Here is a 66,238-nt window from a genome sequence, read left to right as displayed (position 1 = left end):
TTGAGGGTGGTGGTGGGGGGGTGGTTCGGGGTAGGCCGCGGATCCCCGGCCTGGCGTGAGGAGCGCGGCCGGGCCGGGCGCGCGCGGGCCGGCGGCAGGACAAAGGGCCCGGCAGGAGGGCTCAGGAAGGCCCGGGCGGTCACAGGTGGGGCGGGGCGGGGCGGGGGGCGCGGCGGGGCCGGGGCAGGGCAGGGTCGGGGCGGCCCCCCCAGGTCCCTCCCGGCCCGCGGCGCTCGGCCCGGCCCGGCACTGGGGGCACACGCGCGGGGCCACACCGCCCACAGTCTCACGAGACTTGGCGTGGGGGGGAAGGGGTCAGAGGGGGCGGAGCTTTTGGGGAGGGGCGGGGCCTGAGGGGAGGAGGGAGGGGCAGGGGTGGGGGAAGGGGGTGATGGGGGGTCACACAGGTGGAGGGGGCGGTGGGGGGGCAGGGTGGGCCTTGGGGTCAGGGCAAGGCGGGGGGAGGGCAGGAGGTAATTGGGTCACGCAGGTCTGGGTAATGGGTGGGGTCATAAGGGGGGCAGTGGGGGGTCATGGGGTCGAGGGGGCTGGGGGTCAGTGCAAGCCCACAAAGGTGTGGGAGGGCAGCAGGGGGTCACGGTGGGCCATGGGGTCAGGACAAGTAGGAGTGGAAGTGTGGGGGTTAGGAGGCCTGGGGGACAGGAGGTAATAGGGTCACACGGGTGTAGGGGGCAGCAGTGGGGGTCAGGGTGGGCCATGGGGTCAGTGGGGTCTGGGGGTCAGGGCAAGTGGGGAGGGGCAGGAAGTGGTGAGGGTCACAGGTGTGGGTGGTCAGCAGCGGGTCAAGGTGTATCATGGGTTTTGGGGGGGTCAGGGGGCAGGTCTAGGGGGGTCACACAGGTGTAGGGAGGCAGCAGGGGGTCAGGGTTCTGTTGGGATCAGGGAGGGTTTGGGGGGTGACAGGCACAAGGAGAGGGGGGTCAGATCCAGCCTTGGGGTGGGGATCAGGTCAGGGTGACAGGGACGTGTCCACCTGAGGGGAGCAGAGGTTGACCTGGCCCCCCTTCCCGCCGTGGTGCCCCCACAGCGGGGGTGCAGCTGTGGTGTCCGTGTACCCCCAATTCTTCCCCTCCTCTCCGGTCTCCATCTTCCACCCCCAGGAGCGACCTCGCTCCCAAACCCACCCCGATGGAGGGTGCGCCCCCCCAACTCCCCATCCTCCCCATCCCCTCCCCTCGGGGACCCCCAGGAACGTTCCCAGCCCCTCTTTTGGGGCCGATCCAACATGGAAAGACGCGTGTGGGGAGACACAAGCCGGGTGCGCTCCGGCACACACGGCCCGCCCTCGCCTTTGCAAGGCCGAGCTGCCGCCGGGAAAAAAAAAAAAAAAAAAAAAAAGAAAAACCACCAAAAATTAAAATAACAACAACAAAAAAAGGCTCCTCCTGGCTGGACCCCAGCGCTCCCATCGCGGCTCAGCCAGCCCAGGGCGGGCGGGCGGGGGCAGGACCCGCTCAGCCCCCAAGGCTGAATCAGCTTTGCGAAAAGCAAACAAGAGAAGCGGGAGGAGGAGAGGGGGGGGGGGGGGAAAAAGAGGATTGTTGGGAAAAGGAAGTGGCCAGGCCTGTCCGAGGGGAGGCAGGCGCGGATTAGCGATGGGAGAGGAGGCTCCCGGAGCTCCAGAAAGGAGCCGGGAATGCCGAGGGACATCCGTCACCTCCGCTTTGCATCCAGGGATTTATGGGCGAGCTGGAACCCCCCCGGGCTGGCAAAGGGAGGGTGTGGAGAGAGGAGCCGGCGGAGCATCGCGCTCCCGCAAGGCCACGGGGGGAGTCGGGAGTATTTAAAAATCGCCAATTAATCGTACTTTTGGTAACTCGGAGCAGCCAATGGCTCCGGGAGCGCTGCTTGCTCGCACAAACCGCGCTTCCTGTGCTTTAATCTACTGGTTTTGTTGTTGTGTTTTTTTGGATTTTTTTTTTCAGTACAAGAGCCGCTCCAGGTTCAGCTCCTGCTCCGTGAGTCACATTTTCAGTGCACGACCAGTGGCAGGAATTAAATAAATAAAAATAAATAAATAAATAAATAGCTAGCGTTTTGTGTCTGTGTGGGTTGTTTTTTTGTCCTCTTTGTTGTTGTTGTTGTTTGTGGAGGGGTTTTAGTTTTGTTTGGATTTTTTTTTTTTTAAAGGAAAAGTCCTGGAGTAAATAATTCCATCAGCTGGTAACTAATCACAGGCATTTAGGGGAGCGCTAATTAGGACCACTTGCAGTGAAACATTGTTCAAGGAGGTACAAATTTCATTTGAGCCGTTTCTGTTTGATTTTTTTGGGTGGAGGGAGGAGAAGATCTGGAAGCTGTTACACCAAGAAAGGGACCCATTTCCCAACCTCCCCCCCCCACCATTGCCCCTAGAAACACCTCCAACTCCCAAAGGACCAGTTCAGCCCCTCAAGAGTGCCAGGCAGGAATTGGACACCAGTAACACCAAATCTATGGCACTGTCCCCCATCCTTGTGTTTTAGGGGTGATGGAAGTTACTTTGGTCTAATTTTTCCTGTCCTTTTTGGTCAACACTTGTTGAGGCACTTCCTCCTCCTCCTTTTCCATGCACTGGCAGGGATCACACTGCCAGGGATCACACTGCCATCAGTATTTCCACTTAAGACCACCAAAAAAGCCCAGGGGCTGTCACAGAATCACAGAATGGTCTGGATGGGAAGGAATCCCAAAGCTCATCTCATTCCACCCCCTGCCATAGGGACACCTCCCCACACTAGACCAGGTTGCTCCAAGCCCTGTCCAACCTGGCCTTGAACACTTCCAGGGATGGGGACAACCTCAACCTGTGTCATTTCCCAATGATTGTTTGCTCACTGTCACTTCTACCACTCACAGATCAGTGCCCCTTGCTCTCCTTCCCTCTGGGAGGACCAGATTCCCAGGGAGGTGACAGCCTCCTGGAGAATCCACTGCAGCCAGGAATGTTTTCCAAGACACCCTGCAATCCACTGCTGAGCTCCAGGCCTGACACAGGGCCTGGAGCCACAGCCCTGGGCTCCGGGTCAGGCTGGAGCAGGGGGTGGTGACATCTGCTAAACCAACAGATAAGCTGAGGTTGCACCATCCTCCTCCTGTGCCTCGCCCCTCTCCCTGCCCCTTGTTCCTCTGAAATGGTTGGGGTTTCTCTTCTCACTTGTAAATCAGGGGTAGGGCACATCCCCTTCAGCACATTTTGGGAAGACAGCCCTCCTGACCTGCAGTCCAGGGGTCCTGCTCTGCTCCTGGACCTTTTCCCTCTCTTCCCTCTCATCCTCGGCCCTATTTCTCTGCTGCAAACTCAGGGTTGTCTCCCCCTCCATCCTCCAAAGAGCAGCTCAGAGCAACACTTCCAGCTGCAATCTCCTATCCAAGGTGCCAAAATTGCAGCTCCCACCAAACATGGCAGCTGGTCCCTCTGTGGCACGGAGGGGGAAGGAACCAACAAGTTGTAACTGCGTTTCTGGCCACAGGCAGGAATTTTGGAGCAGCCTTTAAGGGTCCCACTTGCTGTCAGTGGGGTGCCAGGTAGGTACAAGGGATTTTAGGCAAGTTCACGGACAGCAGCAGCAGGAAGAAGTTACTGGGTGGATTTCCCAGTGCAGAGCCTGAAAATCAGGGCTCTCAGAGGTTTTTTCCCTCCTACAATCCATCAGGACACAGCTCTGAGCAGGGATGCACCGTCCATCCCAGGCTGGTTACAACACTTCTCACTGTGCTATGCCAGCACATCCAAAACTGGGGTGTCTGGAACAGCAAAGGTCTCTCAGGTAAAAAATATAATTATCACTGTTAAGACACAGCACACCTGGACTATTTTTTTATGACATCACCTCCCGTGGGAGCTGATCCCCTGGGCTTGGACTCAGCAGAGAAGTGGTGGATTGTTTGGGGTTTTGAATTCTGTTTTCTAAATACGAAAAGCCAACTTATTGGAATGTGCTTCTGGCAAGAAAAGGTCGGTTTGTGAGTTTCTGTTTTTACAGGGAAAGGTTTACTACTTCAAAGTGGCTGGAATATGTAAATAGGCCATCATTTCACACAGGAAACTTTTGGATTCGATTAAAAATTCTAATGTCAACTTTTAAGATACTTCTGAAAGCCTATAAAGGCATCAAAACTCAAACAAGGTAAGGTTAGAAACCCAAGATTCTGTTGATGTGGCCTTGATTTTCCCCATCGTATTTGGGAAGAGCTTGTGCGTTTCACTTTCTGGCCCAGCAAGAGAAGGGACTATTTGGATCTCCAAGAATTCTCACGCAGGAAAACTCCTCCTTCCAGGAAGAGTGACACACAAAACTGTTCTGTTATCCCTCTTTTTGATTAAGTCTGTAAGAGCCCCTGAGCTCTGGTCCTTTCAGAGGAGCTGGTGGTGAGCAACACACACACGGCCGACCAAATATTATCTCATCCATGGGGGCCAGCCAGCCCTCCTCCTCCATGGGCTCTGCCAGATCCCTCCTGGACACATCCTGCTCTCCAGCTCTGCCATCAACCAGTGTTAATGCTGCTGATTCCATCCCCCTGTGGCAGCTCTCAGCTCCTTGGATGTCAGCAGGATCCTTGGCACGCTGCTGGTGTATCATGTTTGGAAGAGCGACTCGGCTGCCGCAGCCATTTTCTCTGTCACTGAATTCGGCTGGAGCAGCTCAGAGCTCCCCTCCAGCAGGCACAGCACGCTCAGCAAAACTGCAGCAAGCCCTGCCCTCCCATCACAGCTCCTCTGCCAAGCCAGGAGAGGTTTTGAACCAAAATTTGGGAAGGTTTTACAGGTATTTTAACAGAGCGTGTAACAGGTTCCTTCTGCCTTGAATTTTTGGAAAGATAAAATGACAGAAGTCAAACTCCTGATCTTTTTTAATGTGACTTTTCTTTGCCTCTGCTTTTCATGCTCGTGGAATATTCTGGCTGCATTTTTCCCCAGCATTTCTGTACTGCCACAAGATCTAGAAATCCACTGATACAAGGTAACACATACATAAGAGAGCTGAGATTCCTCACTGACTGCAGGACACTGGAGAAAAGCAATAAATAGTCTGAGCCTTTAAAATATAAAAGCTGGCAGAAGTGGTCTCAAATCCAAACATTTTATAGCACTGAGAAAGAAAAAAAAAAAAACAACACAACCAAAAACCACAAGAGTTCAGCACTCAACAGGTTTTTTAAGGATTTACACCAAGAGATGCTGTCACCTCCAGGCATCACATCCTGAAGAGGCCAGCCCTTGTCTGCAGAGCAGATTCTGCTGGACCTAACAAGGCACAAGTTGCAAATGAAGATTTTTCTGGACTCGGGGAATTCAAAACCTCTCTCCCCAGTGTGGATTCTCATCTAGTAAGGGCAGGGCTTCTGCCACACGCTGAACATTAAAAGGGTCTTTCCTCGTTTTCATTAGGGAGAAAATTGGTATCTGAGCTCCTCAAAGATAACATGCCATCACCTGACTCCTTCCCGAGGCCATGGAGAGGCTCCACCCTCCCACACAATGGAGTTTATCTCCGAGGTTGTTCCTGCCCCTCCCTCTGTCTACACCTTCAGGTGCCCCATTAGGGAGGCTCTGATACCCAAACCCAGTAGGAAAGCATCCAGGTCACAGCCTCCACACTGCAGCCAGCCAAGTGCAGCCCCAGAGCCGTGCCCTGATCCAAAGGCAGAGCGTGTCCTGCTGCTGGAGAAGGAAGGGAGCTGCGTGCAGGCACCTGGAATTGTGCACGCTCCTGGAATTGTGCACGCTCCTGGAATTGTGCAGCCTCCATGGCCCAGCTGAGGGGAACCAGGTAGGAAAGCAACACCTCCGTGTGTCTGGTGCTAGAAAACATCCACTGGTTTGAGTTCTGCACACACCTGAGACGATGGGATTCTCCTGAATGTGCAAGTCCTTCCCTGCCCTCACTTGCTCCCAGCTTCCTAGAATACAAGAGGGTTTTATTCTCAGCAGGGTTTGCCCCCTGCTTCTCTTCCTCCTGCATAATAACACCTTACCTTACAGGGCTTTGGAAAGCCTTAATTAGACAAACTGCTCTGAGATTTGTGTGAGAGGGAAATTAAATCAACATCCTATTGTAAAGCCGGAGTTCCTGCACACACATTTTCTCGAGGTACATTCAGCCTCTGTGTGAGTGTCTGTAAATACATTCCAACCTTCCTAACGAGGCTCGTGTCTCAGCAGGGAAGAAGTCACTTGAAGCTGTGGAAAAGCCAGACTTAAGTTTTCCATGCAACCTTGAGCGACCTCTTCACATCCACCCTTGGCAATAAATGTGGAAAAAAAAAAAAACCCGTGTGGCTGTTTAATTCCAGACTGCAGGGACATGGACCTGCCGAGGGGGGGACAGCACCACACCTCCAGCTTGGTCCCAGGAGGCAGACTGAGGGGAGATGAGGCAATCTTCTCCCCAGATGAGGAAAGCCACATCCAGCGACCCTGGAGAAGGGTGGTACCCCTGAGGAGCAGATCCCCCTCCGTGTTCCCCCAACATCAAATTGTGAGCTTGGCATCTGCGACCTGCCATTGCAAACGAGACCTTCCCACTTCAGGTGAGCTGACAGTTAAGTTTCACATTCCAAAGATTTGGCTGCAATCCTCCAGAACTCCCCAACCCCCACACAACATGGAATTGCAAGAGCTACAGGGATCCTCTGGACTGCAAAATCAACCTGAACACAGCAGGGACACTCACGCTCCACCCCAAACCCAAACTGCTGTTCCCACGCCGTGCTGGTGCCTGCAGTGAGGACTCCTTGGGGTTATTATTTAACACCAGGGAGCACAGCTTAGAGCAGCAGGGTCCAAACCTCACCAGGATGTTCTTCCTTCCTGGAAACAGCCGTGGACCAACAGGCTGGGAGCTGCAGGCAGGTGCTGGCACGTTAGACTTGCCAGTGAGCTTTGCCATCCCTGCCTTCCAACCACAGCCAGCTCCTGCTCATCCCACTGTGGGTCAAAGACCATGGAGTCAAGAATAAAAGCCTTCATTGGGAGGACATCTCCTGCCATGCCATGAAGCCTCTGGGCAGGAGGGAAAAGCAGAGGCACACACGGCTTGGATTCCTTTGCCTTTCCCTGTCTGTGCTCCAGCCAAGTGGCCAGTGCTTGTGCTCTCCCTCACAGAGGTAGCAGGATCCTATTTAGCTCAGATTAGCACTCAGGGCTGCCTACAAAGGTAATTTCCTGCACTGTGTCCCACTTTCTCAGCAACACAAGCTCCCATTCAGCCAGGCACTTCCACACAGGATCTTACTGCCTTCAGCAGGAGCTAAAAGCACAAACTCCAGAGCTTTGCTGATTAAGCACAGGGCTGACAACCCCTTTTCCTCCAGAGCACCTCACTTTGCAGGAGGGTCCTCCAAAAATCCCTCCCTAGTCCTCGCTTTTCTAGTAATTTTTATCTTGCCCTGAAAACACATATGACAACACAGTTAAAATCAGTGTTCTGTTGTAATCAGTGTCTAAGAACACTGCACACAAGGACATGTGCCAGGCACCCAAGGCAGAGGAACAGCTACACCAGCAAAAGTGATCCTCACTGTGCACCCTCTCTCCTGGACTAATTTCCCCCAGTGTGGCACCAAACCAAAAGTGGTTTGCTCTGACTGACAAGTGAGATCCAGCTGATTGACCAGGAGAACAAAGGCTGCAGGACTCAGTTTCCCTCCATGTTCAGAGATGGAAGGACGCTCCCCAAATCCCCGAACAGCCTGAGCCCTGCAGCCCTCACCCTCACTTCTGGGCACTGAACCTGTGCATCTTTCACTTGTCCTCAGGACAAACAGTTCAGAGCAGTCTGGGTCTGGGATTCCCACAGGGAATCCAGTGGGGACAAGCCGGGGCTCATCCCAACGCCAACGACAGAGGGAAGCTCTTCCAGCTTTCGTTAGGATGCAGTGCCAGAAGCTGCTGGTGTGTGTACATGGAGGTTCCTTCTGCTCATGGCCCTGTTCTAGTGAAATCACTCAGGTCTCATTTATCCTGGAGCTCTACAACTCACAAATGGTGGTGGCACTCCCTGAGAAGGTGGAGCTGAAGTATCTGGGAGAGAAGACAATCGTGACTGGTCCCACATGCCCCTGGTCAGAAGAATTTGATGATTACTGTGGTAACAACTGAAATCACTACAAATAACTGCTGTTCCCACTTTGCTGTGCTGTCAGGAAGATCCTGAGAAAGCTCCAATTTTCAGTGGAATTTACAACGTACTTATTTTTGAAGTGACAGCGTCAGAAATACCCCCCAGCTCCTCGTTCTCTTCACCTCCCCTGTTCCCTCCTGCCACCCAATTTCCAGCCCATCTGTGAAATCAGGATGCTGGGAGAGGAATGATGTACCTGGGGAGGTACCAAAGGGTTCTTTGCCATTGACTGGAGCCCTCAGCATCACAGCTGGATCAAAAACCCTTTCTGAAAGACTAGTTCCAAGTCAAAGCCACAGGCTGGATGCCATAATCCCTACATAAAAGGGTTATGTCAAGGGTCAGAATAGGTGGTGATAAAGTTCCCTTCCAGCCAAAACAATCTTGGAATCTCCAAGGAAATCCACCATGCTCTGGCAAGAGCCAGGACCAGACTTTCCAAAATGTAACAATGCCTGGCTCCAGAATCACCGGGGCAGTGCCAGTGAAGAGCTATGAAATCATCTCCTCTGCTTGGGAGGTTCAACAGGCCACGTTGGCACTGCCTGTGAGCCACAGACCACAGGACTTGGAATGCTGGGAACAAAACCAGAGCAGATATGCTCAGAAAGGCTTTCAAGTTAACCTTACTCTGCTAAAAAGGAAGAGGAGGAAAAAAAAAAGAAACCACTAAAGGCACTTTGTAAAAGTCAGTTTGGAGATTTCCTTTGAACGTGTTGGAAGGGGTTGTGCAACTCAGCTGGCTCAGCAGGGCCAAAGGTGGGAATGGCAGGAGCTGCTGCAAGTCAGGACTGGGGTACCTGTGTGGGAGGCAAGGCCTGGAGTGGTAGGAGAGCAGCAGGGAAGGGGAACAGGCCGGGATGAAGGAGGGAAGCTCAGGCAGGGTCTGTCTGTAGGGGGCCTGGCTCAGTTCAAGGCCATTAACTTGTTGCTTTCTGAACACCACCAAGAGCACTGGAAACAAAAGCACGTCTGCCCAGCATGGGCCCTGCTGAGTGATTGCTTAAATACTGCAGCAGAATGAAGAGCATTAAGAAAGGCAAAGAGCCACTTCAGTGGCTCCAGGCTCGCAGCACTGCGAGTTTTTGCACGAAGCCCAAGTCAAAGCCAGGCAAGGCAACTGGGATGGAGCCTTGAAAGGAGAAACAAATAAATGACTGGCCTTCATTTTCTCCCATTCTGGAGTTTAAATTTAAAGGGGAGGTCCATCAACTTTACATAAATCATGTTTATAATTAAAAACATATTTTGCTGCGCTGCTTACAAGCCTTCGGATGATTAATAAGGCATTTTTCAAATTACTTTAATTCACACTAATTATGCTGCTTGTTTACCCCAGTCAATAATTTTTCTTCCAGGGAGATGAAGCCATCCTGGGACGAGACCTCCCTCCAGGGACCAAGAGGGAAAGGACCCCAGGGAACTGCCCCAGGCCCCAGGACCACACGGGAGTTCTGTCACCGAGCTGGGACACGAGTCACGTCACGTCCAACGCTCACAGGACTCTTGCTAAGCCTGACTCTGAGCCTGGGTAAGCTGAGGAGATTTGAGCTTGCTCAGCTGCTGCCTTGGGCTGTGTTTTGCCTAGACCTTGCCTGAGGTGCCAGCCTTGCCAGGGAACCAGACTTGGTAGGTTTAGCATGAAAACACGGCAGGGACTGCACAGCTCCCGGGCTGGGTCAGGTTTGTGCCCGGCAGAAGCCAAGTGAGCTTTGAAAGAGCAGAGCTTTATCTCCTCCTGTTTCATTTGCAGGTGCTGGAAAGGCTCTTGGCCCTTTAGAAAATGCAGCACAACCAACTGAACAAGAATTCTCTTCCCAGTAATAATCCCTTTCAACATCACTTAACAGAGTTAGATAAATAAAAAACCAACGGTGCATTCCCACTGCAGCGGTGGGAGTGGATTCCCTGGGTCACCTTTCCCAGGAAGGGCTGAAAAGTCCCACCCAGAAGCCTTCAGGTAGCAGACAAAGCAATACCTGCAGGGTGACACAGTGCTGTCGAAGTCAGGCACTCATCAAGCAGCCACATGCCCGGCAGGAAGCATCGCTCCAGCCCCTTCCAGCGCTCCCCAAAGCAGGGTGTTCCTGCTCTGCCTCTCCAGGGCTCCTGCACACTCTCCAAAGGCAGCAATGACATTTCCTCAGCTTTTTACCCTTTCTCCTCTGGTTGAAGACAGCAGTTATTTCACAATCTAGATGTCTGTAGAGCTGGCAGTTACTCTTGGCCAACTGCAGGCTACAGACATGAGTGTCTGTCTGACAACACACACAGGAACTGCTCTTCAGCCAGTGGTGCCCAAACAATATATCTGGTTATTTCATGAACTAAAAGAAGGGAGGAGATACCAGCCAAGGCTTTCTCTTCTTCAGAGCTGAGGGCAGGCACTTGTGAGACCCATGGTTAACAGTAAAGATAACTGTAGTTACCTGTTGGTGGCCCAAATCCTTCAGATCAGGTGCTCTGTGCAAGCCTGATTTATATTAACCAAACCAGCACTGAAAAGCATGACCACAAAATTTATTCTAATACCTGTTGTACCACACCCTGAAAATAACAAAAGAAAACAGGCTGAGATAAAAGATATTTGCTGTCAAAGGTGGGGAAATACCTCCACAAAGCCACAGTGTTGGCTTCCTCGAAGGAGTTAAACAAGACTGCAGAAATTAAATATTCTGCAGATTCTGGATCAAAGACAAGTGTCTTCTGTGCTTGGGTTTGGCACATCACCATGACAGGGCAGTTTGTGACCTGGGGGCTGCAGCCAGCACAAAAAAAAGCAGGTAATTATTTATAAACCCTGGTCCCATGGGCTGCTTCTGATATGCTGCACTCTGAAGGTGCCCCAAAACTGGCATCAGCCCTAAAACCTATGAAAACCTGAACCCTGCCAGGAATTTATAGCAGCTGAGCTACAGTGTGCTGGCTCCCTGGGTGGACACCCCTGTGGACAGTGAGGGCAAAGCAGCAGCATCTCCTTTCTCCACAGGTGATCTGCACACCTCGAGGCATCCAGGGGAAGCTGGCACAGAGAATCCCTCATCCTCTCAGTCCCTGCCCTCAGATCAACGTGTTTTAACCTGTGGATTGGCCCAAACCTGAATGACCAGAGGAGAGCTGCACGAGATAAGCTGGCCAAGGGATTCACATCAGTGAGCAGCTGCAGAGGAGAGCAGATTTAGTGCCTTTGGATGTTCTCTGTTCACAAGACATGAGTACACAAGACAGAGGTAAGGTCGGAGCTCTCCCGTTTCATGTGGAAATCCAGAGTATGAGTGACTTGCTACTCATCCTGCTCAGCTGCTGGAAGACACCAGGACCACTTCTTCAGTTGTGAAAACCATAAATAATTTCAAAAACTCAGAGCAGCAGCATGACCTCCCCAGGGCTCCATCCTCAGCCCAGCTCTCCTCAACATCTTCATTACTGACATGGATGCTGGACTTGAAGGGACACTTCAGGAGGTTTGCTGATGACACTAAACTGGGAGGAGCAGTTGATGCCCTCGAGGGCAGGGAGGCCCTGCAGAGAGACCCCCACAAATCAGAGGGCTGGGAATCACCAACCACAGGAGGTTCAACAAGGGGAAGTGGCGGATTCTGCCCCTGGGATGGGGCAACCCCAGATGGATGGACAGACTGGGAATGAGAGGCTGGGAAGCAGTGCTGGGAAAGGGCCCTGGGGGTGCTGGTGGGTGGCCAGTTGGCCCTGAGTCAGCAGTGCCCTGGCAGCCAGGAGGGCCAACCCTGGCCAGGGAGGGGATTGTCCTGCTCTGCTCTGCCCTGGGGCGGCCTCACCTGCAAGACTGGGGCAGTTTGGGGGGGACACAATATAAAAAAAAGACATTAAACCATTAGAGAGTCCAAAGGAGGCCATGAGGATGGAGAAGGGCCTGGAGGGGAAGCTGTATGAGGAGGCTGAGGGCACTTGGTTTGTTCAGCCTGGAGGAGACTGAAGGGAGACCTCATTGGGGTCTGCAGCTTCCTCAGGAGGGGCAGTGGAGGGGTAGGTACCAATCTCTGCTCTCTGTGACCAGTGACAGGACTTGAGAGAATGGCTGGAGCTGTACAGGGGAGCTTTAGGTTGGATCTCAGGAGAAGATTCTTCCCCCAGAGGGTGGTTGGCACCGAACAGGCTCCCCAGGGCAGTGGGCACAGCCCCAGGGCTGTCTGAGTTCAAGGAGCATTTGGACAACGCTTTCAGGCACATGGTGGGGTTCTTGGGGTGTCCTGTGCAGGGCCAGGAGTTGGATTCGATGATCCTGATGGTTCCTTTCCAACTCAGTATATTTTATGACACCTAAAATACCCCTTGGTCCACTCTCAGGCCGTTCATCCACAGCAGAACTCACTGGCAGCGATGCCAGGCACCGTGCAAGGCACTGAGCTCCTGGGTGTGCAGGACTCCATCAAACCACATCTCAAGCAGGAGGAGACACTCCTTGGCCAGGGAGAGGCTCCAGCCCCACGTGCCAGGCCGTGTCTCAGGGCTGGGGGGTGGTGGGTCTGCGGTACTTGCACTGGATCCACACCCGGTACATCGTCATCTGCTTCCCACGGTTCACCTGCAGCCGCCGATCCACCAGGTTCTGGACCTTCTCCAGCCCAGCTGTGGTGAAGAGATGGTCTAATTCATCTGGAAGCAGAGAGAGAAGGACACTGAGGAGGCCTTAATCCCTTTAACTGAGGGCTGAGCTGTGCTGAAAGGTGGGCCAGAAAAAACTCACGGCCTCACCCCGGCAGGGAGATGATCCAACAAGAGTTAACAACTGTTCCAGGGGGGTTTAACATCACAGTTTCTCAACTTTTCCTTCTAGCAGGGAAGGAAAGAATTATTTGGAGTACAACTAGAGTTACAGAAACTTGACAAAGAAAACAGCAGCAGTTTCACACGTGGGCACTGCCTCTAGTAACTGATTAAGGAGCATCTTCTGACAAGTAGGGACAGATCCATTCCTTCCCCTTCCCCCCCCCCTTCTCCAGAGGAATTTCAGAGTCTGCAAGAGCAAAGAACAGGATCAGACCTACGCCTTTAAATGGTGGCAGTAAAATCTGTGCTGTATAGGCTGGAGGGGAATGGGATTCATTAAGGCTAAATTTGGAGGGGGAAAAAAAATCCTTAAAAACCACACCCTGCTGGGGCCCAATCAAAGCACTGAGAGAGCCCTGGAGGCTTCAGCACTTCCACTGGCAGGTATTCCTGACCAAGCAAGTAAGTGCCCCAGCATAGTGGCTGTGGGCAAAGCCAGCCCCAGCCCTGCTGAGCAGCAGAGAGCTCGTTCCACAGCACTGCCCAGGAGCACGTGGTTTGTGTGGAGTTTCTGTAGGAAAGGGCTGACAGGTCCCAGCTTGTGCTCCCTTATCAGATGCTTTGCATCGTGAGGTGTTTGCCAAACACACAATAACCATCAATTTTGTTGTGACAAACACGACTTGGGCAGTGGGGAAGGGAACAGTTTGTGCAGTTGTGCCCCTGCTGTAACACTGACCAGGCACTGACTGGAGGTAAACTGGGAGAAGAACACACCCCTGCTAACACCAAGCAGCAGCAGAACTTGAAGGGTGCCTCAGCTCCTTGCTGAGCCACACCCTTCTGATTTCCTCCCAGGAGAACAGGAATATTAAGGGAAGTTCCTCCAAGCGGTGTCCAACTCCCTCCATCACCTGCAGGCAAGACTCAAGGAGAGCTCCTCCAATCCCACCCCTCCCAGGGTAGCAAACACTCCAGTTTGTCTCTAAAAGGATTTTCCACCAAGGAATTCACCATACCTGCACCAGGAACTGACAAAACCCAGGTTCAACTGGGAGAAAGAAAGGGATGGAAAGAGCTTGAGGCGAAACTTGAGGGCAGAGGGACAAGAAGCGGAGAGGAGAGACAGAGGGATGTTTTTGGATTGTCAGAGGGATGTTTTCAAGCCTCCTACCTTGTGTGAAGAAGTAGACTCTGGTGCCATCACCTCTCACATAGAAGTTTTCAGACAGACATTGACCTGAGGGCAAGAGGGATTTAAACAGTTACCAACTATCACTTAAAAATCAACAACCGCCATCCAACAACAAGCACACGCTGTGCTTCCAGGGAATTAATGAGCTGCTGCCTCCACACAGGGCAGACAGAGCTCCAGAGAAGCATCATCCACCAGTAGATGTGGCCAGAGTTGCCAAGGGAAGAGGAAAATACCTTTCTTAAACCGAAGCTGGGCCAGGTCGTATCGGCCGTAATCCCGTAACAAAATCATCCCCCCCGGTTTCAGGAGGCGGCTCAGTCTGGTCACAACGCTCTGCATCCTGAGGGGGGGAACAAACCAGGAGTGCTCAACATCCTGCAAAATGATGCTTGCTTCCTTCCAAAAAGATGGGATAAAGTTTCAATTTGATAAACAGGAATATATGTTTCGACTTCATATAAAGAGCTACCCGAAGCTAGGATGGTTCTGAGCTCTCCCAGTCTCAAGCGGGTTGATTTGATTTGGCCTCTTTATTTCTGACACTCCCTGATTCTGGGGTATTTTTTTTCCTACAAGGATAACAAGCCTGCCACAGCAGGGATTAACTGCTCTCCTTTACTGATTACAAAAGGATCTCCCCTGGTTTAGGTATAAAAAAGTAGTAAGTGAACTCGAAGCAAAATGCTGTGTAATAAAACTAAAGGGAACAAAAAGAGAGACTAATACAGGCTGTAACACACTGTCACACTAAGATCACAGCACTTTTCTTAACTGTTTTCTCCACCTGTCCCCTCCCTTCTTGCCACCTCCCATGTGAGAAATTCATCCACTCTTTGAGCCTGAAAATCCAGCAGAGTATTTTGCAGGCAGGTGCTGAGTGTTCAGCGTGGCTGAGGTTCAGAGCAGTGACCACAGCAAGGCACCCCCTGCAGCCACTTAGCACTTCAAAATCACACCTGTCCTCTGCCACAACCTGTTACAACATCAACCACCTGCAAACTTCATTTACAGAGGCTTCGTGGGAAACTGGACCAGAAACAGAACAAACTTTTAATTTCACTTGACATGAGACTATTAAAGAGAGGAGAATTACCTTCTGCAATCACAAAGATTAAAACTTACTTCTCTGGGAGAATTGCTGAGAGGACAAAGATAAGAATAACAATGTCAAGACTCTCCTCTGGCATTGGGAAAGGGCTTTGGTCATTGCACAGGTCATGGACAAAGGCAAAGCAGCGAGAAGAATCATATTCTGCATTGTTCTGTAGTGGAGGGGAGAGAAATCAAGAGCATCAGTAGCAGACCCTGACCTTGGAAACCTTTACATAAGTGTGAGCATCAGGAGCCCTCTCTCCATCACTGAAATCAACATTCATTTCACCTACAAGCAGATATTCCTTATACCCCAAATATCAAACCTGGCTCCCTAAAATTACACTCTCAAAAATCACATTTGGGCCTCTGTAAGAAGTTGTGCATTTTTCTGGAGCTGCTGCTATAAGAAGTGGTTGTGTTAGGAGGATGAAGTGGGTGCTGCCCCTGCTGCTCTGTGATCTCAGGAAGTGACTGATGGCATTTGGTACTTCCTATATTCCCAGTTCTGCTCTGACCTGAAATTTGTGTAGCAGCTTTAGTCCTCTGATTCAATGCCAGCCTCCTGCTCCACAAACAGGCTCCCCCCTCAGCAGTCTGTGCTCCCAGAACTGACAGCAGTGCACACACACAAACCAAACCCAGCTTCAGTTCCTGTTAAAAAATAGCCTGAATGTTTTCAAGGTTCAGCAGTTACTCAGCTAAAAGAGCACTGGATTGAGGAAAAAGCACTGCCAAGCACAGGGGGAGAAAATCTGCCTTGACTTGTCTGCTGCCAATGTGACATTCTGAGAACTTCAACTTCCCTCATTCCTACGATCTTTGATGGCTCATTTTCCACATTTAGGGTCAGCAGCAGGGCTGGCTAAAAACAGAAAGCTGCCAGCACAGCCAGAGAGCTGCTGGAAGCTGGGAGAGATTTGTGTTAATGGGCAACTGGCCCCAGGTACTTCCCACTGTTTCATAAATCACCTCTGAGTTTACCTGGACAAGATCCACAGCTGTTGTAGAAAAATCACAGCAATAAACAAACAGGCCTGGGTCACTGCAAAGAAAGCAGAGAAACTCATCATTTCTATTGTTTCTCATTGTTCCTTTATGCCCACTGTCCTCATATGGAACTGCTTCCTTTTCCTTCTGGAAACACCAAGTGGGAGACAGCAAATGTGAATTTTGTGTATATATTTACAGTGAGTCACTTTTTTCTTCACTGAATCTACTTTAATAATAGACCCTTAGATTATTAAGATTATTGTTACATTTTCTTTGCATTAAAGGAGAGACATATGAAAAATGTGGCAAGTTTAATGTAAATTGCTTCTAGATAGATGGAACACTTTTGGAAACACACTGAAAAATTATTCAAGGGTATCACAGAAACAGAAATGTGACTTCCAGCAGAAATCACTCCCATGTTAACATCTGCAAATCAACACTGGAAAAGGAGAGGCACCAAGGCCTGCAGGAAAATGCTTTCAGAATGAGACCTGTACATTCACAGCAGGCTTTGTTGGCTGCATTCTAAGACCAAGGATTTGCAAGCTCAAACGACGATAGTTTGAAGTTGCAGGTGGCAAAGGTACCCTCTGCACTCAGCCTTTTTCTGAGATCCCAGAGAACTCTTCCATTTGTTTTTTAGAGGTTGGTGGATCATGCAGGTAAAAACCTACTTCACAGAATCCCAGGAAGCCATTCCCCCTTGTCCTGTCACCACTTACTTGTTGGTTTGTAAAATTGGGAAGACTGTGTTCCCAGCCCCACAGCCAACCTGCACAAACAAAGCAGATGTACACAGTGAGAAGAATTCCTTCAGCATGTCCCATAATTTCAAATCATCTCTCTACAGCCAGGCAACAAAGAGAATCTCCTGAGTACCAGCTGAGCATGGCAGTGACCATTGGTAACAAAGTCTGAAAAAGTCTCCAAACATCAGATTAAATTAAATTATCAGAAGGACAGTTCATACTAACTCTGCCTGGAAGGGCAGGACTTCCATTAAATACAAAGCACTAAACAAATCCAGCAAGATCTGCAGTGAATTAGTAGAGGTGGCAGAGCAAAAGGTCTCAACCAGCTGTCAGGAGTCCACTATTTATAATTCCCACAGACTTCTCTGGGACAAAGCCTGTATCAGTCTGGGATTCCCTGTTATCACCTGGGCCTTAAGGAACAAACCCAAGAACACCTTGACATTCTTGGCTTCACTGCTTTGTTTCACACCTCTCAAGGCAAACAGGAGCCAGCACAAAAGATAAATGACAAGGGAAAACCTTATACAAACAAGTAAAAGAATCAGTTCCTTCCAAGGATGATTTTTAAACGCTTGCTTGAACATCTGAGAGCAGTAGCTTGGTTTTTAAACTCTGAAACTTCTTACAGTCCTTTTGCTCTGCCAACTCAGAGTCTGAACCAAAAGAATCCCCACAGATTTAGTTCAGTTTTAAGCTGCCCTCTGGTTTTTGCATTTTGCTGCCTGAAGGCAATCAACCACTCCCTGTTTGCCAGTGATCCACATTTTTCTGTCCCAGCCACATAACCCTGATAACAAGGGACGGCTTGGCGTGGGACTCTGATTTCCAGCTCTCACCTCCAACACACGGTAAGATGCAGCTGATCCTGGGTAATCTCCATCCCTCTGGTGCTCCTGTGCAGCCAAGTCCTCTGTGCACACCTCAGCTGTGCTTTGGATCAGGTTCAACTGACCCTCTGTCCTGCTTTCCAGTGAACAGTGGCCATTTTCACACCTTCCCGGCCCTTCACTGTTGGATTCTTCTTTGGTACGAAATTCAGGCAGAGAATCCCCATTTTGGCTGGAGTTCCTGCTGGGTGCCAGCTCAGGAAATTCAGTGAACAGCCAGTGCCTGTCCTTGAAGAAGCCATTTTCGTGGATTTTATAGAAGTCATCCCAATACCTCTTAGCATTCACCTCATATTCCTCTGTGGACACAAACAAAAACACCATCAGCTCTCAGGGTTGAAAGCAGGTCAGACAGTGAGGGATCACTGCAGACTTCTGAGCAGCAACCTGCTTTAATAAGGAAGATTATCAACTGAAAATCACCTTTATTTAAATTTGCCATCCCACATAAACACTCAGGTTGCCTCCTCACAGCCACTTTGTTAGGACATAAAAAGGGAAAAAAAGAGAGAGAAGAGGAAACTCTGTGGCTCCTGGTAGGATTTAAAGGCAACAGAAAAAGCCTCTTTGAAGGACACTGGAATGAAGAAATCCAGGTTTTACTTCCATCTCTAGCACTGACTTGGTCAGTTCACTGGAAAAATTCATTTGGAGCCTCATGACACTTAAGAGTGAAGCACTTACAACTCCTAAGGAATTCTGAGAGCACCTTTTTTTTCAGATGGAGGAGCAGAACAATTAGCCAACCCCACAGGCCTGGCAGAAAGCTCAATTTGCAGAATCCTCCCAGATTCCAGCATGTTTTCCACAAGTTTTGCTGCAGTGCAGTCTGGAGCACTTTGTTTTCCATAGTTCTGTGCTTCCCTGAATTAAAACAACAGAAGTGACCATTAAAATAACAGTGGACAGGCTGAAGGTGAGCAGAGGGAACTTCAGCAGCAGCATTTTCACCCCAAGTGGGTCATTCCAGGAGCAGGATGAGTATTAGAGGGAGATGGAATAACTCTTACCAAGCCACAGCCTAATGAAATTCCAGCTCACCTGCAGAATTATTTCCACACATTTCCCAGATTTCAAACCAAGTGCAGTTCTAGGGGAACTATTTCTTCCACGGGAAGTTAAAAATCCAAGTAGCTTTCTGAATCCTCAGTGTGATGAGTTCTCTGTCCTGGGAATTAAGGGCCTAATTACAACATCTTATGCTTGGAATCACCTGGAAACATCCATGGCCAGGGATCCCAACTGCATTCCAGTAACATGGAATTCCTCAAACATCTCTGCACAGCAAAAAAGTGCATTACTGAATAAGGCTGGTTGGAGATCACTGTCATTGCCTGAACTGCAGCTTCTTTATTAAGACTTTTAAAAGCATAAAACTGCTCAGAAGATCTCTGAAGGGAGACAGTCAAGTGAACCCAGGACACCTGGAAAACTATGGAGCCTCAGCCAAATATAGACAAAAATGGCTTTAACAAAGAAGCACAAGTCAGTCATAGATCTATTTTTAGTAGGATCTACCCCTGCAGCACAAAGGGCTATATATAAAAATAATCTCTTTACCTCAACTACGAGGATTTTCTCCTTTTAAGAAGCCCTGTCCTTAAACCCCAATCCAAAAGGAATTTTAATGTCTGATATCAGACCAGGGCAGTGAGTTTGTGCCACGAGCCCACTGCAGGTCACAGCATTTTCAGGGAAGAACTCCAGGATTGCTGCTGCTGCTGGAAGAAGTGTTATTGATCCACAATCTGACACACTCCTTCCTGAATTGTCATGTATTAGTAGGGACAAACGAGGCTGCTGGGGCTGGAAATGCTCTTTCACCTCACAAAAATACAAAGTCCTGATTCCTGCCTGTCCCTGACAATCCCATGACAGCCTGACTGGGATGGGATGCTGCTTATTCTGAGGTGCTGGGACAAAAGTCCAGCCCAGCCAGTTTGGATTACCCACATTTTTAGGCCACAAGGCTCTTCCTGTGTTAAATTATTGTGAAATTCTGCTGGCTGCTGTTGAACAGCTGTTACACCCCAACCCACAGGAGGGGAAGCTTTATTTAAAGCTCATTTACTCAGAGCCTGGTGTTTTCAAAGCACCAGAAGAAAGAATCAGTAACAATTTAAACACAAGAAGACCAGGGCTGGCTGACAAAGACCCTGCAAGGAACAGACTGGAAGCAAATAAATGACCATATTAATTTTTCAGGCTGACTTTTCAGGCAGAAGAGTTGCCACCACACTTGTTGCAGCCCCTTTTTGTGGTGTGATCTCATGGGGACATTGGAGTGTGAGCCAGATTCCTCCAGAGACTTTCCTGATAAGGACTCCTGACTTTCCTGCTTGTAAGGACACCCCCAAAGCCAAGCCCATCCTCAGCCCTTCACACTGCAGAAGGAGGGCAAACAAAAGGAATTGTTCACAAAAGGCAGGAAGAGAACCAGGCCCCCCTTCCCCCTGAATTTCACAGGGGCTAATTATGGAGCCTCAGAAGGAAACCAAGGAACTCTTCCACTTCTTTCTTTGTTCCACATCCTCCACACAGCCCAGAGAACTCCTCTCTCCTTCAGAACAGCCCCAAGAATAACTCAGCCATAATGACCAAGAGCCTGCCTTTGTTCTCCCGCTTGGACATTCTGATTCTCCAACTCCCAGACCCTTCAGGCACATTTTCCTGGGCTGCCTTCCCTACTTTGCAGCCATCCCATTGTCTCCCCACGCTTCCCAGTGAATAGCAACCATCAGCATTTGACTGGCCCTCCATTGTTCAGCCTGGGAAATACATCATGGAGCCCTGACAAAGTGCTCCAGCAGCAAATTGCTCCCCAGTTTCCTGGTTGCATATAGGTTCTCAAAGCATGACAAGCAGCACCCTTTAATGCTAACCACATTGGAAAACGAACCCAACACAATGGGAACCGCTGGATGCTTCTGGGAGTCCAAGAAATTTGGAGGGTTGTTCTCTGGGATAATTGGATTTGCTATTGTGAGCACAACTGGGAGCTATATGGAAGTGTCTCAACAGCTCCAGCAGTGCTGAGCTGCATCCTAAGGGTGACACCCTCCATTTCATGGGAACAAAGGGAGCAGATCCATCCCAGGGCTCGGCAGGGCAACACGAGATCATCACCAGACAAGTTTCTTGCCACACCAAAGCACCATTTCCCCATCGTTTGAGGGACTGGATGGTCTGGGACAGAGTGGAGAGTGACAGAGCTGTGCACCTGGAGCTTGATTCAGGCTCAGGTAAGCTCCACATTTTGGGTGTATAAATATCCCTTGAGCCAAGCAAAATAAAAATTTGGGAATCTCTGATGATAAACACTTTCAGGAGCAAATTATTCTTTTTTTTTCTGACTGTGATTGAATCCCTCTCATGCTGCTTGTTAACTCTGTAGAGATAGATCTGGACACCAATTTATCAACCCCTCTTAAGGAGAAGAACTGATCTTGAATTAGGATCACCCCACAGCAAAAAAGGACTGTTGGAAGTTAAGCTTTAGGAAGCAAAAGCAAGCAAAGGCAATAACTCCACAATCAGAGAGGGTTGGTGACAAGGGACACTAACAAATATTTAAACACACACAACACCACAAAGAAACTCAACCCAAGCTGACTCTTCCCAGCCACGTCTGTTCCAGCAGGATGAGTCTCTGCAGAAGGTGGAGGAGTCACAGAGAGGTAATTTAAGAACAGGAAGGTTCCTCCTCCCCCTCCATTTCCCATTATCAGCAAGTAGGTAAAGCATTCTGAGTGAGTGGGGAGAGGGCAGGGAGGGATAAATGATGCTGCTGAGGTGGCTCTGGCCACTGTTCCACTCCAAGCCCGGCAGAGGAGACTCTCCCACAGTACCTTGTTTATCCTGGGGCAGTAGCTGGGAGCTGTTCTCTTCAACTTTACTCCTGGCACTGGCTTCCTGCTCTTCTGACCATTCCACATTGTCCCTGTGGTGAAAAAGGAGATGGAAATGGGCAGGGAGAGAAGAGTTAAAACTGAGAGGGAGGGAGGGAGGTGTGACCCCCAATTCCAGCTGTCAGCACACGAGGCTCCTGAGCCTGAAGGAGCTGCACTCATGGAACTGCAAGGGAAGGGATCCTCAATCTGCCCCTTGATCCTTTTCCCTACTGGACACTCAGCCAAATTAAGAAGGAATAAATCCCTGCTATGAAACCACCAGAGCACTCAGAAAACGAAACTGTTTTTCGAGTTCAAACAAAAAAGGGCAGCGGGGTTATTTGGAAGGTAACTGGTAAATTAAATCCAATTATGAGGAAAATATGCAGGAAGCTTGAAAGCATTAAGAATTATTCATAACTTCAATGCACACACACACAGCTGTGCAGTCATTAAAGTGATTCACTTGGCTTTTTTTTTTTTCATTAAAACAACTGAATGAAAAGCAGAATACAAAGAGCAATAAGCCCAGTTCTGGCCTCAGGAGGAATGAGCCTTTTAACTCACAAAACAAAGACTTAAATGTTAAAAAAAGCACTGGATTACTAAGAGTTTCCACGGGAAAATTGAGGATATGCTTTTGTAACGTACCTTTGGTACAGAATAGTCCCAAAAGGAATAACAGGCTGATACATGTAAATATTACATTATTACAAGTGAAACACGCCCAGCTCTTCACAGCCAGAGACCAAAAGTGGATCTATTCACTTCAAAAAATGCAAAACACCTTCAGTTCCCAGCAAATTAGAGAATTTGGGTGCTTAAAACAGCTGCTGTACCCAAACAAAGAGCTCCTGTTCCAAACACACAACCCCACAGGTGAAAGGGTTTCTGGGAGGAACTGATTCAACTTTATTAACTACAGCAATCAAACAACTGCAGCAAAGCAAAACAAAACAACACAACACATTTCCTGAGTCAGGAGAGCCTGAGGAATGCCCACCGCTGTGGGAAGAGCACAGAAGGGCTCAGGACCCTCCTGGGGACCAGGAAGAAGGTTCACAACCCTCCGTGGATCAGCCCAGAAGGCTCAGGACACCCAGAGAACCAGTCCCGAAAGCTCAGGACCCCCAGGGATCAGTCCCAAAGGGTCAGGACCCCCAGGATCAGTCCCAAAGTCTCAGGACCCCCAGGGATCGGTCCCAAAGGCTCAGGACCCCCAAGCACCGCCTGCACAGGGCAGGGCCCTCCCGCCACTCCGCCACCGCCCAGCCCGGGGCCGCCGCTCCCCGCCCGGCCTCCCCTCGCTGTCCGGCTCCAGCCCCACGCCCACAGCCCCCCAGTCCGCCCCGGGGGCGAGCGTGGACACCGGGCTCGGCTCCCCGCGGGTGGGTCGGGGCTGGGCCGCCCCGCAGCGCTCGGCCGCAGGCACCGCCAGGCGGGTGCGGCGAGGGGCTCCCGGCAGGCCCCCGAACGCACCAGGCGTTGTGCTGGAAGAGCCGCGCGGGGTCCGTGAGGAGGCGCTGCCCGAAGCGCCGCCGAGGCCGCTCCGCGCTGGGCGCCGCCATGACGGGCGGGGCCGCCACTTCCGCTTCCGGCGCGGCCCGACCCGAGCGGGGACTGCGGGGCGGTCACGTGGGGGGAGGTGGGGGGAGCGCTGAGGGGAAAGGGCGGGAAACGGCCCTGAAAGTTCCCTTTGTCGGAGTTTAAATCGAATTTCACTGAATAGCGGGGTGGGGTGGGCGCGAAGGGACATTAAACAGCGTCCAGTGACACCCGCTGCCATGGCAGGGACACCTTACACTAGCCCAGGTTGCTCCATCCTGGCCTTGGACACTTCCATTTCTCTGGGGAATCCATTCCAGCCCCTCCCCACGCTCCCAGCCAACAATTCCTTCCCAATATCCCATCTAACCCTGCCCTGTGTCGGTGTGAAGCCATTCCCCCTTGTCCCATCACTCCATCCCATGTAAATATTCTCTCTCCATGTTTCTTGTAGCCCCTTCGGGTCCTGCAAGGTCACAATCAGGTCACCCCAAAGCCTTCTCTTCCCCAGGCTGAACAATCCCATCTCTCCCAGCCTTTCCTCCCAGCAGAGCTGCTCCATCCCTCTGCCCATCCTGGTGCCTCCTCTGGGCTCTCTCCAGCAGCTCCACATCCTCCCTGTGCTGGGAATTCCCCAGGGCTGGAGCAGCTCTGCAGGGGGGTCTCTGAGGGAGCAGAGCCGACAGGGAAGCTCCCGTGGGAAGCAGGCAGTTAATTCTTTATTTTGCTTTATTTGTGTACACGGCTGTTGCTTTCCCTGTTAAACTGTCTTTCAGCCCACGAGTTTTCCAGTTTTCACCCTTCCAGCTCTCTCCTCGATCCCACTGCTGGGGGAAGGGGGGGATGACAAGAAGGATGGAGAGAGCCTGGAGGGATGGGACAAGGGGGAATGGCTTCAAAGCACCAGAGGGCAGGGTTAGATGGAATAGCTGCGCTCCCGCGGGTGGCAGCCAGAGGACAAAAGAGGGCGTTATTGGGCTGTGGAACTGGAATCCACGGAATTGAAGCTGCCTGAGTCACTTTTCCCAGGGGCTGAAGAGGAGGAGAGTGGTCAGAGCCTTGTCCTACCCTCGCAGAGCTCAAAGGGAGTGGAGATCCCAGCAGTCCCAGATCTGGACAAGTTATGCCATGGGGATCCATCCCCATTTTTTTGGCTGGGTGCTGGGCTGGGTATCTGGCAGGGAGGACAATTCCCTGCAGTTTATCATTAGCCAAAGAAGGTAAGGTCAACTCCTGGGTTCCACATGGTAAGAGAAGAGCTTGGCCTCTGCTCTTGCAGCCAGGAACATCTGGAAAAAAGGGAAAAAGTGAGAATCTGGACTGACTTCATTGGGCACAACCCCCATCAGAGCATGATGCCTCTGTGGCACTTGGGGCTACAAAAATATAAGGTACAAGACCCTGCTGAGACAGGGGAGGAGGATTTTACTGCTAGAGGGGCAACAAGTCCCTCACTTCCAGAAACTCCTCCATGGTTATCCCATGTGGGTGGGAACCCACTGCAGTGTTTTAAAGGGTTCACTTGCCTGGTGTTAACATCATGTCCTCCTCACCTGACACGCACCAGTACAGGCATGCAGGAGCCTTTGAACTCCATCTGTTGGTTTCCACAGATTTCTAGGCTTCCCCCAAGAAAAAAAAAGACCTCAGAACCTCCCCTTACCTCCCTGTGTCCTAAGGTTTCCAGCTTCCCCTTGCTGGGCAGGTGAACCCCTCTGGCTGTGGACCTCAGGAGGGGGTTGAGGTCCTGGGTGTCACCTTTGTACCCCGAGGAAGGGCCTGGGCAATGTTGGAATGGAGCAGGGTGTGATGCCAGCAGCGGGGACCGGCTCTCCAGGGGGATTTCAGGACCTTGGGAATGACAGTAAAAGGGCAGACAGGGGGGACACCACCCACAGCAGCCAGACTTGGCACCTCCAGTGGCTCTGAGGTCAAGTGGTTCTCCAACATGAGCAGGTCAGAGCTCAGATTATCCACAGTGGCCGTGTCCTCTTGTTTCCAACAAGACAGTGTTGGAAAGCTCCTCTGCCTGCTGGCAGTGAGTGCAGAGAGACCTGCCAAAAAAAGGTTATTAATAATAATAACAGCGACTCCTTTGCCTTTCCCCCACTCCTTCCACCCCAGGATCTAAAGGGCTGTAGCCACAGCAATGCAGTGAAACTCCCTCCCCTCTGGCAGGGTGGGATGCTGAGGCCATGGAGAATTAAATTCCCTTTCCACAGCCATTCATCACCCATCACCTCCCTCCATGCTGCACCCTGTGCACAGGCACAAGTGACACCCTGTGCACAGGCACATGGAGATCCCACAATGGATAAATCCCAGAGCAACTCAGCCTGATCTCACAGCTCACCCAGCTTCGAGCAAGAAGTCGGACTAGAGACCTCCCGAGGTCCTTTCCAACCTGAATTATTCCGGGATTTTGGGCCCTGGGAAATGTCAGCTTTTTGTTTTTAGTTCCAGCTCTTTCTCCTCATCTTCCCCAAATCTTAATCTTTCTGCCCAGATCCTGAACAATCCCAAAGTGCCCATATATTCACCCTTCACAGCCACATCCTTCCAGTTCTGGTCTGGGAGGTGGATTTCCACTGGGGTAGGTGAGACTCTTTCCCAGCATTGACCAACTTCCCTAGAATCAATGGGGAGATGTGTTTCACTTCAGAAAATGTCCTAGGGACATGGAAAGCCCATTCCTGGGGTATGGATGGCACAAAGTGCACCTTAAACCATCTCCTGGCTGCACCAGGAGATGCCTTCACTCAATCTGGGTTTATTTACAGAAAGCAGTTTACAAAAGGAGTTGATGCATTCCTGGGCTCCAAGAAGAGGGGGCACCTCAGCGCCTCAGGAATAAAAGCAGCATTTAAAAGAACCCTGGGACGAAGTGTTGCTGCAGGAGCTGTGCCTGTGGGGTGGGTCTCAGGGAGTCCCTGCTCCCTGGAAACCTCCACGGGGGGAAATGTCCCTCTCCAAAGTGGGATTTGGTCGTTAAGCAGCCCAGAAAGCTGGAAGGCTCTGACAGAGCACGTACAGACATCACCATCTAGTGGTCCCCGACTCCAACAGCCTCCACGCAGCCCAAAATTTGCACATTCAACAGGGTTGGAGTTACTGCCGCTCCCAGATGGCTCCTCCCAAGGAGCTGAGCAGCCGTTGCCTCCGCCCTTGTCCCACCTCTGGCTGCTCACACTCCTTTGCTCCGGCCAGCACAGCGACACTGCCTTGATTTGGGGGGGAAAAAGTCACTCCAGACTCCCAACAGCTGCTTCTCACGGTCGTGGGCTTGATCCTGCAGGCAGCTGTGCCCAGTGGCATCACGGGGCAGTGAACTGAGCTAAACTGGGGTCTTGTCTCATCCCACACCTCCGTGGGAAATGGAGGTGTTCTGCACACGTGGAATTGTTGGGGTTTCTCCAGTGGAAGAAGCCCCTTGGGGGGCTCATCCTGCTCCTTCCTGTTGCAGCCAGGCTCTGCCTTTGCCTTTCCCTCACCTCACTCTGCTGCCAAAATGCTCCTCCTGGGGCCAAATCCAGCTGATCCCACCCCAGCCCAAGCCCAGGTCCCACCTGGGTGCTGGACTCGCCCACCCAGCACAGCTGGGGACACCGAGCATGGCCCCAGGTCACACTGGGAGCAGGAAGCCTGGGCACAGGCTGCTGCTGGGGACACTGACACCATCAGTAGCCTGGGGGGTTTTGTTTTAGTTATTTTTATTTTTGTGGTGTGATTTGCTGCCGCTCTGGTGCTGCCCATCCACCCCCTTCCCTGGGGCTCAGCCCCAGATCCCACCCAGCACCAACCCCTGCCCCTGCTCCCACGCTGCTGGCACAGCCAGGGGACAGGGACACAGGGACACAGGGCCACCACCAGCTCAGCCAACACTGCTGGGGCCCTCGGGGCCAACCCCACACTGGGCCCGAGGTTGCTGTTGGTTTTTGGGGCAGTTGAGGGGAATTGAGCCACCGTGCTCTGGCAGGGCAGGGACCAGGCAGCAGCACTGCTACAGCCAAACTGGGACATCTCTTTGTTTTCCCCCATGAGTGACACACAGCCCCAGGCAGCAGGACTGAGGGATAAGGGGCATCATGACCCTCCCGAGGCTGCTGCCTGCACATCCATGTGGGCTGTGGCATGGGGACAGTGAGGGGGCACATGGGGAGCTCAGCACCATCCCAGGGGCTCAGCCAGGCTGAGGCTGGGACCAGCACAGCTGGTGCTACATGGAGGTGGCTGGGATGCAAACCGAGTGCACGTGGGGGGAGTGAGGGAGGGCAGAGCTTTTCACCACCCTGGGTCACAGCAGTGCCAGGACACAGGGGTGCAAGGAGGAAAGGGGCTGCTGGGCTGCTCAGAAGCAGTGTCCTGAACCCACAAAGCAGTGATGGCTCCTGCCTGCTGGCAGCTGCCCCGTGCCCAAGGAGATGGCTCCTGTGCCCAGCGGGACTGAGTCCAGTGATCCGACGGGCAGGGCTTCACCAGCACGGGCCGTGGAGGAGAGAACAGCTCAGTGTGGTTTGAGTGGCCGCTCCTGAAGTCCCCTTGGCCCGATGAGCACCGAAGAGTTCACAGACTGGCAGAGAAAGTCCCATTTCTCCGTGTCCAGTGTATGGAGGGGCCGCCGGCTCCGCGAGCGACCCGCGAGGTAAGGACCGAGGTTTGCCTGGAGAGCGCGTCCCTGCAGTCACAGTGGGGCGATGGATGACACTTGGAGGGCCTGGAGGCAGTCAAGGGGTTGTTAAATTACACGCAGACACGTTCACACAGGCACACACACACAAGGGCTTCTGTAAACTGGACTCCGTAAGGTTCCAGGGATCCTCGGCTGATCCCACGGCCAGCGCTGGGTGTGGCATCCTCAGTTCCCCCGGTACGTGATGTTGGTGAAGGTGGATGTGGCCTCTTTATATAAAGGGTTGTGGGTCTGGAGGAAGGAGGAGGAGGAAAAAGAGCATCAACACTTTGTGCTTGGCATCACCATTCATCCTACTTAACGCCTGGGGAAACTGAGGCACCACTTCAGCAGGGAGCGGTGCTGAAGTGCTGATGGGGTGATCCCACCCCATCCCCTCCCTCTGTGGGGGGCAGCAGATGGAGAGGTGGAGGAGAGGCACCAGTGCTGTCTCAGCCCCCTCCCTGGTGCTCTGGGTGCCTCAGTCCTTCCACCATCCCGTGGCAGGAGGGACCTTCCACTTTGCTCACGGGATGGAAACGCTGGTGCGGGCAGTGAGTAAGGGGGGTCACGCTGCTGACGACTGCTTGGGATATGCTGGAGGTGGGAAAATCATCTGGGACATCTGCTGTGACCTGTGCACAGCCCTGGGAGCACAGCAGGCTCAGGGAAGGGGTGTCCAGGCTGGCAGTGTCACCCCTGGGACACTGTCCCAGCCTTCAGACAGGGATGGGGCAAGCTGGTCCCTAAGGGCCACAGGCAGCAGCTGGGCTCTCCTGCTGGGAGCACTGGGATCTGGATCCCTCAAGCCAGGGGCTGTGGGATCTGGGGGTTCCTGCCCAGCACCCCTGACCCGCTGGCCCTCACCGTGTCCCACTTGGCCCTGGCCTTCTCCTCCTCGAAGCGGGCGAACTCCCGGCGGTCGTGGATGGTGATGAGGAGCTTCCAGATGAGCAGGGCGGCGAGGCCGATGAGCAGGATGGCCCCTGTCACCGAGAGCAGGACCACCAGGACGTCAGGCCCCTTGGGGCAGTCTGCAGCACAGAGCAGGGCAGGGTTGGAGGGCGCTCAGCACTCCCAGGGCAACTGAAAGCAGCTCTGGGGCTGCCTGGCCATGGGTACGTGGAGCTCCACTGGTCCCAGGGAGGCTTCATCCTCCCCTGGCAGGGAGCAGGAACCTCCACCCTCTTATCTGCTTCCCAAAAAGAACAACATCCCTGCAGTCAGACACGGATTTAGGGTGGTGGGAAGGTTGAACCCCCATGCTTGGCCTCAGCGAGGGGGTGAAATAACCGAGGAAATGTGAGACGAGAGAGGCAGGAAATCACGGCCCCGGTGGCACCGAGAAGGGAACAAAGCAGCCCTTTAACTCCTCTCAGCCCCTGACTGCGGTGCCCCAGGAGCCTGGCTGGGGTGGGAGGTACAAAGGGCACTTAAAATCCCCCAGATTAGCACAGAAACCCAGCACTGCACCTTCCCCATCCCCCACCTGAGCAGGGTCTTACCAGGCTCCTCGATGACAGAGAGGATGGACTTGCCACTGGAGTCCTCGTAGTACTGGAACCTCATCACACAGTCGTTCTCGTCCTTGTAGGTGCAGTTCACGGCGTCCTTGCCCCTGTCACCTGCCAGAGTGAGAGGCTCAGACCCCCCCATACCACAGATGTACAAACAGAGGGAAAACAACCCCCTGGATTTCCACATTTTAGGGCGAGTTTGGGTCTCCTCTTACTCAGTTCCTGCACCGTCTCGATCTCGTCCCGGCACATGCGGCTGCAGGTCTGCTCCTCCACCAGCCTCCCCCTCTCGAACTTCTTGCACTCCACACAATCCCTGAGGAGGGGGAGGGAGGCACTGTGAGCTCCTCCGTGCTCTCCTCAGGGGACCATCACACCCTTCAGTTGCAGGTTATGGAAATCACCACAATCCCAACCTAACAGGGCTGCAACTGGTGGGAGCTCCTGCTGCCACTGCTGCCGGCTCCCTGATGGGGTATGACCCATCCTAGCTCTCTGTCAGCCCCCTGATGGGGTATGACCCATCCCAGCTCTCTGCCAGCTCCCCTGATGGGGTAGGACCCATCCCAGCTCTCTGCTGGCTGCCCTATGGGATATAACCTTTCCCAGCTCTTTGCTGGCTCTCCAATGGGATATGACCCATCCCAGCTCTCTGCCAGCTCCCCAGTGGGATATAACCTTTCCCAGCTCTCTGCCAGCTCCCCAGTGGGATATGACCCATCCCAGCTCTCTGCCAGCTCCCCAGTAGAATACAACCCATCCAACTCTCTGCTGGCTCCCCAATGGGATATGACCCTTCCCAGCTCTATGCTGGCTCCCCAGTGGGATACAAACCATCCCAGTCCTCTTCCATCCCCCTGATGTGATATGATCCATCCCAGTCCTCCTCCATCCCCCTGATGTGATATGATCCATCCCAGCTCTCTTCCAGCCCCGCAGCGGGACCCGCCCCACCCCATCCCTCTGCCAGCCCCCCCTCCCTCCCCGTGTGGCCCGAGCTGCCGCCTCCCCGTGCCCTGGCTCACTTTTTGATGGTGCAGGCGTCGGGGCAGGTGGGGCACCTCTCGCAGGTGTCCCCGTAGGAGCCGGGCTGGGTGCACTCGCAGCGGCCGCACACGCAGGAGCCGTGGCCGGAGCACACCAGCCCGTTGCCGGACATGCAGGTGTCCGTGCGCGTCGTGCAGTTGCAGTAGTCGCCCGTCCAGTCCGGGTCGCACAGGCAGTCCCCACAGCTGCACTTCCCGTGGCCTGGGGGAGACCCAAAGAGTGTCAAAACCCTCGGTGTCCAGCTTGCACCAAACGCCAAGCTCTGCTGTGTCCCCAGCGCTCCTCTTATCCCACCCAACCGAAAACAAAGGTGGGCAATGAAAATAGGGAATGGCCCTGAGGGGAAGCTGCGTGAGGAGCAGCTGAGGGCACTTGGTGTGTTCAGCCTGGAGGAGGCTGAGGGGAGACATCACTGCAGTTACAGCTTCCTCAGGAGGGGAAGAGGAGAGGCAGGCACTGAGCTCTGCTCTGTGGTGACCAGGGACAGGACTCCAGGGAATGGCCTGAAGTCGTGTCAGGGAAGGGTTAGGTTGGGTATTAGAAAAAGGTTCTTCCCCCAGAGGGTGGTTGGCACTGAACAGGCCCCCCAGGGCAGTGGGCACAGCACCAGGGCTGACAGAGCTCAGAGAGCATTTGGATGATCCTCTCAGGCACATGGTGGGACTCTTGGGGATGGTCCTATGCAGGGCCAGGAGCTGGACTCAATGATCCTTGTGGGTCCCTTCCAACTTGGCATATTCTGGGATTCTGTCATTCCAGGCTGAGCTGCCCCAGCTCTGCCAGGAGATGGTCAGTCAGATCCATCTCTGAGCAAGTCAAGCCTTGGCTGTGGCTTTAAATTTCAGATTGAGTCGGGACAGCTGGTCAAACCCCCCAAATCCCACTTGTTTCCCAGCCCTGGCCCAGGCAGGGGAAGCTGACTGCTGGGAAAAGCCTGGAGAGCTCTGCACGCTCACAGAGCCTGGTTTAATCACACAGACAGACAGACAGACAGACAGACAGACGTGCTCAGATCCTGCCAAACCCCGGAGCTGTTTGGATTGTGGTTTGATTCCAGCTCAAAGACCAGACACGGTGAGTGGTGGAAACACCACGGAGCCGGCACGCGCCGACCCGTCCAGGCCCTGGGCACAGCGGGGAACGTTGGGAACGCTGCTCCCGGCAGGGGATCGGCTGGGCACCATCCCAAAACCCTGCTCTTGGCCTGGCACTGTCCAGGAATGCTGCTCCCAGCAGGGGATCGTCCAGGCACCCGTCCCTGCCACAGCCTTGGAGGCACCGGCATGAGAAATAAATGTGTAACCCCGTTAATGAGGAACCGGGGCTGAGTCACAGGAAAACGGTGCCATGCTGGGTGACAGGGCATGGAAAGACAGGCAGGCTGGGGAGAAGTGGCTCAATAGGACCAGGCTGATGCCAGCTGGGGTCAGACAGTTCAGGTTAATTAACAGCTCGCCCTGGCTGGGGGCAGCTCTTCATCATCGCCCTTCACCCATCCTGAGCTGGCAGCCCTTGTGCAAACAGGAGCAGGCTCCCTGCGGGCACTGACTGCTCCAGGTGGGGAAAACCCAGCCTTTCCACCTCCATTATCAGCAGGCTGTGAAGATAAAGGATCAATCCCAGCAGCACAGAGGCCGCTTTGAGCAATCAGTTTGGCCTGAAGGGTGGGTGGGGGCCCAGAAACTCGATTTGGGGACATTGGGGAGCAGGAACCAAGTGTCCTCTTATGTGAATGGCCAGTGTGGGGACTGAACCCACCACCTTGGTGTTATTAACACCATGCTGTGACCAGCTGAGCTCAGGGTCATCTCCCCATGACCATTGGTCTGGCTGAGTTGCATCAAGTCTCTACTTAATAATTATTTTCTTTTTGCCAGCTTTAATGCAATTGTTCCAATAATTGCTGCAGGATTGTGCACTATCCTCTCTCATACCATGCTACTGCTAGTTTTAGCACTTGTACTGTGTAGTAAACCATTCTGATTAAGATCTTTTGCCTGAACATTTCTAATAATAAACGATTCATTTTATATAAGTATTCTCATTTTGCCAATTATTAAAACCTGTAGTTTAAAAAAAAACCCAAAAAAACCAAAAAACAAAAAACAAAAAAACTGCCAATCATTAAAAAAAAGCGCGGTTCAATCACACCTCTGCAATTCCTTAAATGTAAACCGTTGCCACAATCCCAGGCTAAGATTGGGTCCAGCTGCACCCGGGCTCCTCTCCGAGAAGGGGTTTAGGAAGCCAGGGGAGTCCTTTCTGCACCTCGTGACGCAACCGCGGGGCTTTTAAAACAAATCCTCCCTAATCCGCCCGCGGCAGTGGGTCCCTCCCAGCTCGGCCCGCCAGCCCCCAGCACTCACCCGAGCACATCTGCCCCTTGAAGCGCACGCAGGAGAAGTCGTCGCACTCGCAGTACTTGCCGCTGACCTTGCCGAAGTCGCTGCTGTGGCACACGCACTGCCCGCAGATGCACTCCCCGCGCTGGCTGCACAGCGGCTGGCCCGGCCCGGGGCTGCAGTTGTCCTGCTGGGAGGGGTTGTACTCCTCCTCCGAGCACTCGCAGTGCGAGCCCAGGCGCCCGGCGTTGCAGCGGCACACCCCGCACTCCAAGGTGCCGTTGCCGCCGCTGCACGACGGGCTGCGGGGCTCGGCGCGGCTCTCGCAGGAGCAGTCGCAGTCGAAGTCCACCTCCACCGTCAGGCTGTCCTTGAAGCCCACGGGCTTGATGGTGAAGGATTTCCGCCGCTCGCGGGGGCAGCCCCGCACCTTGGCCTCGATGCTGAAGCTCACCTGGAGGGCAAAGGGGTGTGGCTGGGTGTCAGTGCCGCTGGTAGTGAGAGGTACAGCACCGGGGTTGGGGTACCTGCTCCAGGCCACGACCAAGCTTAAGGAGCTCGGAACTGGGACCCACCAGGTCTCTTTGGGCTTATCAAAGCTGTCCCAGCACGGTTTGGGCCAGGCACAGTAACCAGGTGAAGTTTTAGATTGGATGTTAGGAAAGAATTGTTCACTGAAAGGGTGGTCAAGCATTGCAACAGGCTGCCCAGGGAAGTGGTGGAATCACCACCCCTGGAAGTGTACAAGAAATGTGTCCTTGTGGTGCTCAGGGACGTGGTTTAGTGGACCTGGCGGTGCTGGGTTAGTGGCTGGACTCAATCTTAGAGGCCTTTTACACTCTGAACAATTCCAGGATCCCAGGCACTGTGGGCAGCAGCCTGGGCTGAGCTGCGGGACCGCAGGGTTGGCATCCATTCCTCCTTACACCCACCCCAGTGGACCTCCCTCTCCCCACCGCCGAGATTCCAGGGAATCACTGGGGAGGTGGTGGGACAAGCAGGTGGTTCAGAGCATCAGCCAGTCTGGCAGCACTGCTTTGTGGAGGGGCAGGAAGGCCAAGCCCACGGAGAGGATCCTCACCGTGTCCCCGATCTTGAGCCCCACGCAGGACTTGAGCCCAGGGATGACCTCGTCGTTGAGGCAGGTGGCGTTGAAGGCCAGGGACAGCTCTTCGGGGAGGTCCCGCACCTCCAGCTCCACCTTGGAGCGGATTTTCTAGGGAAGGAGAGAGCAGGGATGAGGACACAGCACTGGGGAGGGGCTCAGTCCCAGGGAGAGTCCCCCCCACCGGCACCACAGCGACGCTCCCACGCGCACGGGGCAGGAGCCAAGTGCTCCGAGCCTTTCTCAGGACTCGGCTACATCATTCCCTCCGTCATTCCCTCGGATGCCTTGGAGGACGGGAAGGGGCAAGGCAGCGAGCACAGTGATCTGCCTTCCCAGGGGTGCCTGCACACATGGGTGGGGACAGATGCTCACAGCTGGTCCAGGGAGGGTGCTCGGGGCTGGGGGAGCTGCCAAATCTGTGTGGGCTGTTTGCAGTGTGAAGCAGGGGCTATTTTGGGAGGGAGGGAGCTCTTGTGGGGCCAACACATCGCACGCTCACCCCGTAGGAGTCCACGATGAGCTGCAGGACGTTGCTGGAGTCTCTGGACAAGGTGCCCACGGTTGTGCCTGGGATCAGCTCACTGTAGTTCTGGAGAAATACCATAAATGGGGACTGTTTGTGATGGGTGAATGTGCCATCCACACAGGAGCTTCCCAGGGAGCTTTGGTGGGACAGGAGACCACCAAGCTATCTCAACCCCCCATGGCTGGCTCCTGGGGACCCACCAGCCCCCCAAAAGGTGTCTGCACAGCAGCTGGTACCTGGTAGAGGCCAACAACTGTATCTGTCACAGCAAAGATCAAGTTGATGTTCTTCTGTGAGAGTTTCTCAGTCATCAGGCCCAGAGAGGGATAGTCCTGGGGAAGAGGAGAGGTTATCCCTTAGGGACATGTACCTCCACCACTTGGCTCCCCATCATGTTCTCCAGCCCTGGCTGGACCACCTTCCCCATCCCAAGCGGCACCCAACAGGAGCTGTGAGCTCCACAACCCCATGCCAGGGCCAGGATTTACCAGTGTGGTGCTGGCAGAGTAGAAGTTATCCTTGCCAATGTGGCACTGGGCATCGTTGGGCTGCACGATCCCGGCCAGCCGCCCGTCCAGGGCGATGTGGGTCTTGGCGTCCGTGGTGAAGACGAGCAGGTGGGAAGCATCGTTCCTCCAGCCGATTTTCTCCTGGGGTGAAAGGAGCTCCCAGTGGTGTGGCAGCAGGTGCTGAGGGCAGCACCACGTGCCAGCACCCTGGCTGCTGCCTTTGTGCCACCCCGGGCCGTGAATCGGCCGTAAGGATCAACCAGAGGGAATGGAGAGAACCGCTCCCCCAGGGAAGTGCTGAGGGGATTGGGTGGCCTCTGCCCACCCTGGTGACCCTGTCCCAGCCCCAGCCAGGCCTCCTTGCCCCTCACCTGGCACACGGTGGCCTGGATGATGGCGTCGAAGCCGCCCTCGGGCGCGTCGCGGTTCCGGGACACGCTTTGCTTCCGCACCTCCTCGTTGAAACGCGTCACCTCGTCCGTGAGCGACAGCACGTGCTTGTACCCAAACATGGGCAGGCAGGTCTCACCGATCCTGGGGGGGGATGGACAACAGTCACAGGGCTCTTCCAGCTCCCACCCCTGCCCTGCAGCCATCCCGTGCCCCACGGTCCTGTCCAAGATATGCTGGAGAGGGAACATCCAGAGGTTGGTGAAGGACCATCTAAACAATCATCCACATGTTCTGGAGGTGCTGGGCTCAGGGCAGCTCCCAACCTCAGACCTGCTGGGGTTTTTAGGAGTTATTTTCTTCGAGCTCCAGCATTTCCCATGAAAAAAAACGGTGTAAAACTGTTCCCTTAAGGACTTCCTGGTGACAATGACAGTTCTAGCTTAGACCTACCTGCTCCTCCTCCCCGTGCCAGCAGAACACAAGGAGCAGCAAACCCAGCCCAGAATCAGGCACCCTGCTGGAATCCACCAGCATGGATTTCCAGCCCCATTCCACTGATGTCCCATCAACTTCTGGCCCTCACAGGACTCCCTCAGCCCGGGACTCACTCATAGCAAGGGTTCTCCACGGCCTCTGGAGGGGAGATGTACATGTAGGGGGAGATGGGCTTGTCCACGAAGGCCCCGAAGCCGATGCGGAGGTTGCTGGTGAGCTTGCGCATCTCGCTGGCCAGCTTCGTGCCCAGGTTCTGGATGTTCCTCAGGTCGTCCTTCATGGAGTTGGACAGGTCCATCAGGTAGTAGATGTCCACAGGGTAGTCTTCCACCTGCCGCACTTGGACGCGGAAAACCTGGGAGTCATCTGTAACGGGAGAGGGCAGTGGAGTGAGAGCTCCTCTCCTGGGAGGAGCAGGGGGGTTGCTCGCCACAGGATTAGGGAGAAAGTCACCCTGCAGGGTCAGCAGGAACACAGGGGGTGGTTAAAAGCTGCTAGGAGGAGAACATCACCCGTAAACAGACACAGAGGGGCAAGGCCCTTAGTCAGGTGCTTGCTCAGGAGATGTTCTGTGCACCCTTGGAAGTGTCCAAGGCCAGGTTGGATGGGGCTTGGAGCAACCTGAGCTAGTGGAAGGTGTCCCTGCCCGTGGCAAGGGGTGGAATGAGATGATCTTCAAGGTCCTTTCCAGTCAAAACAGTTTTAGGATTCTATGACAGATGTGTCTGCATTCCATGGCTCCTGTTCTCCAAACCCCTCCGTACCAGGACGTGAGCAAATCCTCCTGGAGCACCCAGTGTGTGGGCAGCAGGTCTTACAGGGACCACAGGGGGACTTGCAAGGCTGCTTTGGACTTCTCCAAGCATCTCCTGAGGCCTCCCCCATCCCTCTCCCCTTGGCTCCTCCCAGTCCCTACTGGGAAATTTTTGTTGCAACGTTTTCCATTGAAACCAAACCTTCCTCAGACAGATCCTTCTGGGGATTGGGCCAGTTTTGATGACTTTTGCACTTTAAAAAAAAAAAACAAAAAATGCTGAAAATGCTTTGAGTTGACCTTTTTAAGAGACAAAAGTTCTTTCTTCTGGTCCTTGAAAAGGCTTCTTTGAAACGTAAGCCAGGGCACAGCTGCAGCCTTGTCTGAACACCTCAAATGTTGAGGAAAAGAGCTTTAATTGAGCTCAAATTGTTACTGTTTTCACGTTTCCATCTAAACCCACACGTCACGTTCTTTCAGGACGGAGAAAGTTTCAAAATCTATGAGAGCCCAGAGAGCTCCATCCCCTCCTCAGCTGTGCTGGGACCCCATCACGGAGCCAGGGGTGCCTTCTTTCTGCTCAGATAGCAGCTGTTTGTCCTCGTTGAGAGGAAGCCATGAGCACTCCAAGCTTGTGGGACATGAGCTGTGGCTTGTCCTGCTTGTATCCTTCGTGACCTGGTCTTGGTTCACGAGTCAAGGCTGATCATGACTCATACCAAACCCTCTTGGTGGGGCAGAGATGGTATCAAGCTGGGTTTTCTCCCAGGAAGCAGAGATTTACAGGGGTTTGCTCTCCAGAGCAACACACCCACCCCCCTCCTGCCAAATACCTTTAGACCTAAATAGAACAAGGGCCACTGAGCAGCTCCACGTCCCCACTGTGTGGGGACATTTCTGTCCTTCAGATGGGTCGAGGCTCCTCCTGGCCAGGCCCAGGGATGTGCCACATGCTATCAGCCACTGACATCCAACCCCAGGGCTTTAATGAGCACAAGGAACTGAAATTGTTCCTGCTGAGACTGGCAGAGTCACCCACGAGGGGATGTCTGGGGCAGAGCAGGCGATGGCACTGCTGGCTCCACGTTCCCCAAACCGGTTTTGTGACCTCGGGCGAGTGACTCCCGTTAGCTTTGCCTCCTGCCCGGCATCCTTGAAACTCCTGGGTGCTGGCAGAGCACCAGAGCAGTTAATTGGCTCCAGCCTGCCTGGCTGAAGGGAGCCAGGGAAATTACAGGACCTGTTGGCAGCCCAGCCCTGCCAGCTGCTTGTTAGACACGAGCCGACTTCCACCCAGGAATCCCGAGCGCAGCGGCAGCACCTCGATCCAAATGGCTTTATAAAATAACCCCTGTGTCGCTGAAATCACATCCAGTCCTGCCCCTTGGGCACATCAGGATTGAGGCAAGAGACTGAAGGCAGGGAGCAGCTTGCAGGCTGCCCACCAGGGATGTTCTGGAGGGTCCAGTGCAGCCCCAGCCCTTCAGTGGGTAATTCCCACCGCATCCCACAGCAGGCTGGGGGCTCTTACCCGGCCGCAGGTTCAGCCGAATTCTCTGGGGGCTCATCTGGGTGGTGGTGGCCCCCCCTGAGCCCTTGTTGCTGAGGGGTCTGTCCTCCAGGATGGTGACACTGCTGCTGGGGGACTCGATGTGCTCCTGCCCGCAGCCGTTGTGCAGCAGGTTGGCACGGAGGTCACAGCGAGGGGACGACTGTGCCCAGACCTGGGGGAGAGGGACACGGTCAGGAACCAGCTGGGAGAAATAAAACCACCCCCCTTTTCCCTGGAGAGCTTTATCACACCTAATGCCAGACCAGGACAAGAGGGGTTTTGGGGTCTGTGCTCGAGGGAGGTGGCAGACAGGGGGATTTGGGATCAGCACGTCCTGCCAGGATTCAAAGCAGGAGCTCAGCAACCCCTGCCAAGGAGTGATGGATAACACACCCCTGCCAACCCCCTCCTGACTCCTGGCAGCTGCAGCCTCACGTTTGGGCTTTGGCAGAGCTGAAAGGAAAGCCTGTCTCTGTGGGATGGCTAGAGGAGGGTGTGGTGGGATGTGAACAGGGGCAGGCTGGGAATTTTTCCATTATTTGTTGCTTTGGCAAAAGACAAATCCCCCTTTCCCCCCCCCATTTTCTCAACACGTGCCCTCAGAGATCGTGCTGTGAGCAAGGAACGGGCCCGCTGTGGGTGAGCCCAGTGCAGGGAGCAGGGCTCAGTTCCTGTCCAGCAGTGGATCAGGCTTATCTGCAGCTCCCCAGCTTCCTGCTGGATGGAGCTGACCGGGAAAGGAGCACCAAAAAAGGAGTGAAAGAGTGAACAGGCACCGGGAGAAGCCGTCAAGGGCCCGTCAGGGGCAGGAAGCACAAAGTGTGGAGTCACTGCGGGCTCCAGCCCTGTCCCTCCTTTCCTAGAAAGCTCCCAGCTCCTTGCCCTTATCATGACACATTCAGAAGGGTTCACTTCCCTTCAGTTTCTCAGGGAGACAAATATGGGAGGAATTTGTCTCCCCCCATCACTGCTGGGATCTGCTACTGTGACACGTTCCTGCTCCCTCCAAAGGGATTTTCCATCTCCCTCCCACGGCCCAAGTCTTTCTACATTGGAGTCCTAGAGCAGAGGACCAGCACAGCCTCTCCCTGCAGCAAAGGGAGGTGGCACAAGTCCTGGTGGGGCTGCTCCAGCTCCCTCCCTGCTCCCGGGATGCTGGATCCCAATTCTGAATCTCCCAGAGCTGGAGAGGTTCCCATCTGGGATATCATCTGCCCTGGGTTCAGGTTGATTGAAGCCAGGGATGAATTTGCAAACAAGGAGAAAAATGCAGTGGTGTCAGGAGGCCCTGGCTGGCCCACAGCCCTCTGGAAACAGGGACAGCCAAGGAATACATCAGCAGGCGTGTTCCTCCCCCGCAGCCTCCCGATCCCACTGGAGCGCTGCTGACGGTGAGGAGGACGAGTCATCCCTCCAAATTAGCTCCCTTGCACCCACCCACCCCCTGGGCTCACCCCACGGGGCTCCCTGCTGCGGGAGGAGGTGGCTGGTTCACTCCACATCCCATCAATCAGCACGTACATTCCTGTCCCAGGGAGGGAAATGGCTGGAAAAACACTTGCAGGCTGGGCAGGCAGGGTTTTATCCGTGGTGCTGGGTGATACTTGGGGATCCTGGGGAGCTCCCAGGACCTCAAAGGCCACGTGGCACCTTGTGGGATTAGCAGCACCATTCCTGCAGTGAGATTCCCATGGGGAAGCTGTTTAATCCCAGGACTGCATCCTTTCCCTTTCCTTGGAGCCCTAAATACTGAGGTTGATTCAGGATGCACAGGAGCCTCCCCAGCAACAAAACTACAGCCAAAGGTGAAGGAAAACATTCCTGTGCCATCCAAGGGGTATTTGGCTACGGGGCCCTGGCAGCTCCCACTCTGTTTTTGACCCCAGTCTCTGCCACCTTGCTGACTCAGCACTCTGGGCACAGCCCCTGTGGCAGCCAAGGCCTCCTGGTGACAAACACACAGTGCAGGGCCTTCATCCCTGATAAATCCATCTTCTCCATCAGCACAGCCCTGATGGCAGCAGCTCCCTAAGGCGAAAATGTGAGGGGGATGTGTTCCCAGCCCTCCATCCCAGCCTTCCCAGAGATGCTCCCCAGCTCCACCTGCCCTCTGTCCCACCCCAAGGAGGGAGGTTTTAACTCAGGATGGGAAATCTGGTGATTTTATCCCAATTCCTGCCTCCAGAGCTGTTAAGTGAGGGCAGGGTCAGCTGCCAGAGCCAGCTCCATCCCTGACTTCCCAGGGTGGGAGGCTGTGGAAACTCACACACCCCCAGGCCATCTCCGTTCTCATCTCTGAGACAACCACATGCAGCATCAGCTTCTCTGCAGGAGAGCTCCTGGCAGGGCTGAAAGCAGAGATACCTCCACAATTTAAGCTAAAATCTTCCAGCAGCTTCTCTGAAATCCACCCCTGGTCCAGCCTTGCCTCCACCTTTCCTCCAAGGGAACCAGAATGGGTGACATTTTGGGAGGGTGAGATGCTGGAAGATCTGTCACAATAATCTCCAAAGGGGGTTTTAGAGCCACGTGTCAGTGTTACAGCTTGGCTGGCTCTTTCCAAAAGGAAAAGCGAGAGGATGAGAGCATCTATTTGTTGGGAAGAGTGGTCAAGGTTTCCGAAAAATAAATAAAACTCAACTCTCCTCTGCATCAGCGCTCAGGGGGGTCAGTGATCACAAGAAACCACAGTGAAATCCTTCTCCCATCCAAGCCCAGGATGGAGCAGGAATAACTCATCACCCCAGTGAGTGGGAAAGGGCTGCAGAGGGAGCAGGAGCACAAATAAGGGCACTGCCCCTTTAAAAAAAAAGGGGGGGCTGTGCAGTATCAGAGACCTCCCCCACCCCAGGGAAATTAAACAAACCCACAGCAAAACCCTCATTTGCTAAATTAGGACAATGTGGTCCAGATGTTGGGGCAGAGTTGCTGAGCTGAGCTGCGCTCCCGGCTCTCCGGGGGCCGGCTCTGGCAGTGGGACGGCTCCCTCGCTGCTGTCACGTCTGTCCACGAGCACAGCTCGGAGCAGCACTGGAAATATTTCCTTTTTTGGAAACCTTTGCTGATCTGGAGGAAAAAAAAAATCCTCCCTCACAGCCCCCGCTGCAGCGTCAAGACACCAGCCCTGCCCAGTCAGCAGCCGGGAAGGAGAGAGCCCAGCCCAGCCCAGCCCAGCCCGGCCCGGCCCTGCCCGGCCAGCATTCCCCCTTGGACAGGGGATCCAGAGGGAAGCCAGGCCCCTTTATCACCCGGCACGTTTCGGACACTCCCCGCGGGAGATAAGAGGGGCACAAACATCTTTATTCGCACCACACCCCAGGTCCAGCCCTATCTGATGGGCACGGCAGGCACAGCCATCCCCCTCCAGACACACACTGACCCCAAAGCATCGGCCACACTGGCGTGATCCAACAGCGTTTTCCAGCTTGGATCACTTTTTTCCCAGGTCTTCTGCCAGTCCTGGGGGACACCGCGGGCAAAGCCTCAGCTGGAGGAAGCAGAAAGCAAGGAAAGCCTTGCCAGAGGGGGATGCACTCCGGGCTGGATGCCTTGAAGGTTTCATCACCTCTCCCTATCCCAGCCTCGCCTCCCTTGGCTCTGCCCTGGGGCTGCTCCTCCATCCCCTTGGGAAACTCCCTCCTCTTACCTAATGGATTAACCCCCAGGGCAGCATTTTTACAGGGGAGTGTGGCAGGTCTGCCAGGCTCTCACCTACCCAAACTGAATGATTTGAGACCCACGGCTCAGCACTCACATCGTCTTTAGCCCAGTAACCAAAACAGGACACCTTGTCCTCTTTCCCCCCTTAATTGCAATGAAAAAAGGCTTTTATACCCAACCCCCTAACTTCTAATCACCATTTTCAATTCCTCCCTCCAATCTCCCTTCCCTTTCCAGCCCTTCCAGCAATTAAGCTCCTTCAGCCAGAGCTTTACAAGAGGTTCTCAAGAAGCAAACCAAAAGTAAACTAAGTACATTATTTGAAAGGCAAAGTGATTTCCCAGTGGAAACAGCACCATTTCCCAGCCAGTTCGACGTAGCTCCCACCAGCACACACTTAAAGGGCAGATTTTGGGAGCAGGGCAGCAGTGATGTGCAGCTCTGAGCCAGGGAATGTGGGAAGAGGTGGAGACGGAGCTTGGGACTAACCCCACAGCCCAAAGGCTCGTCCCTTCCTACACATCCCCCGTCCTGCTGGGGGACGAGCTCCAGCCCCGCTCATCCCCCCAGCTCAGCTCTTACCTCGGCAGAGCACCACGCACAGAGGGGGCTCACAGCCAGGCACTGCTTGCAGGAGTTCACCCCGCGGGTGGTGCAGATGTTGCCTCCTGGAACAGCAAAACAGAGCAGTTACAGCCTGCAGAACAACTCACACAAATCCTCGACGGTGCCTCCTCACCCCTTTTATACCCTGGCAACCAGCTGGGCTTCATCCTGCCCGGGGCTGAGCATCATTCCTGCCGTGCCAGCTCCTTAAAGGGTCTCCCCATCCCTGCAGCATCACTCAGGGGTTGGGAGTGAAGCCCCCACTGCTGGTGTCTGTGCCCTCCTGCAGACCCCCTGGAGCAGCAGGAGAGGGAAGAGGTGAATTCCCAGGGGATCAGAGTGGTACCCACAGCCCTGCCAGGCGTCAGCTGCCTCTTCCCACTGCCCCGACCCAGGGTGACCACCCGGGGCAGGGTGGTCAATGCCACCTCGTGCAGACAGTAAACACAGTGACTGGCCCTGGCTCGGGTTCAGATTGGCTCTGTCAGCCACAGTGGCCGTGGGGACTCTGGGAGACACAGGCTGGCACCAGTCCTGCAGGTCACAGTCCAGGAGCCTGGTGGGGAGGGACTAAAGTGCCCCAAAGTGCCCGCGGGGCTGGGGGTCAGGAGGGACACTGCAGCCCTGGGACCCGGGGGATGCCGGTAGGGGTGTCCCCTTCGCCCCGTGTGTCCCCCACCCCGTCCCTGCCCGGGGCTGTCCCTGGCAGCGTTTTCCACCACAGGAAACGCAACATAAAAACGGAAAGAGGAAACTGTGAAGCGATGTCGTCAGGTCTCTGGGCAGAACCACAAAAAAACGGCCCGTGAGCTCCTGCCGAGGGGGCACCCGGGCTGGGGGCATGAGGGTGCTGTCACAGGGTGCTGTCACAGGCTGTGGCTGTCCCGAAGGCCAGCAGCCGCTTTGGGGACGTGCCCCAGGATGTCGCCCATCACACCCCTCTGCCCCCGGCTTGTCCCACGCGGGGCACAAAGCTAAGGGCTGAACCCACCTGCCTGGCTCAGCACCAGCTTTGGGGTGGCACCCGTGCCCAGAGCTCTTGCCATTCCCCGAAATACCCGGCTCCGCGTGGGGGATGGGGCAGATTTTAAGCCACCCAAAAGAGTGGCAGGTTGGTTTCCCGCACCTTAGCGATGCGCCAGCGGGAATATCGATCCCGGGGGCGGACGGGGCAGGGAAAGGGGGAGGCAAAAGGGCTCTCCAGAGGCGAAGCAGCAGCACCGACACCTCCCACTTCTCGCATTGGCTCTTCTCGCCGCGTCCCACTGAAATCCCTCCTGCCCCTGGCCCAGTGGAATCCCTCCTGCCCTTCCAAGCGCCGGTGGCTGCAGCCGGGACTCGTGCCGTGGATTTGTGCTGTGCCCGGAGCCAGATCCACGCCTGGCAGCGGCTCAGCCCTCTGGGGGCAGCAGGGAAAGCATTGCCCGGGCAGCCCTCGGATGCTCGGGATTAAACGCTCGGAGCTGCCAACGCCAGAGCCACGTGCCTGGACACGGGAACAGCTTCCAAATCTGCGGGTCCCCGGGGAGCCCTGGTGCTTTGATCCCCGCACCAGGACCGTGGCCCCTCGGTCAGGGATGGGGAGGGGTGCCAGGAGCCTCCCTGCCCCGTGCCAGGGGTTTCTTTGCATTTCCTGGGTTAGAGCACCCAGTGCCACCAGCAACACTCCTGTCCCTGGCTCCTGTTTAATGCCACTGTGGGGTTTGTCCCCTCACGGTGGGTTTTAGCTGGTTTAATCACCTGGCTCTGCTCCAGCACCCACCCTGGGTGGGGAATTGCAGAGCTGACAAGGGCCTCCTGCCACCCGTGGGTGCCCTGGGATGTGAGACACACCGGTCCAAATCCTGGTCCCAGCAGGTTTCCCCTGTGACTTCAGCCAAGTCCCTGGGCCACTCCCTCCCTGCCTCAGTTTCCCCTGTGCAGGGTTATCTCCAGTCTCAGTGAGATCAGGATCCACTGAAATCCCAGGTGGAGGACATTCCAAGCTCCTGTGTGCCAGCTGAGCCCTCTGGCTGCCTCCTCATGCCGTGAGACCTGAGCTCAGGGCTAACAAGCCCCAGGACTGTCCCTCAGAGCTCATCTGCTCCCCACATTTCGGCACAAATCACCTCCTGCCTGTGTGCAGCCTCTGGACCCTCGTGGTTTCCTTTCTCCCCCTCCTGCCAGCACCCCACAGCCCAGGGGTCCTTGATGCTGGACACAGTGCCAGGAGGGTTTTGTGGAAGCAGGGATTTTTGGGGATGTGGGGTCACAGCTGGAGAGGAGAGGAGGATGTGGAGGGTGAGGAGGATGCTGGAGCTGCAGTCCCCTCAGGCTTTGCCCTGTGAGTGCCTGGCAGTGCCCCCCAGGCTCTTACACTGCCTGGCTGTGAGCAGGTTAACAGGTCCCAGCACAGCCTAAACTAACAAATTCTGTGGGTTTTAGTTACTTTTTTTTTTTTTTTTCATCTTTGCAGCTTATTTTTCCAGCCATAAAAACTAATAAACCCAAGTACAAAAGCTGCATTTTTGGACTATGAAAGCAGCTGTTCTCACACACTGAGCTGATCCTAAAGACTCTGGCTAAAAAAAAAAAAAGGGAGATAAACTGGGCAGGGTGTTGGGAATCACCCACCTGGGGCTGGGCCTGGGGCCCTGAGGGAGGTGAAATCATAGAATCACAGAGTGGTTTGGGTCGGAATTACCTAAATATCATCCAGTTCCAACTCCCTGCCATGGGCAGGGACACTTTCCACTAGACCAGGCTGCTCCAAGTCCTGTCCAACCTGGGATAGAACACCTTCCAGGGAAGTGATGCACTTGGAACACCCCAGATGTCCGTGGCTCAGCATCACCCTGCCCTGGCTGGGGAAAATTACTCAGTCCAGTCTGCACTAGGAGTAACCTCTGAGTGCCCCAGGAGCAGCCACACTTTTTGGTTTCTCCCCCTCTCTGCCAATTTGAACCAGAATGTGCTCACAGACAACCTGATAAAGACATTTTAGAAGACTCGATAAAGGTACAAACCGCACACAATGACATCCTCTCTTGTCTTCCTGCTTGACTCCACGATAAGGATCTGGCCGTTTTTGGCTGATCCCCACCCTGCCATTCTGAGGGTTGTTTCTCCTCTCTGAACCTCTCCCTTCCTGCCAGCATCTTGTTGAGAATGGGGTGCCCCAAACTCAGCTCAGCTCATCCAGGCACCCACACACAGGACCAGACAAACCAGTCACCTGCCCAGCCCCAAACTGCAGCTCTCCGAACTCAAACTCTTCCAGGGGTTATCCCGTGCCCCGTACTGGTGACAGCTCCATCCGGCAGCAGATCGCAGCCTCAGGCTGTTCCTGGGAATTCACCAAAGTCTGGAATTCTTTAGACAGTAAAATGTTGCCCCAAACTCCCGAGTCTGGCCTCGAAAACAATGGGACCGATTTATAAATCACCATTTTGCAGTTGCAGGATTGACTTAGAGCCCTGGGAACACACCTGGTGGGGGAGATAACTCTTTTCCAGGCTCCTCTGTACTTCAGACACAGGGGAACTTTTCTAAAATACAAACTGCATTTGTCCTGAGATCACCTGATGCCAGAAATCAGAGTTTTTAAAGAAAAGCAGCAAAATAATATGAGGGGAAAAAAACCCCAACAAACAAACCACAAGACATAAATTCCCCTCCATGCTCTTAAAATGCCCCGGCCACAGGAATTACCTGCCCTGTGAGATCTCCCAGTGAATTTTCTGTTTATGAAGGACGGAGCCCAAGTCACACCCCGGTCCTTCCATTACAAACCAGTAGCCAGAGCCAAACACAACGTAGGTAGAGGACACCAACTCGCCACACCCGGTTGAAATAACCCACCAAACCATGTCCTGACCCTGGGACATCCTTGAGAACCCCCCTAGCCCCGACCCAGCCGAAGCCCAGGCGGCTTGAGCGGAGCTTTTTGTACGTGGGAACGCGCCGCAAGTTCAGGCTGCCAGCTCCCCTTTCTGAGTGATTTCCCCGAGAAATCACAGACCCCCGGGAAGGCAGAAAGTCCCGGGATTTGCCGAAATAACAGGCAAAACCTTCACTGAGCGACAGAGAGAACCTACCCCAGGCTCCGGCAGCGCCGAGCGCGACGATCCCGAGCGCCAGCCAGAACCGTCCCATCTTCTCCTCCGAGCCCCGGGCGCGGGGGGCTGCCTGGACCAGCCCCTCTGAGAGGGATGGGGAGCAGCTCGGGAGGGTTTTGAGCAGCCCAGGAGATGAATCATGGGTCGGGCTGGATGACACACATGGCGAGCGGGGCGGCCGGAGGAAACTGCGCCGGGCTCGTCACTCCGGAGTTCAGGAGTGTCCCCGCCCGCTCCGCCGCCAGCTCCTCGTGCTGCTCTCGCCCTCCCAGCTCGCACAAGGACCTAAGAAACCCTGGCAGCGAGTCCTCGGCACTGGTGACCTGCAGCCCCGGGGCTGGTAACAGGCTCTTTGCCATAGGCTCTTCCGCCTGGCTTTAATTCCTTGCAAAATCTGGCGCACTCCTTCCTTTCGTTAACTCTTGGCGGCTCGTTTTAAACCCCGGCTGAGCTGCCCGAGTTCAAGGATTCGAGGAGAAATAGAGCAAGTACACAGTGGTATGAAAGCGTGGGTTCTCAGCTCCCTCCTCGGAGATGGGCAAATGGGAATATCCCAGCTGGGAGTTGAGGGAGACCCAGCCAAAAACTCGGACCTGGTGGAACCAGCAGTTTGGGTCTAAACCTGGATATTGGCACAGCTTGGGGCCAGATAATTTGGACATGATTTACTTCTTGCCTGTATTGTTTTTCTTCCCCCTCTGTGTCCTCAGGAATTGCTCCTGTGCTCAGCAAGTACAGGGAATGGGATCTGCACAGGAGTTTGTCCCCACTGAAATGATGATGAAAATGAAATGTGGATGCCTTCCAAAGGGGTTTTATCAACCTCTTGTATCAACCCTGCAATACCAAGGTCAGAGACATGGAAACCCCACAGACAGGCTGAGGGGCAAAAGGGAGAGAAGGGCTGGGATGCTCTTTCCCAGCAGGTGACAGGGGTTGGGGACAGTAATGAAGTCAATATGATCCAACTCACAGAAATGCCAGGCAGTAGAAAATGAGCTCATTTTGGTGCCAAGAGCTGCAGCCACAGCCTGGCAGTGCCAGAGCCTGCAGGGGATGTGCCCAGTGCTGTGTGAGAGCACAGCCCCACACCAGGAGGGGTGGGGATAACAACACCTGGCCCAGATCCTGCAGATCTCAATGAGGTGGCAGCGTCTGTGAAGGTGAGATGGAGATGTGGTCTCTGCTTCAGGATCTGGAGCTTTCCCTTGGCTTTAAAAGAAGATGTTTTGATGCCTCTTTGCTTCCCCAGCAGCCCCACAATCCCTGTGGGTGCTGCTGTCCCCCCATGGTGTGTGGGCTCTGCTCACTGGGATCACTGGAATCATTGTCTGCCTGGGATCCAATTCCCTCCCCATTGTTAATGAGGATTTGGCAAAGGGGACTAGAAGTCCATCGACCCTCCTGTGGTGTCAGAAAGGGCTGTGCCTTGGGTGAGACATCAAAACAACCCCCAGATCTGCTTTTGGGTAGCTCTAGGCTTGCCCTGCTTCAGATCCCAGAGCCATCTCACACTGCAGAACCCATTAGCCAGTTTTAGGGCACCCAAATTCCTTATTTTCTGCCTGGACATGCTGCCTGTGTGGCTTTCTGCCCACATGGCTGCCTGTCCCCATGTACTACCCTGTGTCACCCTGTGACACGTCCAAATGCTTCATGGGAGTGTCCTGAGAGAGCTGTGGGACCCTGCTGGGCTCTGCACACCCCAGAACCTGAGCTGCCATCCACGTGCCAGGCTCTCTTCACCAGGCACTCGCCCTGCCCAGCACCCAGTTGCCCAAACTGGCAAGTGCTGCTGTTCCCAAGGGTCCTGCAGCTCTGTGAATCCTGGAACTCCCTGCCCAGCGTGGGCTGTGATACTCCCAGCATGGTGTCAAAACTCTGAGGAAGAAGGGAAAAGTAATAAAATGATGTATTTCATCTGCCTGGACCTTCCCCGGGCTGGTCGTGCCTGAGGACAAGGATGGCATGAACTTATCCAGTCACTTTTGGGTGGAATTTCCCAGCCAGCTGCAGGAAGGTGCTGCTTTGTCCTGGAAACATCTCTGGGATGTGGATGCCCCATCCCTGGAAGTGCTCAAGGCCACCTTGGACAGGGCTTGGAGCAACCTGGGCTAGTGGAAGGTGTCCCTGCCCATGGCTTGGGGGGCTTGGAACTAGATGATCCCAAACCATTCCAGGATTCCAGGCACCAGTGTAACAGCCAGTGGGATGCTCTGGATTTGGGGATCTGCAGTGGGATGAAGGCAGGAGAAGGCAGGGGAGTGTTTGAGAGCCCTGGCAGCCCCATCACCACAGTCTGTGACCCAGGAGTGTGCGAGCAGCCCAAATCCATGCTGGGAGAGGAGAGGCTGGAGCTGGAGCCACCAGAGGGAGCAGAAACTCCTTCAGTCTGGGAGAGAGCAGGGAGAGGAGCTCCCACCCGCCCGGGCTGGGGCACTGGGGGTGCTCTGGTTTCCCGTGGGGATTTTTCCTGGCCCTCAGGTTAAACACAAGCAGCAGCTCTGTCACCTCCTTCCTGCCACTGCTTCTTCTACAAACTGCCCTCGCAGAGCAGGAGCAGCTCAGGGAGGGAAACACCAGGTGCTGAACAAGGAGGAAAACGCAACAAGTAAACCCCAAACCGAACAGTTTTGGGCTCCTAAAGTCACAGCAGAGAGCAGGTCCCTGCCCAGAGGGAAGATCAGCTGACACTGTCCCTACAAAGCTCCCCCCACCCTTGGCTCCTGCCTTTGGCTGCAATTCCTCCATCCTCATTTTCGGATCATTCCAATCCCCTCGGGGGCTGGGCAGAGGAAACGAGGCAGGATGTGCATGGATAAAGCAGGGCAAGGTGCTCAGGCTCTGGTCTGGGGGTGATCTGCTGCTCTGTGCCATCCACACACACTTCCAGGCAAACACCAAAGGGCAAAGCTGGGGAGCTGGGACAGGGCAGAGCCTCAGGCACAGCCCTGGGATGAGCAGGATCAGGACTGAGCCGGACACGGGTGGGCACCCGGACTTGTGGGGTCAGTCTGGGAGCTTGTGCAGACACTGAGAGGGCAGACACAGAGATGAAGCTTCCCCTGGGATTGTCCTGGTGGGGCTGAGGGGCCTGTGATGCTCCAGCCCTGGGTGCTGCTGTGGGACAGGGCAGAGAGCAGGGGCAGCACTGCCGAGCTCCCCTTCAAAGGGCCAAAGGAGCAGCCAGGGGGAGAAGGGAGAGATCAGCGTGCTCTGAGGAGCGGGAAGCAGAGAGGGGGATGGATCCAGCTCCCCCGGAGGCACAGGACAGGCATCAGCGAGCAGAGCTGGGGGTGGACTGGCTGCATTGGGCTGCTCGGGGAAGGAGTGGGTGGCACCGAGCGGCAAACAGGGATCAGCCGCGGCAGCGCTGACCTGAGGCTCGCAGGAGCCTTCGGGGGGAGGGGACAGGGACCTGCCAGGAGGAACAGCGACCATGCAGGATGCTTTAGGGAGCAGGTGGGGGGGGCTGGAGGCAGGGATGAGTTAGGTGCTGCTCCACAGGGCCTCAGGGGTCAGGCACTGGGGTGGGTGTGGGACCCGTGGAAGGGCAGAGAAGGGGTGCCCAGCGTGGGGAAGGGGTGGGCAGCAGGGGGAGCGTGGAGGGGAAGGAAGGCGGTCCTGGGGGGGGAAGGCTGGAAGGGGGTGGAGTTGCTGTTTGTGCTTTGAACACGGTGAGGACTTCAGCGTGGAACTTGCATTTGTGGAGCTCCCAGCCGGCAGGCACCAGCTCTGCCTCCCACGGGGGGAGCCCCGGGAACGGGTGGCACTGCTTTAGGGGGGCAGCTCGGGGCAGTGGCCAGGGCAGGGGCATGGGGTGATCTCTGGCTGCCGTCCTCTCCCCAGAGCCCCCTTCGCCTCTTCTCTCTCTCTCTCTCGTTTTGCTGGTTTGGGAGCTCGTGCTAACGCCGTGCCAGGAGGGATCTGGGAGCCAACCATCCCTCGGCTGCATCCCTGGCTTCCCACCTGCTCCCAGCCTCGAGGAAGTTCCCCCTCCAGAAGAAAGGCAGGAGGTGGCCCCCGGAGCCCGCCGAGCCCCGGCCTGTGAGGGGTGGGCAGCGGGGAGGCACAGCCAGCTCCCCTTCTGCCTGTCCTGAAGATTTCGGGATCACGCCGCAGACCATGAATGGATCCTTTTTCAACCAGACTCTCCTGGAGCAGGGAGCTGACCCCAACAGGACCCAGGGCTTGGGGGTGCTCATGGCCTGCTGCAACGGGACGGGCGCCGTGCTGGCCACCGACGGCGGCTCCTCGGCGCTGAGCCCCGACGAGAGGAGCCTCTTCATCACCAGGGTGGTGCAGATCGCCGTGCTCTGCGTCCTCTCCTTGACTGTGATGTTCGGCATTTTCTTTCTGGGCTGCAACTTGCTCATCAAGTCCGAGAGCATGATCAACTTCCTGGTGAAGGACCGAAGACCTTCCAAGGACGTGGGCGCTGCGATCATGGGACTTTACTGAGGCTCCTGTAGGCAAGTGAACTGGCTGGACCCCGGAGCTGAGATGGGTTTGGGGCAGCTGGGGGGAGTGGGGAGGGAGGGAGGGATCTTTTAATCTGTCTGTGTCCACGGGGAAAAGCAAACCTGTGCCTCCCAGTTGATGTGAACAGGAGATGTTCCCAGAGCTGGGTGAAGCACAGGGAGTGCCCAGCGTCGTGTTGCATGCAGAAATGGCTTAAGTTTTGCATGAAACTTGCAGAAGCAGTGATAAAATGTGCAGATCTGGACTCTTTCCTGCTGTTTCCTTGGATACTGCTACCTGGGCTCTTTAGGGCTACATTTAAAAAAAAAAAAAAAAAAAAAAAAGAAAAAGAAAAGGATAAAACTAAAGGGAAAGCAAAATGCAGGGCATGGACTTTGCCTTTGACAGGGGCAGGGGAAGGGAAGCGCCCTGTGGGTCGTACAACCAAGTCTGCATGCTCCAAAATGTGTCAGTCTGTTGTGTTCTGGACCTTGAGCATGCACCTTCTGCTAGTTTTGTAACAGGGAAAGCATGTTCTTCCTTATTTTTCTGAGCTATCCTCTTAAATAAACCGGTTCTTTCTTCTTTCACGCTCTGGTGAAGGAAGAAAAGCACCCAGACAAATACTGACCCCACTCTACCCCCAAAACAAAAGCATGCTTGTTTTTGTACACACCAGCCTCTTTTTCCCAAGTGCTATATTGTTACAGTCCTTGAGGTTTTTGTAGTTTTTTGAAAACTGGTGAACATTCAGGAAAAAAACACAACCTGTTTCAAAAGAATTTTGTGGTGTCTTTATTCTTTGTGCGTGTGGAGTTCAGGGATTTCAGTCCTAGTTCCTGATATAATCATCTCACCTTCCAAGAGGTATTTCTTTAAAGAAGGAAACCACCACCATCATTTTTCCCAGGCAAGTATCAGTTATCACCAGCAAATAAATTCATCAGGAACTACATATTCCAGGCTCATATGAAATACCTGCACAGTGCTGAAGCAAAGACTCATAAAGATGCTTCGAGTGCCTCTTGCAAAGCAAGATTTCAGCCTTTGAGTTAAAACCTCCAGCTCCTCTGATCCTGATGAGCTGTCAAAGCTGAATTATGTGAGAGGAGGAGGACTCCTGACCTTTGTTCTGTGATGGAATTACAGCTCTGGCTGTGGGTGTGAGATGGAAATAATTCGTGTTTTGTTGCGCCAACAATATTCCTGCTGGGTCCACTTCTGGAGTGGGAAAGCAACCCTGGATGCTGGAGGAGCTGGTGACCTGAGCTATTTGGATGTAAATCCACAAGAACAGCTCTCTTGCCTTTCCCAGAGGGAGGAAAACGATTAGAGAATGTTTTGTAATTAATCAATATTTGCTGAGCACCTTCTCAGGGTTCCCAGGGGATGCAGAGCAGCACGAGTGCACTGCAGGCTCTGGTTGCTCCCACTGACCTGTTGCCTGGATGAGCCTCAAGAGCACAACAACGACGTGGAGGGAGGACCAGAATTTGGGATTCAAAGCCCTGAAATGCCCTGCTGGTGCCAGTGGAAGGGCTGAGTAGGCAGGGCTGGGATTTTTCTGTGATTCTGGGATTTTTCTGGCAGTTGTGGCTGCCTTCTCAGCATGGAGGGTTTCCTGCCCTGCTGTCAGATGTGAGAGTGGCCTCACAGGGCAGCCTGGAAGGGGATTTTGGTCCCTGCTGCTGACAGGGGTGTTATGGCCACTGATCTCCTAGCCCAGGTTGCCCAGAGAAGCTGTGGCTGCCCCATCCTTGGAAGTGTCCAAGGCCAGGTTGGATGGGGCTTGGAGCAATCTGGGCTGGTGGAAGGTGTCCCTGCCCATGGCAGGGGGGGGACTGGATGGGTTTTAAGGTCCCTTCCAACCTAAACCCCTCTGTGATTCTAAGATTCTCTGATCTGCTTGCACAGGAGGGCAAATCACTCCCACTGTGGGAGCTCAGCCTGCCCAGACCTGAGGGTGAGATGTGAGTAACCCCAAACACACCCAGCTCTGCAAACCCTTGGGCTGGACTTGTGTGTTTAACCCAAAGGTGTAAGTTCATCTCCAGGCTGCTGTGCTGTCACAAATTTACTAATTGAAATCCCATCCCCTTCTGCTTTCAGCTGCCATTTGGTCCCTCTTGCTGGCCCATCCACCAGCTGTGGCCCCAACACAGGGTAGAATTCAGAGGTGATGGAAGAAACCCTGCAGTGTTAGCCAGGACAGAAAGCTCACAGGAAAAGCTGCCAATCCACAGAAAGCACCAAAACCCCCATAACTGTGCTCTGGGTCAAGCACTGCTCACCCATCTCAGCTGTCCCCACCTCTGCCAGGGCCCCTGACAGCTCATGTAACTGGTGGAGATCCCACTCTCTGCAGTCCCACGGGGCCACCAACTTGCCAGGTGTCCTTAGAGGCCACATCCAGGAGTGGGGTGGGGTGGTCTTTATCCCTTTTGTGCCGTGGAGTCTTCCAGAGGTGAGGAGGAACATCACCCACGGCAAGGTCATGTCCACGTGAGGTGGAGGAGCAACGACACGGAGCTGGGCACTTGCTCAGGAGTCAGCTGGGAGAGGGAAGACTTTCCTAATGGCCTCTTTTGGGGTAACAGCCCAGCTTCACACTGGCTTGTCCATCCTCTGGTGGTGCTGTGTGTCACTCCTGACAGAGGGGACGTGTCTGCATCACCGGGTGGTATGGACAGAGGGAAGAGGATCTGCAGAGGGAGCGGTTTGGTGGGCACCAACCCCGTTTCCATGCTCCAGCACATGTCCCCGTGGGGTTATCAGGGTTACTGGGCTTCTGTCTGGCTTGCAGAGGGTGTAAGACACTTGCACATAAGTCTCCCACCCTACTAGATTCCCAATAAAATCTGATTTCCCCACTGAGAGGAGGAATTACTGGGGAAATGAAGGTCTCTGGAGGATTGACACCAGCACTGAGACAGCAAGAGGAGACCAGAGGAAGACCATGGAGGCCTGGCACAGTGAGGGAACCCCTTGGGTGTAGAAATGTGGGGTCTAAAGACCCTCTTGAGGTGAAATCAGGGTGCTGTTTCAACTGCCCTGGTTCCATCCCCACCCTGTTGTCACGGAGCAGCCTCCAGTGCAGGTCATGCCTGGTGGAAGGGGAGGTTCTGGGGGCACCACGATGTCCTCCAGATCTCAGGGGAAGAGCTGCCCTCCCAACCCCTGGAAACCCAGCTGCCCTGCCCCAGGGGCACGAGTCCTGCAGCCAGAGGATGAGGTGGTTACTCCAAGGCTCGTGTGAGTAACCAGACCATAATGGTTCTTTCTTTCCCCACAAAGAGCTGTGGTTTCTCATCTCACACCCACTCATTTAGTGTAAGCTCACAAGTGGGTACCAGCTCTAAAGAAAATTTAAGCAGTTTGGTGTTTGTTTTTTTTTTTTGAACGAGGCAGGTGTGATGTTATCTTTATGTATTTATTTTTTTTTTTAATTGTTACTTGTAGCACAGTAACTTCCAGAATGTCCCTGGGGTGCCAGGAGCTCTACAGGAATGATTGAGAGACACTGCTGGAGTGACAGGGAGGGAAGGGAAGTGCTCAGGTGGATCACCACATCACACAGAGCAAGGCCCAGCCCTTGAGTGTCATCTAAAAATCATCTCCTAGCAGTGGAACACAAGATCCCAGTGCAGTCCTGTGGGACTGGTCACACTGGTCTGAGTCACTGGTCTGTCTGGTCTGCATCCCTCCTCTGAAAACAACTATGATTTTGGGCTGTACGTTGTCTTGGAGGTCTTTTCCAACCCTAATGATTCCCTGATTCTGTGATCCCATGACTCCATGGTCAGTCAAGTTGTCCTGCTAATGGGGAGCTGCTTCTTGTCCCCCCCACAAGTGCAACCTGTCCTGGACCTTCACCATCCTCCTCCAGGCACAGCTCCCTGTCTCTGGGCTGGTCCCCACTTGCTGGGGTTCTGTTCCAGCTGGAATCTCTGATTTCCAGGCAGGGAGCAGGGGAAGAACAGAGAAAGGCAAGTGAGAGCATTTCCCCCCTGCTGAGCAGAGAAATCCTCTGCCTCTGGAATCGCTGATGATGGCACAGCTGGAGAAACAAAGAGGTGGCTTGACCCACCTGAAAAACCCACACAGTGCCCCTCAAAAAAAAACCCCAAACCAAATCCCAGGTGATGCCCAACCTCCTTCCCCTGCCCTGGCAGCCTGGGCTGAGGGCAATGGGAGAGTTAAACAGCAGACAGACAGACAGACAGGCAGATTGAGGGGGGGAAGAAGGATCCCAACCTGAGCCTGGCACCAGATGTACTGGAGCACCTGCACCAAACACACAGAGTATTTAATAATTCCTGAGAATTGCCATGGTAATGAAGCACAGAGTCAGGTTGTTATGGTAACAGCTTTATTTTTTTATTTTTTTTTTTAGGCAGGGAGGCATTACCCGGGTTGTAACCTCAATCCAGACTGAAAACATTTCTGAGAGCTCACAAAAAAAAAAAAAAAAAAAAAAGAGAGAGAGAGAGAAGTAAAATGCAATCAAATTAAATAAGTGGCAGTTTCCTGTTCCTCGTCTGGCAGTTCTGGGTTTGTTCTGTAGGTAGGTGGAGGGAACCAGGTTGTTCCAGATTGCCCTGGAAAGCCTGAGGAACAGCTGGAGTGGATCCCTGCAGGTTTAAACTGATTCTAAAGGGGGTGAGGGGCTGAACTCCTCTCTTGGATGGGTCTGGCAAGATGGAAATCCTGGGTCTGCCTCCTGCCCTCCCATCCCCAGGCAAAAAGCCTCTTCCACTCCCCTCCCAAACCATCCCCTCCAGGGTGTGAGGCCTGTCCAGCTGGTCCTCATGTGGAGTTTTGACTCAGTGCTGGTTAAATGAGCAGCTCTGGGAGCCTCCTGTTTTCTCTGGAGGGACCTGAGGGAGCGTGTGGTGGCTTCACTCGGCAGGGAAACGGTTTGGAATGTGCGGTGCCACTGCTCAGGAACATCGCCCCACAGATCCCACCGCCCTCCCCGGGGGTCTCCTGTGTTGGCTGAGCCTCTCCAGCCCATTAGCTCTGCCAGAGAGGGACAAATCGATGCCATCAGGGTCAGGGACTCGAGGGAGAGAGGAGACCAAGCGGTGGCAGAGTTCAGCGCCAGCTTTGCCTCACAGGCTCAGAGACTCCGCCTGCCAGTCCCCCTGTTTGAAAGGGAATCGTTTCCCAGTCTCTGTGTCTTCCAGCTGCTTTGCTGCTGGGGCTGCTGATGGCACTTTGGCCTGGAACTCCTCAGACCTGGCCCCGTGGTGGAGCCTGCCTGGAGCTGCCAGCCTGGCACTGGGTTTGCTCCCTGCCCCCGGTGCCCACCACGAAACCCGGGGCACACAAAGCTCCTCACTCCCAAATAAACGTGTTCTGTGCCTCGGGCTCGTTGCCAAATCACAGCTGGTTGGGGGATTGTGTGAGCAATTAAAGCTGTCCTTTGTTGGAATGAAATGGATCTTACGGCCCCATCTGTGCCAGGGACATGGACAACACCAGGAACGTTTCTGGGCATGGGAACTCGACAGACGATGCTGTGAAGGGGTGAGAATGGTTCTGGTTCAGACCTGTGCCACAGCCTGACCTGAACACCCCCTGAGCAGTAGCAAAATGACAGAGGTAAAAGGCCACAGAGCACTCCAGGACATAGCTCTGGGCTGTGCTGTCTGAGCAGTGAGTATCTGATCAGATTTTGCAAGTTTAGATGCCTTTAAAGCACTTTTTTTGGCTTCCTGAATCCATCTTGGCTTTCTCAAGTATGAATGAGGGATTTGGAAACCACTGGTTTTAGTCCTGGAGAATAAATCTTCTACAAAACATTGATCACAGGGAAGCATAAAACCTCCTCAGCAGCCTTGACAACTGCCTGATCCATGGTGTTGGATACACCTTGGGGTTCACACCAGTTCTCCCATTCAGATGACTTAGCCAAGCATTCCCCCAATCAGTCTGGCCAAGTTTGTGCTCCTCTGATTTTACAGACAGGCATCTTCTTGGAGTTGTTTGTTCCATGAGCACGTGGTTATGGAAAACCGAGCTAGGAGAAAATCAGAACGTTGCCAGCAATCAGTATGGTTTGGCACATCCCCGAAAATATCACTGTCAGCGTGCTGGGAAGTGGTGGAGGCACTGGCAGCACTCAAAGACATGAACAGGCATCTGAAGTGACTGTCCCTGATCCGAAAAACGCTGCTCATCTTCACGTATTTCAGCTCGTAAGTAAAACGCAAGTCTGGCTCCAGAGAGGTCTCTCTGCAGCTCTCACCCTTCCCGGCGGCTCATTAGCGGGGAGACAGTTTCACATCATTAATCTGAGGCAGGTTAATCAACAACAAAGCAAAAACGTCGCTTTAATGACAGAGGTTTTAGCAGAGCGGTGAGAGACGCCGAGGGCTGGGTGTGCGTGGCAATCTTGGCTGCAGGTCACAGGTGACATCAGGGTGGAGGCGGCAGTTCTGTCACTCTGTCAGCCCAGGGCATTCAGCTGCCACCAGCCCCGGCCATGGCAAAGTGATCTCTGCTGGGGTGCAGTCAGGGGGCAGGTTTTAAATCAAACAAGTTGCCTCTTTTTGGATTAATGAGACCTGAAAGTGTCTTCTGAGACGAATGGGGCTCTCCTGCCCCAGCGACAACCTTTGAAGACAGCCCAGGATTTACTCTCCTAGCAAGGAGCTGTGAGATCAGAGCACTCAGCACCACAATCCCTTCTCAGAGCTGCCTTTTCCTTCCCTGTGGGCTCACTGGCTGTTTATGCTTTGTGCAGCACCAGCTGGGCCAGCTGATAGCGAACACCACCACTTTGGGATTTTGGAGTGACACCAGCGGGAAGGAACACGAGCTCCAGCCTTCCTGTGAGGCTCCAGTTCCTCTGAAAGGGTCCAGAGCTGTGAGCACACGAGTTACCACCTGCTGCTGACTGGGGAGGGGGAGATGAGCGAGGCAATGACCAACAAAAGGCAGGAGAAAGATCTACCCCATGGCATCGGGCATGGCCTACGAGTGGTGACATCCTACAGGTTTCTGTGCAGCTGTGAGCCCTCCCCTCCTGCCTCACAGGGGTCCCCATGCCCAGGTTTAATAGGATAAGACAGCTGAAGAAGCAGTCAAAATGTAATTAGACTTTAATTAGCCAAGTTCGTTCTCTCAGATAATTGAAAATCGGACTAATTGGCTGCAATGAATTCCCAGTACAGCCAGCCAAGCTCGGTGTGTGCTCTGCCAGCTGCCACAGCACCAGCCTGGAAGCTGAGCACTGCTGCCCACTGATGTGCCAGGCTCTGCAGGGCACAGCTCCTCAGCTCCAGAGGGGTATTAAAGCCCCTAAACCCCCCCAGGGCTGCAGAAAGGGAGGTCAGTGAGCAGGTTCTGTAGCAAGCCCCTTGTGAGGCTCCACATCCCTGTCTCCTGGAGCAAAGATTTGGTCCCAGTGGCCAGGGAGGGCCTAGAGGGGTTGCACAGGTAGGAACAACCATCCTGATGTTCTTTTCATTGCAGTGCTTGGAAGATCATGCCTAGAAAAAAACGTGCTGGACTTACCCTGCAGCCTTGGCTCAAGTTTCCCTTCCCTCTCCCCCACCAGCAGCCTGTGCCAGGTGGCTGCATTTCATTACAGAGTTTATAAAGTGCCTGTAGAAACAAGGCATGGAAGGGGGGGGGTGACAAACTGTGCTCACATTTCACTCCACACTGGCTGTCCCTCATCTTGTTGTGCAGAAATGTGACAGTCCCAGGGCTGGGCAGGGGGGCACTGAGCACATCTGCACCATTCCTGGAGCCCGTGGCTTTTTTTCCCCCCACCTCCATCCTGCCTGGGCTGCATCCCTGGGGGTATTTCTTTTGATTTGGGGGCTAAAACAGTTCCCAGTTTTATGGGCTTCTCAGATGAATGGGAAGGGAAAGGAAGGCAGGCAGCTCTGCCACGGCAGGGAGCTCGGGATGCTGCTGTTTTCAAGTCAAGACTCGACATCTGGTTTTTCCTGTGGGCCTGCAAAGCAATTGCAAAGCCCTGCTCTGCACTGACCACGTTTCACTGAGGTGCAGGTGGCTCTGCCCAGCTGGGGAAGGGGCTGGAGCAGCAGGAGCAGCTGAGGGAGCTGGGGGGGCTCAGCCTGGAGAAAAGGAGGCTCAGGGGGGACCTTCTGGCTCTGCAATCCCTGACAGGATGGGGGAGCCGGGGGGTTCAGGCTCTGCTCCCAGGGAACAAGGGACAGGAGAGGCTCACGTTGGACATCAGGAGGAATTTCTTGCTGGAAAGGGTGGTCAGACACTGGCAGGGGCTGCCCAGGGAGGTTTGGAGTCCCCCCACCCCTGGAGGTGTCCAAGGCAGGCCTGGCCATGGCACTCAGTGCTCTGGGCTGGGGGACAAGGTGGGGATGGGGCACAGGGTGGGCTCGATGACCTTGGAGGTCTTTTCCAACCTCAGTGATCCTGGGATTCTGTGAAACCCAGCTCCTTCTCCTTGGCTCAGCAAAGGCCAAGAGGGAGAAGTCAGTAAGCATCTCATCTGTGCAGGAATTTCCACGGGCACAGTCACTTCAAACAGCTCTGGCCGCTGCCTGCACGCGTCTTATTTCAGGGCTTTGGGATGACTAATAGCTCCAATTATTCCCTGTAAGGTCTCTACCAGGCTACCTTTTAACAGACAGGAGGGAACAACACCTGGCAATAGCACACAAAGAAGCCCAGCTGGCCCCAAAAGCCCTTCCCAGAGCTCCCTCCTCGAGTGAGGGGGTGGTGAGATGAAGAAATCGCAGAGCAGCTACGCCAAAAGCTCAGCATCAGCACTGCCCTCCGTGTTGGGGTGGGAATTCCCAGCTGGGCCCCTCAGTTATGGACATTTCTGGAGGAGGGGATGGTTTAGGACTGTGGTTTTATCTGCTAAAGCTCGTGGCAGCTCCAGCTTGGAGCACACCCAGCTCCTCGCTGGCATCCCAACACCCTGACATCCCCCAGGCAGGAGCCACACTGTGACCCAGGTCAGGGAACCTGGACAAATGCCAGAGCAAACTAACACTAAACATCCTTCCCATGCTGGTCAGATCATTCCCTGGTTCACCAAGCAGCCCCCAGGCAGCACTGCTGGCACAAGGAGCAGGAAGCTCTGGCTGCTTTAGGAATTTGCCACGTGCACGGTTAATTTAGAGGGCTCAGGCCTCCTGCCTGCTGCAGGAGAGAGCAGGGAAAGGCTGCCACGCTGTGAAAGGGATTTCTCAAGCTCCCCAAAAACCAGCTTTAGAGGAGTTCTCCCTCAGCTGGATCCATTAAAACCCCAGGGCCATCCCTGTGCCCAGCTCGATGTCCCACATCCACGATTCTTCGTGGAGCTTGACGATCAAGGCAGGTTTGCAGGAGCCTTTGCTCCTGGGGAATCCCATCACAGGGATATTTCAGGGCCATTTCCCTGTTCTTCTGGGCTCCTTTCAAACTCTCATCTTGTCTCTCTCACCTCGTTTCTCACATTTCTACTACCAATGGGGGAGGGGGTGATGTCTGCAAACAAATTACCCATCCTGGAGAAGGAGAACCCACTGTGGTCCCTCCCAGCCCCACCCAGGCTGTGATTCTGGGACTCTGGGACTCTGATTTTGTCATTCTGGCCTCCTTTCTTCAAGCCACCACACTCCTTGTGCAGAAGCCCCTTGAATTCTGGTAACCTCTCCCTTGCTTTTCTTTTCTGGGTGTGATGAGACTTTTTTTTTTGGGAAGCACAGGTAGCATGGCACGAGTCTGCCACCTGCAAGAGCCAAAAAAGCCTTGCCCAAAGCACCTGCCATGGGACCTGTTGTCCCTCACTCAATGCCAATCTTCAGTGTAGCTCAGCTCCCTGCACTGGATCAGGGAATTCCCACTCCTGCTTGGAGTTTGGATGACAATGCAGAGATGGTGGGAGGACGTGGCACTGGTTTCCTGCTGGTGGGTAATTCTGGAGCTTGGGAACTGAACAGAAAGAGACAAAACATTCAATTCTCGGGGTAAAACTTGGCTTGCTTTGCCTTAGTCCAGCTGCCTCATGGCACTGCCATTTCTCAGGCTTTCTCCCCCTTCTCTGAGTCCCCATTTATTGCAACGTGACAAGAAAACAACCTTTTATTACAAACTCAGCCCTTGTCACCTTGTCTATGTCAAAATGCTCTTCCCCATATTTTTTTCCCCCCTTTTCCTTCAGATTTGCTGCCTTTGCTCCAGGGGCAATCTCCCTGCCAATCCAGACAACTCCAAGGAAACGATTCCACTTAAAAATATCCCAGGGAAACTAATTCTAAGCCGTTCCTGTCATGGATTGCTTTGAGTGGGTCTCCTGCAAGTTATTCCAAGCTCAGTGGAAAAGAATTACCTGTCTTGTTCCCCGAGGAATAATTTCAGCTGGGTAATGAATTGCCTGAGAAATGACTATGGAAGGGCCCCAACAGAACAGCCTCCAGTTCTGAGCTATTAATGCTCCTCGTGAAACGTGTCAAAACTCTGCCAGCCCTCGCTGTGGCTGCTCTGGGGACGCTGCCTCGTGACTGGGAGAGGGAGAAGGCAGTGGGGGAAGTGTGCCTGGAGCAGGGCTGGAGGAAAACATCTCCTGAAGGCCGGAGAGCTCTGGTGTGTTCTCACAGGGAGCCCATTGTGCTGTGCTGGGTGGGAGAAGTGGCCCCCAGCACCTCAGGGTGCTGCCAGGAGCTCTGAGGGTGCATGGCCATGCCCAACCAGCTGAAATCCCAGCTTCATGCTCCTGGAATAACCTCTCTGTGCTGGGCACTGGGGTGGCAGCTCAAATCCTGGGGTCACCTTCGGGCTCCTCGGGACAAGAAGGACATGGAGGGGCTGGAGCGCGTCCAGGGAAGGGGCTGGAGCAGCAGGAGCAGCTGAGGGAGCTGGGGGGGCTCAGCCTGGAGAAAAGGAGGCTCAGGGGGGACCTTCTGGCTCTGCAATCCCTGACAGGAGGGGGGAACCGGGGGGGTTCGGGCTCTGCTCCCAGGGAACAGGGACAGGAGGAGAGGGAGCAGCCTCCAGCTGTGCCAGGGGAGGTTTAAATTGGATATTGAGGAAAATTTCTTCATCCAAAGGTTTGTCAAGCCCTGGCACAGGCTGCCCAGGGCAGTGGTGGAATCACTGTCCCTGAAGTGTTCAAAAAATGTGCCGATGTGGCCCTTGAGGACGTGGTTCAGTGGTGGATGTGGCGGTGCTGGGTTAATGGGGGCACTCACTGGTCTTAGAGGGCTTCTCCAACCTCACTGATTCCATGATCCCATGATTCCCCATCCCACAGCAGAGAAGAGGGTCCCTTCCCCCTGTGCCCAGCAGGGAGGCAGATCAGGGAGCTGATCTGGCTGCATGTCAGAGTGTTTTTGCCCTCAGCTCTCCGGATCAGCTCCCAGCCCTGACTCACAGCCAGGACCCACCTGCTGCCAACGCCACCACAGGGGAGACAAGTCCTCCCTGGGGTCCTCCACCTGGCAATGCCTTCCCCACAGCCTCCAGATCGTGCCTGAACCTTCAGACAAACCAACTGTCCCCTGTGAAGGTTGGTGAGGCAGAGGAGGAGCCCAGAGATGCTGCGCGTGGAGCAGCAACGACACCGGTGGGCACTGCTGGAGGGACCGAACCCCAGGGGAGCTGTGTCCTGTCCCAGCCCTGAAACCAGCGGTCCCAACACTGAAAACCACCGTGGGATCTGCCAGCCCCTGCTGGATGCTGGGGGACCAAAATAACTCCCTGTTTCTCCCAGGCAGCACCGAGCTGGGCTGTGTTTGGCAAGGCGGCTGCGACGCTGTGACAGATGGCCAAGAAAGCAAAGGCTGTTTTTTATGTCACCTCCATGTTTCCTCCTCTGCTGTCTCCTGCACTGGGGGCGGTGTTGGGAGATGGGATGTGCTGCCAGCACACGCTGGCACCGGAGCTGAGGAGACAGCAGAAGGTGGAGCGAGGTGCTGGCCCACCTCACACACGTTCCTCCCCCGGCTTTCTGGTGCTTTGTGACCTTCACCAAAGCCTTCTCCTGCGGCAATCTGTGCCAGAGCTGGGGCTCAGAAGTGGGCTGGTGCTTCAGTGAAGTGTTTGCCCTCGCAGAGCTGCCTGGTTGTGAGCCCTGTTCAGACCCTCCTGCACTGGCTGCTGGCCCAGGCTGTTTTCTTTTGCCCTGAAGAGCCAGAGAAGAGAGGAAAACTTGGCCAGAGGCTTCTCCTGCCAGCTGGGGTCCAGTCCTGGCTCTTCTCTTGCAGACCCAATGCCTGCTGAACATAGAGGACCCTGGGCAAGCCAGAGCTCTGATAAATAGCCAGTTTCTGCAACAGGGCCAGGTTGGACAGGGCCTGGAGCAACCTGGTCAAGTGGAAGGTGTCCCTGCCCATGGCAGGGGGTGGAATGAGATGATCTTTAAGGTTCCTTCTAATCCAAACCATCCCATGATTCTATGAAACTCCTCGATGTGCTGCTGCCTCTCCTCTGTCTTTGCACAGCATTTTTGGGCAAGAGTCTTCCTGCCTCCCCTCCTGGGGCACAAACATCATGGCAGAGGTAGGGAGGGCTGAGAGATGGAGCCCTGGATCCCTGACACCCAGAGGGAATTCAGGAGGGAGAGCAGCACCCTCAGCAAGAGCACACTGAAGCTGGTGACTGTAAAGTGCTGTCCCTTGGGTTATACCCTGGAGGGAGCAGGAATGGCCCCACACAGGGACACAGGCACCCACCCCACCAGCCAGGTGGCTGCTGCCCCACGTCCTGGGCTCTGTTCCCACAGCAGGAGGAGCCTCTGGGCTTGGCTGGCAGGATCCAGCTCCTTTCTCAGCCTGCCTGGTGTGGAAGGAGTGACTGACATGGCTGTTGGCACAGCCTCTATCTGCCTCCTGTTCTGCCGTGTTGCACTTGGCAATTCTCCCCCTTTTCCCTCTGTTTTTCCACCAGGAGATCTCACACTCCTCTGCCTTGCCAGGGGGGAGACAGACGAGAAGGGCTGGACAGACACACAGATGGAACAGCTCGGCAATGACTCCCCTTGTCTCTCCCTGCCTGTGATGGGGGAAGAGCCTCCCTGAGTTCAAGGATCCCTGATTTCACACCCCTGAATTCAAGGATCCCTGATTTCACATCCCTGAGTTCAAGCACCTGGCATGAGCAGTGGGGATTTGAAGCAGTCAGACCCACTTTTCCAAAGGTAAGGGAAACTGAATTCCAAGAGGCTGGTGAAAAATCAACATCACACCAGGTGACAGCCATCAACTGGATTTCTGCTGGGAGCCCCTGTGGGCCTGGGGAGCCCCCAAAAGGCTCTGCCCAGCAGCTTCCAGCTTTGTGGCCCTGGGGACCAGGAGACCACGAGTGAAGGATGAGCAGCTGGCTGTGACTCTGCTTTGGGCTGGTGCTGGGCTTGCTGGGCTTCCTTCTTGCTGCCACCTCGAAGCCCTGGGAGGGGCAACTCAAGCCCCATCTGAAGATGGTTCAGGAGAATAAAGCAAAAGAGACAGTGGTGGGCAGGTAGGGAGGTGACCCAGGGCAGATGTAATGACAGGGAAATTGTGCAGCGAGCTGGTCTGCACCCACACACCCTGCCCAGCCTGGAGCAGCAGCATTGAAATGGAAATTACTTGCTATTTCCAGTGCCAGCCTCCTTCCTGCTCCCCCCAGGAGCCAGACTGGGACCCTCCCTGCCCTCCTTGGGTGGCTCTGGAGGCAGCAGGGGGATGCTGGCACTCTGTGCCTGTGTGAGGGGGGGCAGGGATGCTGTGAGGTTTTGGGGAGCAGGCTCAGCTCCTTCAGCCTGTCTGCACTGCACAGCCCTGTGACTGTGAGGAGGAGCAGCGTGCTTGTGATTTAAGGTGATGGTTAAAACCTCTGCCCTCTCCACCTCCCTGTGTCACTCCACAATCATCCAGGGGCTCGGGAGCAAGGCAGGGTGGGACACACAGGGCACTGCCACGGTTTCCTCCACGTGGCAGAAGAGTCCAGCAGGTATTTCAGAGCTCCCTAAAAGACCCTGGTCATTATTTTGCAGCATTTCTCTGCTGTGCAGGGAGACACATGTGTGGGAGTGCATAAAAGCGCTGCCAGCCCACGGGCCAGGCTTCATTTACACACAAAAGAAACTCGTTCCGTTCTGCACCCGCCTGGCCCCAGGGGATGAGTCAGTGTGGGAAGAGCCAGGCACAGATTCCTGGGACCAGCATCCTGCAGGTGCCAGGGAGCAGGAGCTGAGGCTGAGCCGTGCCTGGGACCACCCTCCCTCTGGATGTGGGGATCTCCCAGCTCTCAGAGGGTCCTGGAGCTCAGCCCTCCAGAGGATAGAGGATCTTCCCAGAGGATAGAGCACTGTCAAGGTCAGGTCTGTCACAGGGATGTGCTCAGCAGAGAGAGCTGTGAGGACACAGAGCTCAGGACACCATCCAAAGACAACAGCCCCAGACCTGCAAAAGGGTCTGTAAGGACACAGGGAAGGTCTACAAGGACTGTCCTCTGACTCTGGTGGATTGTGGGTGATGATTTAAGCCCACCTTGCTCAGGTCCTTGGTATTTCCCATTCTTGGCTTTCCTCAGGTCTACTCCAAGTGGCACTTCCACAGCACTTCCTCTGCTGCAACAGGAGTGGCTCAAATGGCATCAGTCAGACCCTTTGTTTTGGTTCTCCCTGACCTTTCCAGAAGGTTTCCAACCCTCAGAGCTGACCAATCCCTTGGCCAAGCTCAGTGACCCAGGGCCTGATCCTGTAGCTCCCTGAATGCAACAGAGCCAGTTTTGAGTGAAACAAAGCCCGTTTTGAGTGAAACAGAGACAGTTTTGGGTGAAACAGAGAGAGTTTTGAGTGAAACAGAGACAGTTTTGAGTGAAACAAAGCCAGGTTGTTACATGACAGCAAAGGCTGGGAAGTCATGGTAGGAAGCAACGCAGTTGTCCACCACTGCCAGGTTTTCCTGGGAGCCCAGTTCTGGTTAAATAATGACAGCCAAGGGCAGAAGGAGCTCAGGATCGTTTCCCCTCTGGCTGGGGAACTGAGTTGTTTTGGTCTTTTTGCCTTCCTGTCCCCCTCTGTAACCTCAGTGGAGCTCAGGCTCTGCAGAATTCCTCATCAGCCTCTGGACCTTCCCAGAACTCCTCCCTGTTTGCACCACCACGAGCAAACAAAAAGCCAGGACCTCTGGTGGCAGCAACACACCCTGCCCTTGCCGTGGGACAGGGGGAGGGTGCCTGTTTCCCTGCTCCTGAGGAGTTGGACTCGGACCAGAGGTCTGGAAAACTGTGCTTGGGATGAGGATGATGTGAATGAGCCACCAGCAGCTCCTTTAAGGCAGGACTCCTGGC

General features: G+C 54.4%; 3 protein-coding genes across 3 annotated transcripts; 1 reads left to right on the top strand and 2 right to left on the bottom strand.

Moving 5' to 3' along the window:
• Positions 1-10,628: 10,628 nt before the first annotated feature.
• Positions 10,629-23,297, bottom strand: METTL2A (methyltransferase 2A, methylcytidine). Its single transcript, XM_050327730.1, has 9 exons — positions 23,176-23,297; positions 21,655-21,746; positions 17,756-18,105; positions 16,887-16,936; positions 16,153-16,213; positions 15,199-15,338; positions 14,310-14,416; positions 14,053-14,118; positions 10,629-12,764 (listed from the first exon to the last, which is right to left on the bottom strand). Exons 1-9 carry the CDS (start codon positions 23,262-23,264, stop codon positions 12,613-12,615), a joined length of 1,107 nt encoding a protein of 368 aa, XP_050183687.1. The 5' UTR covers positions 23,265-23,297; the 3' UTR covers positions 10,629-12,612.
• Positions 23,298-26,980: 3,683 nt separating this feature from the next.
• ITGB3 (integrin subunit beta 3) lies at positions 26,981-46,718 on the bottom strand. The gene is made up of 15 exons (XM_050327677.1): positions 46,496-46,718; positions 42,396-42,481; positions 38,133-38,325; positions 35,961-36,213; positions 35,331-35,493; positions 34,939-35,100; positions 34,687-34,782; positions 34,424-34,513; positions 33,898-34,032; positions 32,841-33,270; positions 30,453-30,675; positions 29,643-29,743; positions 29,416-29,535; positions 28,778-28,944; positions 26,981-28,162 (listed from the first exon to the last, which is right to left on the bottom strand). Exons 1-15 carry the CDS (start codon positions 46,551-46,553, stop codon positions 28,097-28,099), a joined length of 2,343 nt encoding a protein of 780 aa, XP_050183634.1. The 5' UTR covers positions 46,554-46,718; the 3' UTR covers positions 26,981-28,096.
• Positions 46,719-50,173: 3,455 nt separating this feature from the next.
• LOC126646430 (reprimo-like protein) lies at positions 50,174-51,332 on the top strand. The gene has a single exon (XM_050327778.1). It carries the CDS (start codon positions 50,642-50,644, stop codon positions 50,975-50,977), a length of 336 nt encoding a protein of 111 aa, XP_050183735.1. The 5' UTR covers positions 50,174-50,641; the 3' UTR covers positions 50,978-51,332.
• The last annotated feature ends 14,906 nt before the right edge of the window (positions 51,333-66,238 follow it).

Source organism: Myiozetetes cayanensis, unplaced genomic scaffold, assembly GCF_022539395.1.
Source record: "Myiozetetes cayanensis isolate MyiCay16 unplaced genomic scaffold, myiCay2020 scf34, whole genome shotgun sequence".
Classification (NCBI taxonomy): domain Eukaryota; kingdom Metazoa; phylum Chordata; class Aves; order Passeriformes; family Tyrannidae; genus Myiozetetes; species Myiozetetes cayanensis.
Note: the sequence above shows the minus strand (reverse complement) of the source record. Positions and strands in the feature narration are given on the sequence as shown.

Bases quoted from the DNA above. Each gene is read 5' to 3' on its own strand.
- LOC126646430 (XM_050327778.1), top strand. From the start codon at position 50,642: ATGAATGGATCCTTTTTCAACCAGACTCTCCTGGAGCAGGGAGCTGAC.
- METTL2A (XM_050327730.1), bottom strand. From the start codon at position 23,264: ATGGCGGCGCCCAGCGCGGAGCGGCCTCGGCGGCGCTTCGGGCAGCGC. The intron at 14,417-15,198 runs GTAAGTTTTAAT...TCCCCCCCTCAG, and splicing joins TCAGCAATTCTCCCAGAGAA to GATGCAGAGCGTTGTGACCA. The intron at 12,765-14,052 runs GTAGGAGGCTTG...CTCTGCTTCCAG, and splicing joins AGTCTACTTCTTCACACAAG to ATGAATTAGACCATCTCTTC.
- ITGB3 (XM_050327677.1), bottom strand. From the start codon at position 46,553: ATGGGACGGTTCTGGCTGGCGCTCGGGATCGTCGCGCTCGGCGCTGCC. The intron at 42,482-46,495 runs GTAGGTTCTCTC...TTGCTGTTCCAG, and splicing joins CGGCGCTGCCGGAGCCTGGG to GAGGCAACATCTGCACCACC. The intron at 34,033-34,423 runs GTGAGCGTGCGA...CTCCTTCCCTAG, and splicing joins TCATCGTGGACTCCTACGGG to AAAATCCGCTCCAAGGTGGA.